Source organism: Lissotriton vulgaris, chromosome 5 (genome assembly GCF_964263255.1).
Source record: "Lissotriton vulgaris chromosome 5, aLisVul1.2, whole genome shotgun sequence".
Taxonomy (NCBI): Eukaryota; Metazoa; Chordata; class Amphibia; order Caudata; family Salamandridae; genus Lissotriton; species Lissotriton vulgaris.
In genome coordinates this window covers 1,914,627,420-1,914,699,508 of record NC_141693.1, presented here as the reverse complement: position 1 = coordinate 1,914,699,508, position 72,089 = coordinate 1,914,627,420, and positions in this window count along the sequence as shown.

The window sequence follows — 72,089 nt, the reverse complement described above, 5'->3', positions numbered from 1 at the left end:
TGAAGGAAAGGTGTATGTAGCCAAATCTGGTCCTGCAATTTTAGGATGGGGGCAACAGTATGACCTCGGAATAATAATAAATCCCAGGGCAGCACAACAGGTGATGGTTGTAGATAGTATAACCACGGATTCAATTGTTGAAGGGATGAATGGTCTGTTTGACGAGCATATTGGAGAGTTGAGAGGTTATGTGCATAAAATTGTTCTGCGGGATGATGCCATACCTATGCAACACAGGGTGAGAAAGGTTCCATTCATTGCACGCGAAGAAGTGAAGAAGATGCTGAAGGAGATGCTAGACCAGGGGGTGATAGAGCAGATCGAAACGTCACCCTGGATTTCCCCCGTAGTTATTACGACCAAATCTGATGGAAAATTTCGTTTTTGTGTGGACCTTCGCACCCTGAACCAGAACATTGTAGTAGACAACTTCCCCTTACCAAACATCAACGAGTTGGTCCTATCACTAAAAGGGGGAAAGTATTTTTCTAAGTTGGACCTTCGCAGCGCCTATCATCAAATAAAACTACAGCAAGACTCAAAGGCACTGGGGGGGCGTGGCTTTGACTCCGCCGAGCATGGTCGCCTGAGCCCCGAGCTCCGGGCTGATCTCGGTATTTATCCTGACCGAGAACCTCCCCGGCGGCGCCACTGACCTGGCGTGGTTCCTGGCCGACGTGGAGCACCTCGGCATCGGCCGAACAAGAGAGGGGACCCGCGGCTGTCTGCAGGCGGCCACTTCAACGGAGCCCGGACTGCGGCGGTTGGCCATTTTGCAGAGGGCCCGCTGCGGCCCACTGATCCCCGACCTCGATTGCTGAGGGGTCGACTGGGGACCCGGCCTTTGTGGAGGGCCAGGGATCGGAGCGCACCGGGACACGGCCCATTGGCGGGGATAGACGCGGGCGCCTGGCGCTGGGGCCCGCGTACTGGTGGTCCCGTCTGACCAGCGGTAACGACCGGAGGTCCCGACGAGAGGGGGCTGTGGTGTCATCGCCTCCGGGCGGCGGAGTGGAGTGGTCCCGGAAGGGGGCCCATCATACGGCGGACCCGGCGGGGCAGCTACTCAGGAGCGCCGGTCTGCCTTGTTTGGTGCACTGGAACCACGGACACCGACTGGGGAGCAGAGACACCTCGGAGCTGTGGGAGGGGAGTGGCGCCTGGCCTGCTGGGGCCTCAATAGCCATGCTGGAAGACTAGAGGCCATTGGATTTGCGGTTTGCCCAGGATCGGACGGAGAGGGGCCCTGCCCTTGGCCCAGTGCAGACACGGTTGGTGACGTCTTGGTGTCTACGCCACAGGTCCCTGGACTTGGGAGGACTTCTGGCCCCCCGGCGCGGCCCTCCTGTGCACGGGTGAGGACCTGAGGGCGCGTTGGCGCTCCCCCTAGATCTGCCATCTGGGTATCCTGGTTCTCACAGAGGGGCCGGGGTGGCCTAGCGTCACTGGTGGGCCTCATTGACGGACGTGGGGCCTAGCGAGTGGGAGCCCCCATTGGAGCACCGGGTACCTGAGGCCGGACGACGCCACCCGGAGCGATCTTGTGGACGCAGTTCCGGCTCTTTGCTCAGACCGACCTGAGGAGCGGCGGCCCCCATTGCCAACCGGAGCACACATCGTGACAGACTCTTGGCGATTGGCATAAGTGCGAGAACCGGTGGTGCGACATGGGAAAACCACGGAAGGGAGCGGGCACGGCACCACCGGACCAGTCTGAAGATTCTCTTGAGGCCCATGACCAGCGGCTGACGGATGGCCAGGCTACAGGGCTGCAACAGCAACAGATGGACCAAATCCTCAAGGCCATAGGGGACACAAGAGAGGCGCTACGACAGGACATCGCTCAGGTCTCCACAGGCCTTGGCCTCCTGAAGGCGGACCACGACAAGCTCGCTGATCGAGTCAAGGCAGCGGAGCTGGTGCTAGAGACGCTGGAACCGGCCCAGAGAACTTCGGATGCCACATTGGAGGACCTAACGCGCAGGGTGCGGCAACTGGAGAAGAGAGCGGCTGACGCAGAAGGGCGCAACAGGCGCAATAACATTCGCGTGGTGGGTCTACCCGAAAATGTCGAAGGGGGCGACATGGTCTCATATCTGGAGAACTGGCTGCGAGATGTGGTGGTCCCTGAGGGCCTGACGCACTTCTATACACTGGAAAGAGCTCATAGGGTTCCGGCTCGACCCCCGGCCCCGGGCCGCCCCCCCCGACCAGTGATAGCCCGGCTGCTACATTTCAGGGACCGGGACATTATCCTGCGGCACGCCAGGTTGGATGGCCCGTACAAGGTGGACAACGCATCCGTGTCTCTATTTCCCGATTATTCCCAGGAGGTCCAACGCTGCCGCTTCTCCTTCGTCGCTGTTAAGAGGGCTCTCCGCGACGAGGGGGTGCAGTATTCTTTGCTGTTCCCTGCGCGCTTGAAGGTGCTGGTAGACGGAGTGGCGACGTTCTGCGACACACCGGACGACGCTTGGCAGTGGTTGGAACGGTACAGAGCGGGCAAGGACGGCACGGGTACCTGGGCGGAGGCTGCGGAGGACCGACCGAAACCGCGTAGGAGCAAGCGCAACCGGAGGCGAGAGCAGCACAGGCGGTCCCCATCGGCGTCGCAGACTGAACTGGAGAGGCAGGCCGCCCTTCAGGCGGTGTCGATCATCTCTGGAGCGGTGACGGAGGCCCCGGCGGTGGACTCGGGCTCCCGGTTGGGCTCTGATGAAGCGGAGCATGGAGGTTCGGATGGGGGCTCGGAGAAGGACCCTGAGGAGTTGCCTCAGGTCACTCCGCAGACTGCCGATGGACTGATGGACGAATGATCTCCAGGAGGCTGAGTGAAGGACAGTAAGGAGGTGGGCTCAGCCTGTGGGGGGAGACATTACCGGGGTTGATGGGGTCTTGCTGCCTGGGGCGCTAGGAAGGCCGCTGTCACCTGTCCTACTGGGGTGTTGCTGGAGCGCGAGGAGACCCTGGTACACTCAATGGGTCGGTGGTGCTGCTGGGGGGGGAGAGGGGAGGTCTATTCTTAGTCGGGATCGGCTTCTCACGGTGTGGTGGGTTTCTGGCTATCCGGCCGGCTGGTGTGGAGTCACCTCCTCGATCTCACATAACTTGTGAGTCTCTGGTAGTTCCCAGAGTTTCCCTCGTTAGCGGGGGTAAGGTTTGGATGGGTAACAATTGTTTGGCGCCTGTTTTGGGGGTGGGTGGGTTGGGGGTTGGTTGGGGCTGTTGCAGGTTGCAGGGGATTGTCAGTGTGCCGACAGGGCTGTCAGGGACTGGACTCCGCTATAGACCTATTGATGGCGGCTAGATTGGAACTGAAATGTGTTACCTGGAATGTGCGGGGGCTCAACTCCATGAGGAAGAGATACAAGGTGCATACATACCTGGTGCGCAGGGGGGTTCAGGTAGCTTTTCTGCAGGAAACGCACTTAACACTGGCAGAGGGGCAAGCGCTGCAGCGGCGATGGAGGGGGCAACTCTTCTATACTACCTATTCTGCTCATGCTAGGGGGGTGTTGATTTGGGTGCGAGCAGGTGTCCCCTTCCAGCCCATGACGACGAGGGTGGATTCAGATGGGAGGTTTGTGGCAGTACTAGGGCGACTGGATGGCCGGGATGTTACGCTCTGCAGTGTTTATGTTCCAAACTTTGACCAGGCCGCGTTCTTCTCTACGCTGTCGAGGAGGTTGGCGTCTATGCTGGTGGGCACGGTGTACATGGGGGGGGACTTTAACTCGGTGGTGGATGTGGAGATAGATCGTTCCCACCCTCCGCTGGCTCAATCGGTGGTGCGCAGGGTGGCCAAGGCTCGGAGGAACTGGCAAGAGCAGTGGGGGCTTTTAGACGCCTGGCGGACGCATCACCCCGTCGATAGGGATTATTCGTTCTACTCCACGCCACATGATCTACACGTGCGCCTTGACACTTTTCTTTGTTCGGCTGGGGCCCAGGAACTCACACGCAGCAGTGAATACCTGGCGAGGACCATCTCGGACCACAACCCTTGCTTACTTACGGTCCTCTGGTCCAGACAGCGGCAACCGATCCCCACGTGGAGGCTGAACCCGCTGGCACTGGAAGACCCGATATTTCACGCAGAGGTGCAAGAGTGCATTGAGCGTTACTTTCAAGAGAACACGGGTACCGCGACCACTAGAGCGATCGAGTGGGACGCCTTTAAGGTGGTGGTGCGGGGCGCGTGCCTCTCGTCCTCGGCGGGGGTACGTAGGTCACTGTTGGCTGATGTAGCGCGGGAGGAGACCTCACTGCGGCAGGTGGAGAAGGATAGCCACGTGGAGGGGGGCAATAAGGAGGAAGTGTTGGCTGCTAGGGAGCGAGTTGCCGTCCAAGTGGAGAGGCTCCGCTGCCATGATTACCGGGAGTACATGGTCCGAGCACATGCAGAGAGGGACCGGGTCGGTTCGCTGTTGGCGTGGCTGGCCAACCCTCAATCTAGGGGTACGCCAATACTATCGCTGACCACACCGGCCGGGGACTTGGTTTATTCGCAACAGGAAATCAATGACCAGTTCCTAGCTTATTACTCGGAACTCTATCGGAGCAGATTGTCGGCGTTACCAGCTGGATTGGATGCCTTCCTCGATGAAGCGCAGTTACCACGGCTAAACTCGGAGCAGGGAACCGCGCTGGGTGCAGCTATCACCCTGGAGGAGATCAGAACGGCGGTTAAGCACATGGCCAGAAAGAAAACGCCAGGGGGTGACGGACTCCCGGTGGAGTTTTACGCCGCATATATTGACATCCTAGCGCCTCAACTGCATCAGGTGTATGGGGAGGCGTGGAATCGGGGCAGGTTACCAGTGTCGACGAGGGAGGCGATTATAGTGCCGTTATTGAAGAAAGGCGGGCTTCCTACGGCTAGAACGGCATATCGCCCGCTCTCGATGCTCACCGTGGACTATAAGGTGTTGAGTAGGATCCTGGCCACACGATTGTCTATCCATATGTGCTCTCTGGTACACCCGGACCAGTCGGGCTTCATCCCCACGCGGAACACCTCGACGTGTATACGGCGCCTGATACGGGTCATGGAAGTAGAGGGGGAGGGCCCCCAGGGCGCGGCCGTGCTCTCGGTAGACATCGAAAAGGCATTCGATAGTGTGGAGTGGCCATATCTGTTCTGCGTGCTTCTTCGGTTCGGGTTAGGGGACGGTTTCGTCCGCTGGACGCGACTGCTGTATGAGTCTGCCACTGCTAGGGTCCGCACGGGCCGCTCAATATCTGCGGCATGCCCGGTGGAACGAGGCACCCGACAGGGTTGCTCTTTGTCCCCGCTCCTCTTCGCTTTGGCGATTGAACCTTTGGCAGCACAGGCTCGACAGGGACGGCATTATGAGGGGGTGTCCCTGCGCGGGGTGTCGCATTATATTTCCTTGTATGCCGACGATCTCCTGATGTACTTGGCTGATGTGGAGGCTTCGGTGCGGGGTGCGCGGGCCTTGCTCCGTGAGTTCGGCAAATTGTCGGGGCTGCAGGTTAACTGGCTTAAGACCTGTCTATTCCCCTTGACTCCCCGTTGCATCCAGCCTGCGGAGCTCGGGGGGTTGCGCTGGGAATCTGAGTGCCTGCCATACCTCGGAGTCTACATTTATCATACCCACTCGCACCTATATGAAGGGAATGTGGGCAGAGCCCTGAGGGGTATTAGAGGCAGCATGGGATTTTGGCGCACTCTCCCATTGTCTGTGGCCGGTCGGATAGCGCTGCTGAAGATGGTGGCCCTACCACGCCTGCTTTATTTTTTCCGCACGCTGCCGGTGTGGATCCCGCTCTCTTTTTTTCGGATGCTGCGGTCGATGGTGATAGGGTTTCTCTGGGGCTCTGGCAGGAGACGTGTAGCTTTGAATACCTTGCTTAGGTCCCGGGAGGAGGGCGGCCTGGCGGTACCGGATTTTGAGTGGTATTACCTGGCGGCGCAGCTACAGTGGCTCACGATGGCTGTGGCGCGGGAGTTTAGAGGTCCGGACGGCCCGCAGGGTCGGATTATACAACGACACGTCCTGTCCTTCATCGTGCTCCAGCAGGGGCTTCGGTTGGATCAGCTGACTTTGGAGGAGCGCACCCTTCGCCAGTGCTGGCTTCGTAGCCAAAAACGGGCGGGATGTCACACTCCTTATGCACCGGAGATCCCCCTGGGCATGTGTACTGCCCTCCCGCATGGTGGGGACTGGTCGGCGCTGGCCACCTGGGAGGATCTCGGGGTCCACATGATTGGGGACTTATATGGGGACGGTGCCCTGCTGTCGTTCCACGACCTACAGGAGGCCTTCGATCTGCCGAGGGGTGACTTTTTGCTCCATGCGGCTCTAGTGACTGGGATTCAGAAACGCTGGAGGATGGGGCTGGTAGAACCTCCCACGTCATTGGGCTGCCAGTACGTTGTGATGGCAGATGGCGCTCATAAGGCTATCACCTGCCTATACCGGAGATTGGCGCTGGTTGGGCCGCCTCCCCTGGATAGGTTGCGGGAGCGCTGGGAGGGTGACATCGGTCGGCCGATACCGGAGACGACCTGGCCCCAGCTTGTACGTAGGGCCTGGAAGGGCACGCGCAATGTTAGGTTCCAACTGGTCCAATACTTCACTCTACATAGGGCGTATTGGACGCCGGCCAAGATCCAACGGGTCTTTGGAGGCGCGCACTCGGTATGTCCTCGCTGCAATACGGAGGGTGCTGATTTTGGACATATGTTCTGGGCATGCGCGGGGCTTGGCACATACTGGGCTGATGTTATGTTTTGCTTGAATGAGGTTACGGAACGACAGATCGATACGGACATGGGGGCCTGCCTCTTACTCTGGTTTCCACATACTCCAGCCACGAAAATTACCAGTAAGTTCTTCGACCTGGGGTTAATCCTGGCCAAAAGGGAGCTCACACTGCACTGGAAATCTAGGGGGGGACCCAGCTTCCTGAGGTGGCGGGAGTGTTTCCAGCAATGGGCGACTAGTGAAGGGACACTTAGATTACAATTAGCCAGACGCGCCGCTAATGATAAAGCGCTAGATGCGGCCAGGGCATGGAGCGCGCTAGTGGTGGACCTACAGGATCTGTCAGAAGCTGATGGGGATGATGAGGTTGACGCGCCGGCGAGCCAGGAGGGGGCGACAGAGGGGGAGAGGGCGGGGACATTGGTTGAGGATGCAGCATGCTAGACCGCGTAACCTGCAGCAGGCGAGATTGACGGCATGGGCCGAACGAGATGGAGGATGGAAGGGGTAACGTGCGCGGATTGGGGCAGCGCCTGGACTCCCGCTTGGCTGGGGAGCCGAACTTGGAGAAGCTCAGGAGGAGTCGCCCGCTTTCTTATGGAGGTCTATAGTATGTCACGAGAGAGACAGTAGAGGGCACACTGACAAGGGGGGGTGGGGGTAGTGGGGGTGGTGGGAGAGATGGATAGGGCTTTCTTAGTTGGGAATGTTGAGACGCTGCATTATTGAGCATCAGCGCGATGGAGGAACGTATGAAGCGTGACTGTGAGGTGCTACACAGACTCAATAATGATCTGTTTGGTTAAAAAGAAATTCATTTGGGCAGTAGGGCCAGTTCTTTGTTGGGGTCAGGGGTGGGGGAGAAACTGAAAAGCGGGTACCAGATCGTTCTGTCGAGCAGATGTCATTGTTTCCTTGTACGATTTCCTGGACCGGTGTTTACTAGCTATTGCCACCCGACCTCCGGGATGCGGGTTACACGGCTGTGTAAAACTTGTTTTACAACTGGTGTAGGTCATTGCTAATTGATGAGACACTCGAAATAACTGTCTGTATGTTTACTATATATCTGCAATAAAAATACAGTTTACAAAAAAAAAAAAGACTCAAAGGCACTGACCGCGTTCATAACAACTGAGGGAATATACCAATTTACACGAATGCCTTTCGGACTTGCCTCTGCAGCCGAGGTGTTTCAAAGAATGATGGGGGCTGTACTGAAGGGTGTGAACAACGTAGTGTATTTTCAGGACGACGTTCTGATATTTGGAGCGACTGTTGAAGAACACAATGTGATTTTGAAAACTGTTTTGGAGAGGATGGAACAAGCAGGATTGACTCTTAAGAAAGAGAAATGTAAATTTGCGGTGGAGGAGGTTGAATATCTTGGATATACCTTGTCTGTTGACGGGGTAAAACCCAAGAGAGACTTATTGGACTCCATTAGGAATGCACCAGCTCTGTGTGACAAAGATCAGTTGAGGTCTTTCCTCGGCCTCATCGAGTACTACGCTAAGTTTGTCAGAGATTTTGCAGAGAAAACCGAAAAGATCAAGGTGTTGTTGAGGAATGGATGCAAGTTTGTGTGGGGTGTGGAACAAGACGAGTGTTTTAAAAAAATCAAGGTTGAAATTTGTGAGGCAGGCATCTTGACACCGTTCGACACCAACCGCAAGACAGTCTTGACAGTGGACGCGAGTGCTGTGGGTGTTGGTGCGGTTTTGGCTCAAGTACACGAATCTGGTCTTAAGACTGTAGCGTTTGCTTCAAGGACACTCACTACGGCCGAGAGGAATTACTCTATAATCGAGCGTGAAGCCCTAGCTGCAGCATGGGGTTGCGAGTATTATAGGATGTACTTGTGGGGGTTCAAATTTACGTTATTGACAGATCACAAACCCTTAGTTAAAATCCTTTCACCTGGCGGTGCTGGCAAGGGTTCTGCCAGGTTAGCTAGACTCGCTGCTAGGATCCAAGAGTATTTGTACACTGTTGAGTATATTCCTGGTTGGAGGAATTGCCAAGCGGATGGACTCTCTAGACTTCCACTACCTTGGGAGATGGTGGACAAGTTAGGAGTGGAATCTCTCAACTCAGAGGGCTCTGTGGCCGCTGTGGATGAAGTTGTAGATATGTGTGCTGGGGCAATTAGTAGGAGTTTGTGGAATACCTCCATGGCTAAAGACGTGGTGTTGTGTGAGGTCAAAGACCTGATTGCGAAAGGTCCAAGGAGAGAGAGTTGCTTATCTCCTGCACGTCGTCCTTATTTGAAGGTTCGGGAACAATTGTCTGTCTTGGACAAAGATGGTTTCATGATTTTAATGGATGACAAATTCATTACTCCACAAGAAGTGAGATTTACTTTATTTAAGTTAGCCCATGAGGGTCACCTAGGGCAGTCCCTCACTAAGAGGAGAGTCAGAGAGAATTTTTGGTGGCCCGGAATGGACTCCGAAATCTCTCAGTGGGTGGAGAGATGTACAGATTGCTTGGAGAGCGAGAAGAGACTTAAAGTGGGTAGTCATACTGGTTGTGGCTCAATAGTAGACCCAGGGTGTCCATGGCACACCATATGTCTCGATTTTATTGGCCCGTTCTACCAGTTGAGTCAAGATATGAGGTTTGGGTTAGTAGTAGTTGATGTCTCTTCCAAGTGGTTAGTAGTCAAATTCATGAAGGAGATCACTACGAACAGCACTATTGCTGTGCTGAGTGAGATCTTTAGAGAGGAAGGCTTTCCCACAAGGATCATTACCGATAATGGGACGCAACTCACCTCCCTGGAGATGGCAAATTTCTTGGGAAGGTGCGGTATTGCACACTCAAGGACCTCACTTTACAACCCCCAGGGGAATGGCATAGTTGATAGGGCAAACCGGATGGTTAAAGGTGCCATTCAAATGGCGATTTCTTCTAGGACGGATGTGAGGAGTTTGGTTAATGACCTAGTTTGGGCCTACAGAACTACTAAAAATAGCGTGACCGGTATGATTCCGTTTTCTGTCATGAGGGGACGTTCAGCGGGCACTAAGCTTGTTGCTGCGTGGATGAAAGAGTATCTGAACGCTGACGTTCCTGTTGGTCCTGGTAAGCCTGACACCGTGTGTGAATCAGATGGAGAGTGTAAATTTGCAGTGAATGATTGGGTGAAAGTCAAACCTGGTCGAGTTGGTGTTGGATTGACAAAGTTCAGGGGACCATTTAAGGTCAGGTCTGTCCATAAAAGATTTGTGACTCTATTTAACGGCGAGAGTTGGAATTTGAGGCGCGTAGCACTGTATAAAAAAGCTGAGCGTGAAGGTAATGTGTCTCCCAATGAGACTAGTGCCAGTAGAACCCTGAGAGTGAGAAGACCTCCGGGTTACTTACGTGATTTTGTTTGTAAGTAAGGTCTCTCCCTGTAACGAAGAGCATGTGCTTAGTTTTTTGTTTGTTTTATAAAGACTTTTCTTTGTTTTTCTATATGAAGGGAAGAGGATATGTTGTATTCTCTGCACTTATGTTTCTCTGTACCTCTTTAAGTCCTACATTCCATTTTCCCTGATGTCATCTTCTCCTGTGTTCTGCCTTGTCAGTTAGCTCCCTGCTTTCTGATGGGAACACCAGTTATTCTCTGTGGTACTTAATAAATACATATTAAGTCATACATCTGTCCTCTGGCTTCATTTACAACATTATACTGAAGCAGTGATAGCCCTCTATGTATAAGTTCCCAACAGCCCACGTTTCTTGAAACATAAGGATGTCCATGTCGTCAATTATCTCAGCCCATGCGGGGTCCAAAAGCTTAGATTCCAGACCTGCCAAATTCCTACTGAGGATTGATAGGCCATGGGTAATACAACACTTACTGGGCTTGCCCCCGATACTCCCCGTTTTAACCTTGGTAGTATTAACAGCAACAGATAAGGTACTATTAATGATCGTGTTGTTTGCAGGGCTATTCTGATCCGGACATTCTTCAATTAGTGCTGACTGTCCCTCATGACTGTTTTTTGTGACTTGGCTATTGATATTACTTTTAGCCATTTTGTCCAGTCAGTCCTGCTCATCTAGGTTGGAGAAGTATTCAAACCGATTATGAGTAGGAATATTAAATAGTGGCCTAGCTTCATTTATCGGTGTGAATTGGTTGGACTTAAAAGCTGGGTAAGACCTTTCTCTATATTCATACTGGGGCATTGTTGGGAATTGCGGGTAATGCACAGGGTAAGAGGGAGGTGCTGGCATTGGGACCTGGTGTCACCATGTCTGTTTGAAGGGTTATGATATTGACTCGTGGAGATCCCCTTTGGTTGTTTAGTATTTTGATCCTTCCTTAGATCTAAGGCTACATTAGTAATGCTGGGGTTAGCTGCTAACTGCTCGGCTAGGGAGTGAAGGTGGGCGTCTTTTGGTGGTGCAACTCAAGCAGAGGAATGGCCATTCCTGCTATCATTACTGACTCAAGGAAGGTGGTCAACAAGCCACAGGAAATTGCAGATGCATTTGCATCCTATTACAAGACTATCTACTCTCTTGAAAATGTTCAATAAATAAATAAGATAAACATCTTCCTGGAAGGTATTTGCTTACCTAGTCTTTCAGAAGATGGCAGGCAGCTGGTTCAGGGTGAGATCACCATAGAGATTAAGACTAGCGCTGGACTCAGTAGTGCTGAGGTGGTAACTTGCGCATTTTTTTTTAAAAAACAAAAATAGTTAATAACCAAAACTCCTGGTTCCCTGTAACTGCATGGTGATTGTAGACGGTGCAGGTGCATGTTTAGAGCATTTTAGATCATTTTGGTGGTGATTATTTTTTAACTATTAAGTGTGTTAACTGTGATTTAAAACTGTTGTTTTGTAAAGGATACGGTGACTAATACTGTATTTGAAAAATAACAACCTAGGCAATTAAACACAGTGAGTGACTTTAAGGTCAAAAAGACATATACAAATGGACTACAGCTGCTAAAAAAACACAGTTTTATTAGTTAGTTAACACAGGTAAAAAAGGTTCATTATATGACACAAAATAGCAATAAAAATCTCATAGTACAGTTGACAATCACAATTTGACACTTAACAGACATAAAAATTTATATTGGCTAGGTGGCATGGAGGTTCAATCTCTACGCGCGTTTCGGCGGCCAGCGCCTTCTTCCAGGAGCAGCCACACAATATCTATAGGTGGAGATATATATAGAACATACAATTATATCGTTTCTTACTTATATAAAACATATAAAACATGTAACTAACTATTGTTTATTTTTTTTAAAAAAAGGAGAGACAGTTTTTTATATAGCAGCTGTAGGTTTAAAAACACAATATTATAAGTCGCGTTTGTCTTGTCATTTCCTTATGAAGATTGGATTTTTATAAACAAATGAGGAGGGAGTAAAGATTATTCTTAAGAATCATGATGAAACAAGTGTGAATACTGGGCACTTGTTTAATATTACTAAAGTGCAGTTCCAATTATTAGTAAGGCCATGATTTGCAATATGTACTGCAATTTCAATGAGAGATCAGGGAGCCTAAATAGATGGAGTTATAGTGCCTTGATCTCAAATAAAAGCCATTTTATAAAAAAGGAGGATTAAAGTTATGATTTTTCAATCTGGCATAACAAAAAACAATGTTCATCCCTGGGTAAAACTTATACTTACTAGATGGAAATAACAGCGGAGGATAGTTGGTTAAAATTAAATGTTCGGATTCTCTTTTATTGGTGTCGATTATGATATAGCTAAGGACAAAAATAGATTGAGTCACATAGATGCTTTGCTAGAGTACGGGGGTAGTTGCCCTATTCTATAGTCAATAGTATCCATTGTCTTTTACCTGATTCTATAGATGTCTAAAAGTTATAAGCCCGCCAACCGGAACCCTTTAGTGTAGATGAATCCTGATAGGGAACGGTCTTGAAGATCTAGATTCTGGATCTTTATTATGGTGAATAAAAGAGAAAATAAAGGGAAATTTGTTATCTATTTATTTGTGTTAATATGCTCTTAATTCACAGAGGGCATAGAAAGTTGCTGATGTATAGGACAATAAAAGTTCTCTATATCCAGGATGGCGGCATTTTACTCTTACCTATTGTATTTTAGTTATTTCTTTTCAGAAGTTAGGTTGGACTTGATCTTTGTTGTGATCTATATTCTTCTTTGATATAGTCTTAAACCTATAGAATAAGCACATCAAAGGTGCATTATAAGCGTTGCTATTTATTATTTAAAATAAATTCTACCTTTTTTAATATCATCCAAGGTCTTACCTAAAAATGTTGGTTATTCCTCTTTTCTATTTTCCAAAATATGGGGAATTTCTTGATCATCTGTGAAGTGGTGTTTCAGAAGATTAAAAGATCTCCCTGCCTAAAATAAGTAGAATGGTATGTTTAGTTAAAGGATAGAGTAATTTACTATCCCTAAATCTTGATATGTAGTTTCTCAGGGTTTCCAAACGGAGTCTTACCTAATGATAATTGGCAGGGCTCTTTATGTCCGGTGGCGGGCGGTACGTCTCGTCGGGTGATGAACACGGCAACAAATGATGGTCGAGTGCCTGTTCAAAGGCGTATATATACGTCTTAATGAGGTCGCGTGATTATTGAAAAATACTTCCACCTGTTCTAAATTTGTAATTGATTTCTTCTTCCCGTTGTGGCGCGAAGTTAGCGGAGTTGGCGAAGTTGTGAAATTTTGGGAGAAGCGGAGTTTAGTGAGCTTTCATCCCATTGGATGGTTGTTTCTTTGCGCTCACATGATAGGTTGTTCTGATGTAAACAAGGGGCAGCATTGGTGGATACTACATACAAGTCGAGTGTGTTTTCCTCGTTTTAATAGGTTGCTTTGATATAAACAAGGGGCAGTATTGGTGGGTGATACCCACAAGCCGGGTGTGTTTTCCACGTTTAAGATGAAAATAAAGATTCCGACAGACATCAGTGAGGGTTGAGATCTGAATTGATTTCAACATATTTGTTGTTCGAGGTAACAAAAATGGATAAATGATTCATAATTATTTTTATCGCTTGAGATCTAAATTGATTTCCACATATTTATAGTTCGAAGTGGTGAAATTAGACAAATGATTCATTTTATTTATTAGCGCATAGTTCATTACTTAAAAAAATGAATTAAGTCAGATTTTCTTTTTGAAAAGGCTATTATTGTATTCGATTTACAGATCAGTACCCCTGGGGATTTGGTACCGTATCACATTATAAATAAGGCATAGGGTAAGAAACTAATGACATTGGTTAACGGAGTAAAAAACGGCGAAGTTTTGTGAACTATCACCCAATAGGGTGTTTATTCATTGCGCTCACTTCGAAGGTTACTTTGGTGTAGACGAAGGTGGCATTGGTTAAAATAACGCATAATATGAATCTGTTGTTCTATTTTAGAAGTGACAAGTAATTCAGTCATGTATTTAACAAGGGTGGAATAATGATTAATAGTTATTAATTTTACATCTTTACCATTTGGGGGGGGGGGGGAAAGAAAAATAGGGTGGTTAATATATTACATTTATATTTAGATCATTAAATTTAAAGATGGGGAAAGCAAAAAATTTTTTATTTGTAAAGGTTATTGCAAAATTAAGTGTACCGTTCGGGAAGATTCTCTAAGGTTTTGTCAGTTATGTCTCTAATATGTCGGAAGTTGGAAGGTACAAAAACGGTCTCAATGCATGTCGGAATTTGATATTATATCATGCAGAGATGTATCATTCAAGAGGGACTGTTTCATCTTTTAATTTGGAGTGTTCAGACAGAGGCAGAAGAGGGAGTGTGTTTTAAATTATTGCGTTTTCCCACGGGATTTCACTATTCAGGCCCTGTCGGAAAGAATTAAAAACAAAAATCCAGAAGACTTCTCTTTTCTTTCGAATGGACATGCCTCCTTTTGATTCTGGGACATGGATTTTTTCTAAAATCCTCCATTTGAAGTCATCGGCATGATGATCTTTATCTAGGAAATGTTTAACCATTGGGCATGCAGTTTTTTTGGTTTTTATCGCTGAACGATGTTCGTTCAAGCGTGTCTGAATTGCTCTTGAGGTCTCACCAACATATCCTTGGGGACAAGGACATTGAATTAAGTATATGACATTGCTTGTTTTGCAGTTCCACATTTCCTGTGCTTTGGTTTTGTGGCCATTATATTCGAATTCCTCACCTGATAAAATGTTACCACATGATTTACATGATGAGCATGGAAAAGTTCCTTTTAAGGGGTGATTAGTCAAGATTGAACGCTGAGTAAAGGTGTCATTTTTGGTATTCTTGGCGAATCGGGAATGGACAATAAACTCTTTTATGTTTTTATTTCTCCTGTGTGCGAAAATCGGTTTCATCAATTTTTGGTCATTCGTGCAGTTACTGTTTAATATATGCCAATTGGAGTTTATGACATGTCTTACTCTTTCATTTATTGTTGAGTGCCTTGTAATACAGACTATTTGCTCATTGGGTTTGGTGGGTTTTGTTTTTAGAAGGCAGTCTCTGTCATAGTATCGCGCTCGTTTATAGGATTCCCTTATTAATCGGTGGGGGTAACCTCTCTCGATAAACTTAGTCCGCATTACTGCTGCTTGTTTGTCGAAATCTCTTACGTTTGTACAGTTACGTCTAACGCGTAGGAACTGTGAGAATGGGATACTATTTTTTTGGGTACGTGGATGAAAGCTTTGGTAATGAAGTAAAGTATTTCTTGCTGTGGGCTTTATGTGAAGGTCTACTTCTAAAGTCCCAGCATGGTCTAAAATTTCTATATCTAGAAATTCGACTTTTTTGTTACTGACGTGAGAGGTAAAGTTAAGGTTAGGATTGGCTCCATTTATCCATTCAAGGAATTCTACTAGAGTTTCTCTCCCATCAGTCCAGATAAAGAAGATGTCATCAATATATCTGGACCAATGGGAGATAGACTCATAAAAGGGTGCAACTTCGTTATGTACAAATTCTTTTTCAAATGATGCCATAAAAATATTAGCTATGGATGGGGCCACTGAAGCACCCATGCTTACACCCTTTATTTGACGATATAAATGATTCCCAAATTCAAAAACATTCTCTGTTAGTACAATTTCGAGGCATGCAAGCAGGAATCCTTTCGGGCAGGGGATTTGGTGTAGATCAATAAACCAACTAGTGGTTTTTAGTGCGTCGGTAAGGGGGATGTTACTATATAGAGACTCCACGTCCATTGTGACCAATAGATCATTATTTGAATTGAAAGAAATACCTTCAATCTTCTGTATTATATGACCTGTGTCCCGAATGTAAGATTCTATTTTAGGGACAAAAGGGCGTAGATAATTATCAACATATTTGGAAAGTGGCTCAGTAGCTGTACCTATTGTGGAGACTATGGGTCTGTAAGGGGGGTTGTTGGCATCCTTATGGATCTTTGGTAGACCATAAATGCACGCAATTTTTCCTTGGTTATGATTCAGATAATCAAATTCTTTCGCATTGATAAAACCATCTTCTAGGGCAGATTTAGTTAGGGACATAATTCTTTTCGATAGATTACTTGTAGAATGACCTTTGAGGGGGACGTAGAAAATAGGGTCATTTAACATTTTAAGCATGTTTACTTCGTATTCTGAGGTATCAACAATAACAATTCCTCCACCTTTATCGCATCCTTTGATGGTAAGGTCTTTATTATTGGACAGGGATATTAGGGCCTGATGTTCTTCTTTATCTAAATTATAAATAGGTTTGGGAATATATCTGAGGGCTTGATCCAATTTTCTTAGTACTACTAATTCAAAAGTAGCAACTTCAGGTCCCAGTTGTTCGAGACCTGGACAAAAAGTAGAAGGGAGGCAGAGTGGTTTGATGAAGGAACTATCTTCATCTGTTGGTATATTTAAAGCAAAGAATTTTTTTAGGCGGATTTTACGAAAAAAAGCAATGATATCACAGTGAAGTTCAAACAAATTTATGGTAGAATGTGGGACATATGATAGTCCTTTGGATAGTAAGTTTGTACTGTGATTATCTAGCTCTATCTTAGTTAGGTTGAAGATTGGGATTATGTCCCTTGCTTCCAATATTGTCTGCTTCTCGTTTCCCGCACAAATTGCGGTTCTTCCTGTTGGTAGTGGTGTTGAGGTTGGTAGTTGCCTCTCGGCTGACCCTGGAAATGTACTCTGGGGCGTCCCCGTCCCCCTCTGCGGTTCCCTAAAAAAGGCTGTCTACGAGTGCCTCTATTCGGGGTTTGATTGTAAAGTGTTTCAGAGTCGTAGTATCCTTCATTGCTTTCATTTTCAGAATCGGAGGTTTCTGAAAAAGTATTTACTCGCTGGTTCTGTGGTTGATTTTCTCTAGTGTCAGTAGAGTAATGATTTTGTTGATAGAAGTCAGGTCTTAAATAAGGATATGTATTTTCAATAGTAGCATATCTCTTATCTTTCATCAATTTATCATTTTTCCTTTTTTCTAGATAGCTTGTAAATGATTCTATTTCTTTATTACATTCCTCTATCTTCTTCATGGCTTCTTCTATGCTGCCTATTCTTTTCAGTTTGGATTCTAATTCTTCTACTTCAGACCTTACTTCTGCAGCTAATTCTTTTGCGGTCTCTACGATGAGCATCATCAGATCCCTGGAGCATCTGCTGGCTATTCTGCTCCATTTATCCAGAAAGGCCTTGTGTTGAACGAATAAGCCGGGGATATTTCTTACTCTTAGGCCCATGGGAATAATACCCAGCCTAAGGTAGGCCAGCATAAATTCCCCATGTGCCTCAATTCTTTTTAATTTCTTTTTTAGATCTAAAAGTTTTTTAGTGTCATCGTTGTGTAGATTGGAGTTTGAAGAAGAGGCACCAAAGGAGGATGGTATACCTACCTGTAGGAAGGTGGATATCTGACTATGGTTACCCCCAAACTTTTTGCCTGGTGTTTAGCTGGTTTTTGACTTAGTTGGCCTGGGATCCTGCTATTCAGGGCCCCAGGCTGATTGCTCTCTCCTTAAAATGGACTCCATGTACCTTAGGTACATAACACAATTGGAATTGGTTCACCTTATAGGCCCCTGTAACAGTGTACCATAGGTACCCAGGGCATAGGTGTAGCCAAGGCCTACCAGGGGCTGCAGCATGTGTTGTGCCACCCCTGGCCTGGCCTCCATATTTGACACAACTGGCTGATCACTCAGCTGGGGTAAGTCGGTGTAACCACCTCTTACTTAGGTACAGTATGTCTGTGCCTAACCCTAAACTGGACACATATGTTCCTATCAGCCACTCCTATGGAAGGCCTCATCAATCCGTGTTTCAAATTCTTCATCTGTGAAACCGAAAGTTTTTTGAAGTGCCATATTGATATTAGTGTGGGAAATGGTATAGGGATAGATGTAGGTAGATGAATTTCTACAAGGAAATGACAAGAGGGAAAAGAATGATATGTTGGATTGATAAATAAGAGACAGCCCTACACAGACAAGCTGTGGGTAAACAATTGCATATGTAACAAGGACCCCCTGAAGAATTAAATTTCGTAATTCCTAGGTCAGGGAAAAGAACATATTTGAAAAATACCCACCTAGGCAATTAAACACAGTGAGTGACTTTAAGGTCAAAAAGACATATACAAATGGACTACAGCTGCTAAAAAAACACAGTTTTATTAGTTAGTTAACACAGGTAAAAAAGGTTCATTATATGACACAAAATAGCAATAAAAATCTCATAGTACAGTTGACAATCACAATTTGACACTTAACAGACATAAAAATTTATATTGGCTAGGTGGCATGGAGGTTCAATCTCTACGCGCGTTTCGGCGGCCAGCGCCTTCTTCCAGGAGCAGCCACACAATATCTATAGGTGGAGATATATATAGAACATACAATTATATCGTTTCTTACTTATATAAAACATATAAAACATGTAACTAACTATTGTTTATTTTTTTTTAAAAAAGGAGAGACAGTTTTTTATATAGCAGCTGTAGGTTTAAAAACACAATATTATAAGTCGCGTTTGTCTTGTCATTTCCTTATGAAGATTGGATTTTTATAAACAAATGAGGAGGGAGTAAAGATTATTCTTAAGAATCATGATGAAACAAGTGTGAATACTGGGCACTTGTTTAATATTACTAAAGTGCAGTTCCAATTATTAGTAAGGCCATGATTTGCAATATGTACTGCAATTTCAATGAGAGATCAGGGAGCCTAAATAGATGGAGTTATAGTGCCTTGATCTCAAATAAAAGCCATTTTATAAAAAAGGAGGATTAAAGTTATGATTTTTCAATCTGGCATAACAAAAAACAATGTTCATCCCTGGGTAAAACTTATACTTACTAGATGGAAATAACAGCGGAGGATAGTTGGTTAAAATTAAATGTTCGGATTCTCTTTTATCGGTGTCGATTATGATATAGCTAAGGACAAAAATAGATTGAGTCACATAGATGCTTTGCTAGAGTACGGGGGTAGTTGCCCTATTCTATAGTCAATAGTATCCATTGTCTTTTACCTGATTCTATAGATGTCTAAAGGTTATAAGCCCGCCAACCGGAACCCTTTAGTGTAGATGAATCCTGATAGGGAACGGTCTTGAAGATCTAGATTCTGGATCTTTATTATGGTGAATAAAAGAGAAAATAAAGGGAAATTTGTTATCTATTTATTTGTGTTAATATGCTCTTAATTCACAGAGGGCATAGAAAGTTGCTGATGTATAGGACAATAAAAGTTCTCTATATCCAGGATGGCGGCATTTTACTCTTACCTATTGTATTTTAGTTATTTCTTTTCAGAAGTTAGGTTGGACTTGATCTTTGTTGTGATCTATATTCTTCTTTGATATAGTCTTAAACCTATAGAATAAGCACATCAAAGGTGCATTATAAGCGTTGCTATTTATTATTTAAAATAAATTCTACCTTTTTTAATATCATCCAAGGTCTTACCTAAAAATGTTGGTTATTCCTCTTTTCTATTTTCCAAAATATGGGGAATTTCTTGATCATCTGTGAAGTGGTGTTTCAGAAGATTAAAAGATCTCCCTGCCTAAAATAAGTAGAATGGTATGTTTAGTTAAAGGATAGAGTAATTTACTATCCCTAAATCTTGATATGTAGTTTCTCAGGGTTTCTAAGAGTGACTAATACTGTATACATCTTGCTCCTTACCTGCCTCCGTATCTACCCGCCTAAGCCCCCCGGTCCGTCACAGCTTGTGCCAATTGTACGGAGGGGGCGGAAGGTGCAGGTCGCCAAAATAGCACTTCCGGCTGGAGTGTGCAGTACAGGCGTGAGCGGGCTAGTCGTCAAAACCCTGGGCCCATTTTAGCGGAGTATGATCCACACGCGCCGAAGGCGCGCCAAAGGCAAGCCCGTCTGCGCCCGTCCTTCCCAAAATCTTACCTGTGGCTCTAGGACAGTCTACGGTAGCGCACAATTGAGGGTTCTTCGGCCTAAACCTTCTTGTGGGCCCCTTAAACCGGGGGATGAAATTAAAAACTGAACTGGTTGTCATCTTGAGTTCTCCTACGCAGGCTGCAATGAGGTAGCAGCGCACCAACAACGGGGCCAGTCAGTAAACAAACATATTAAGGCTGCCCTAGTGAACGCAAGATCTTTGGTGAAACATGGCATAGAAGTGGCAAACATGATTGACTCCCATAACGTGGAGCTGCTATTCGTAACCGAAACCTGGGCAGATATTTTGTCAGACATTGACCTTGCTTTTACAGTGCCGACGGTATATTCTCTCCTGCACGCAGACAGAACCGGGAAGTGGGGAGGAGGCCTGGCTATCATTAGCAAAGACCCACTCCCTGTGCAGGGCTTGGAGAGTCTCAAATCCATAGACTGTGAAACACTCCCTTTTAAAATTCGTATTACCGACAACAATACTTTTTCCGGTCTGCTATTATATAGGCCTCCCAAGGCAAAGGTTCCCCTGACGCAAGTATTGGGGCCCACCCTTGAGTCATGCTTATCTATGACAGATTTTACGATCTTGGGGGACTTTAATATTCATCTGGAAAAAGCTGAGGATAGTTGTACGAGCTCCCTGTTAGAGGCAATGAACAGCTGCAGCCTTGCCCAATTAGTAAAACAGGGTACGAATTCCACAGGGCATACCCTGGACAGAATTTTCTCTTCTAACCCGGATGTTAGGATGGGGGAAATTCTGGAGGTCCCCTGGTCGGATCATAAAGTTAATCACTTTTCATTAAATTTGGATATAGCTAAAAAGGTCAGGGCACCGAGGGAAAGGGATCACCCTTACCAGGACTGGGATAAGATTGACATTGCGGAACTGCATGCTCAGTTGTGCTCCTCCTCCTTAGTGTTGGACAAGGACTATGATTTAGCATCTCAACAAGTGGAGAACTGGATTAAAACCGCAGTGCTTGTAGCTGCCCCTATTAAAACCAAAAACCAGAAAAGAAGTAAACACTTTGAACCTTGGTTTTCCGAGAAGTTAAGACTGCAGAAACAGACCTGCAGGAGGGCGGAAAGAAGATGGAGGGCCAATTACGGGACCAATGAGAAAACAGAGTATTGTAAAACATTAGCCACATATAAAAAAATGATTAGGGAAGGTAAATCGGAATTTTTTGTAAAAAAATTAATGAGGCTAAACACTCGAACAAAGAACTGTTCAACACAGTGATAAAACTTACGAAAACCAGCAACTAAACAGGTGGGGGGCAGTACGGAACTCTGCAATAGACTAGAACAATTCTTCACGGACAAGGATCGTCTGATATATGAGTCCTTCCCTCAGAAACATATACGTCCTCATGTGCGGAAGACTAGTTTTTCCGATATCCCCTTGCTGAGCAGCTCTTCAGACACCGGGTCTATACTCATGCCGAACTTCAAGTTTAAAGTTCCCTCGTTGGAAGAAATCAGACAGTTGGTTCTGTCGACCAAATCCGGGGGGCCTATGGACCCGTGCCCTCCCAAGGTCTTACACATGGTCCCAGATCTGCTTAGTGCCCAACTCCAGACCCTGTACAGTAACATAATTGAATCCAGCTGCTTTCCTAAAGCGTGGAAGGCTGCCTCTGTACTTCCACTGCTTAAGAAACCCAGCCTGGACCCTTCAATCCCAGCCAATTTCCGGCCAATCTCAAGGATCCCTTTTCAGGCCAAAATTCTGGAGAAACTCTTGAACTCCCAATTAGCAGGGCTTGTTAGGAACTCGCGGGCACTAGATGACTCCCAATATGCGTTCTGTGAGAATCATGGGACCGAGACTGCCTTGGTGATGGCAGCTGAGGAACTCAGGAAGATACTGGACGCAGGAGGGAAGGCCGCCCTCATTCTGTTAGATTTGTTGGCGGCCTTCGACACTGTTAACCATGAGATTCTCATAAAGAGGCTAAACGATCTAGGTCTTCACACCTCGGCTACCAACGTACTGCCCTCCTTCCTGGAAAACAGAACCTTCTCGGTTGAGCTTGGAGAATTTTCATCAAGGGCCTTTGATCTGCCTTGGGGGGTTCCCCAGGGCTCGTCGCTGAGCCCGTCTCTTTTTAATCTCTATGCTGCCCCACTAGCCACAATCATCAGGAACTGCGGGTTCATTCCATTGTCCTATGCGGACGATACCCAGATTGTGATGACTATCTCCAACAATTCTGTGGAGACCGCGAATAACTTCAGATCTTGTATGGATCAGGTCAGCAACCGGATGCAGGACAACTGCTTAAAACTCAACGGGGACAAATCAGAGGTTATGCTACTGGGGGCTAACCCGGACATCTGGACCCAATCTCTGGTGGCCGGACAGCCTAGGGAGATGTCCAACGCCGGTGGATAAAGTGAGGAATTTAGGGGTCATATTTGACTCTAAACTCACCTTTGTAGCGCAAATTAATAATCTCTCTTCTTCCGTTTGGTACACGCTTAAACTCATTAGAAAGTTGCTGCCCTACATTCCACATGACACCGCCAAAACCCTGGTTACCTTGTTAGCTCTATCGAAACTGGATTATGGCAATGCGCTTTATGCGGGTTTACAGAAACAACTGCTATACAAACTTCAGCGCCTTCAGCACGCGGCGGCCAGATTGGTTCTGAATATTCCTAAGTCCGAACCAGTAGCGATAAAAATGCGAGGTCTACATTGGCTTACAGTTGAGAAAAGAATCGAGTTTAAATCAGCTTGCCTAGCGTACAAGTCACTCCACGGCTCAGGTACCTGTTTCCTAAAAACTAATCTAAAACCGTATGTCCCTACCAGGACGCTAAGATCTAGCAGCGCTAAACTCCTGGTAACCCTCAAACAGCTTAGGTAGGGGGGAAGAAGTTTTATAGGGAACACGGCAAAAATCTGGAACAAACCTCCGGCCGAGCTGAAAAACAGCACCTCCTTATGGTCGTTCCGCAAAAACTTGAAAACGTAGCTGTTTTCATCTTAACCTGGAGTGGCGCTATTTTCTATGGCCAGGCAGTTCTCTTACAGCGCCAAGACGCCCTCGGGCATTCGTGCGCTCTATAAATCCCTTAATCAAATTCAATGAAAATCAAATAGAGGAGATGGAGCAGGCCTTCTTGGATTTACCCTATCACAATACCCTGGGAGAGGATGGTTTCCTGGCAGAGTGCTATAAATGCACAAAATCAGAGGTAGGGCATCTTCTCTAAGAGACCTTCGCTGAGGCTGACTACTCAGGCCCCTTGGGTATATTATCCAACAGGGCGCAGATTTTGGTCTTACCCAAACCTGGAAAAGATCCTTTCCTTCGTGGACGTTATCACCCCATAACCCTGCTCAATGGCGACGTCAAGATGTTGGCAAGCATTCTAGCAACCCATCTTAAGAGACTACCTATCTCTTCTATTCACAAGTGGGTTTTGTCCCCAGGCTACTCATCATAAAATCATCTCTGCATGCTAGCTCATACAGGCTGGCTAGCAGTGGAACTTCCAGATGGGGCCTTGGCACTGGATGCAGAAAAGGCCTTTGACTGAATAGAATGGGACTATTGCTTTGTCAGGCTCTGGAAATTTGGCCTTGGTGAGGACTTCATCTCCAGTATGAGATTGCTCTATGATTCCCCTTCAGTGCAGGTCAATTGTGGAGGATTTCTTTCTGGCCCCTTCCCTGTCTTTTGGGGTACCTGCAAGGTTGCCCACTCTTCCCTCTGTTATTCCTCCTTGCAATGGAACGTTTAGCAGTGTCCATGCACCAATCACATTGGATAATAGGTATTCCAATGCCTGGAGGTCCCTCAACATTGTATCTATATGCAGATGAAATTTTACTTACTTTGTCGGCCCTCCTCTATCCCTGTTATGCTGGAGACTATTAATGCCTTTGTGGCAATATCCAGCTGCAAAGTGAACTGAGGAAAGAACGAAGCCTTGCCGCTGTCGTGGATCACCACCAGCACCATCACAGCCAATTACCTAATTCAGTGGAAGAATTCCTACCCTAGGTATCTGGGCATTCCAGGAAATAGGGACCTGTAATGCGTGGTTACAGATAATCTGGACCCATTAGTGGAGCAAATATGACTGGACTTTGCGAAGTGGTCCCACTTAAATCTCTCTATCTGGGGGAGACTCAAACGGTGACAGTGGTTACCCTTCCCCAAAACAGGCATGTAATAGGTATGCTCCCCCAATTAATACCCCTCTCGACCGGCCATCGGAGAGCTAAGACCATTAAGGGCTTCATCTGGGGCCCAGCGAGACCTCATCTGGTAATTTGGAAGCTTATTGCCCACAGATCAGCATGGGGATTAGGTCTGCCTTCTGTGGAACATTACTGTTTAGCCCTACATTTGGCACAAATGTCATACATGCCCCCCTGAGTCCAAGACTCTGTTGTGGGTTATGATTGAACACACACACCAGAAGGCATTGTTGGGATTACAGACCCTCTATCTTACTAGCCCTGTTGCCAGCGACTCGCCCAAACCCTTGCTGAAAGCTATGTAGGGTGTGTGGATGTAGGCCCACAAGCTTTTTTCGCTGGGCTCGCATCTTCATAACAAACCTCTCATCCGGACTAATACAGGCATTTGTATAGGAGGAACCATGCTTGATTGGGGCCCTTAGCGCAGAGCTGGGAGTCTGATTCTTATGCAGTTGGTCTCTGGTGGTGAACTGAAGTCCTTTGAGATGCTACAGGACGAATTTGGCTCTTTGTATACCCACCAATGGTGTTATATACAATTAAGTCATTGTCTACTGAGCAAATTGGGTCCCGAACCCTGGAACATTCCTTGTTCTCCAGTGCTCTCTTACCTGAACACTTGGGGTCAGTTTAAAGGACTGATGTCTGGATTATATAACCTCCTTATTCGTCACCTTTATTCTCAGGCACAATTAATTAGCCTCAGAATGACCTTGGAGGCTCGTCTGCAGGTGGATTATGACAAGGAAGACTAGGCAGAACTTATGGAGACCCGATAGTGAGGAGTTCATCGGGCACAGATGAAAATCAGTATTTCTAAGATCCTTCAGGGCTGGCACTGGACCCCGGCATGGCTACAGGCTTGCTCCCTTATTCTGCCTGTTGGCGATGTGATGAAGCATTCTGTGATATTGTCCATATTTTGCTGGACAGTGCTAGCATGGACATCAGTAGAGGGCACGCTCCGGGAATCCATAGATTTGTCCTCGCCACTTCTAGGCCCCCTAATTCTCCTCCATGACTTATCGGACATTCCCAAAATAACGCACCATGCTTATTGATTTCTTGTAAAGATCATTTACAATTTAATGAAGAAAAAAAGATACTTTTATTCTTATATGGTCACCCTTTTGCAAGATGCCCCTCTTTTCCCTCATAGTTTGCTTAGACCCTTGCTTCTTCCTCATTACCATAATTGTAGACACTACTCCTCCCTCCCTCTCCCTCACCCTCCCCTCTATTTTTTGCCTCCTTTTTACTCTGTCCCTCTTATGTTCCTTTCTTTACTTTCTTCCTTCTATAGCGTTGTGGGAGGGCAGGCTTGATGAACAGACGTGGAGGCTTAAGTAAAGGTTTAAAAGATGATTTATTAACAAAAGTGTGAGATGTAGATTGTTGAGATAGGGTTCCTGGATGATCTTCCTCTTCATCCGATGAGTCCCGTGAACTGGAAAGGTCTGGTGAGGATAAAGGTGTTGTCCTCCTTTCTGGTTGTCCTTGACCGTGGTGGTCACCCTGGAGGCTCATAGGAGGATAAAGAGAGGAAAAGGAGCCGTCAGAATGGTGTATGGCACTATTTAGGGATATACTCCCATCACCACACCTTGGTGCACTAGATTCTTTAAGGTGCCTCGAGAGTTCCAACAGCCAAGCGGAAAGAAAGGAAAAAGGAAAACGAAATCTAGGAAAGAAAAACGGTAAATCTCCTTAGCAGGAGTTTAGTTTAAGTGCCTAAGTCGGAAAGAGAAATGGTGCACACTCATTCGGTTTTTAAAGTAAGGGTTCTTTGTTTACGGGCGTATTTGGTCACACAAGGGAATTAACACTTTTATTGCCTCTCTGTTATACGCTTCTGCCCCGATATTCCCCACCCACTTCTTCTCCCGCCCCTCTCCCGGTACCCCTGAGCCACAAACACTCACCTGGCTCCGCCGTAACTCTCCTGAGTCACGGCCGCTCCCCAGCCACCTCCGGACACACCAGTGCTCGGACCAATTTTCTTGACCGTCCTCTGTATTCTCTGGTATCCAGGTCTTCTCTGTGTTGGGTCCCGCGTCTTCTCTCCGCAAAACGGGTCCGGTTCGCGAAGGCGGGACTTCCGGGTTGTAGCTCTGACCGCGTCCCTGTGGAAACAGAATAGAGGAGTCTGGATATCGTGGTCTTGTGGATCGACACGGAACCATCACCCATTTGGTAACGTTATCGCTCCGCTCGGTATCTTTCTCACAAGCGTATTCTGTCACCGCTCGCATATGCTATTGGTGCATATATCATAATCAACTTTTATATCTCTATATATAATAAGCTGGACTTGAATGTCACTGTATTTGCTGTTATTTCTCAATTCTTAATTTTACCAATAAAATAATTGATGTACAAAAAAGAAAAATCTAAAAAGTAGGCTAACACATTTTATCAAAACAATAAATTAAAATATAAACTAGTATAAGAAAGGAAATGATATTCTAAGCTTCAGTCGCGTGGCACCTTGTAGTCACAAAGTTTTCACCATTAAAGATAATGCTTCATACTCATACCAAACAAGGGGAGGCTCTAAATAGTATTGTCATGAACAATGATTTATGTATCCTGGATATGCCCAGCTTTTCAGGTACTGTGAATATACCTACCTTTCAAGGTACAGGGGGCAGAACGAGTACAATCGATTTTGCAATGGTATCTAGGGGGTTTTTCCACTTCTTGAAGGACTTTAAAATTGAGGCGAACCCAGCCAGTGACCATAATCCCCTATTTCTGAGCTTCAACATGGTTCTTGAAAGAAAATCGGGTCCGGAACAACCTATAGTATACAGTCAGAATCAGGGTGTCACTCTAAAGTGGAACAAAGTACCTATCAGGCAATTGGAAATGGATATTTTTAAGGAAAACGCGATTCAGATAGAAACTTGTCTATCACCTATTTCTGATCCAGACCACATAATTAAGAATTTCGAAATATTAATGGGTAATGTGGCTACTCATCTTCTTGTAAAAATAGGGGGGAGGAATCAACACTGAGGGCCTAAATGGTTTGATGCTAAATGTTCTTCAGTTCAAACAAATTTAACTAAGGCATTACGCCATGACCCACGAGATAGAGACATGGTTATATTGGCAAGAAAAAGATACAGGGAGGCAATTAGAAAGAGGAAAAATGATTTGAGGACCAAAGCATGGGAAGACCTGGATAAAGCGGTTGATCTAAAAGATAATAGACTTTTTTGGGAAATAATAAATAGGCCTTTATTAAAAACAGGGGAAGAAAATACCATTCGAGTGCATATACTTGAAGACTCCTGGGTAGCTCATTATAGTAAAATCTTCAATCCCAAGGAGAAACTACAGACTGCTACCACGGGAGAGGATGAATACTGTAATGTTAACATGGAATCAGCAAAGATACTTAGTGACTCATTAACGCTCTCGGAAGTGGAGCTGGCTTTGACTAAGGGGGCGGCTTTAAAGGCCCCTGGCCCTGATGCAGTACCCTTAGACCTTTTTAAACATAATCTGGAGGTCTGGTCCCCATTACTTCTGAATGTTTTTAAGGCATTAGTGCTGGGGCCCATTCCGACTTCCTGGAAAGAGACAGTTTTGGTGCCTATTTTCAAAAAGGGTGATAAGTCTGACCCACGTTGCTATAGACCAATATCACTAATTGACACATCATGCAAGTTAATGGGTAGGGTAATATTGGCGCGTCTAGAATCGTGGGCAGAGTCGGCGGGGGTTATTGTAGAATCCCAATATGGTTTTAGGAGGGGGAAAGGAACTACTGAGCAGTGCTTGAATCTAGCACTGATCATGGGCAAGTACATGGGTGCAAAGAATAGTTCTATTCACTTGGCATTTATGGACTTGTCCAGTGCATTTGATACGGTATGCAGGGATAAATTGTGGCGTATGATGGACTCTATGGGGTTCGAGGAGCCTTTGGTTACTTTGCTCCGCAGGTTGCATACTGCTACAATGGTCAGAATTAGATATGGCCCTGGAGGAGAGAAAACAAGACCTATATTATCCACCGAAGGTGTCCGACAGGGATGTATTTTAGCCCCTTTTCTATTTTTGGTTTATACGAATGGTCTAGAGGGCTTTCTATTAGAAACTGGTGCTGATTTTCCGAAGATAAACAGTAAAAGAATTCCAATGTTGTCATATGCAGATGACACTGTCCTAATGGCCCTTACTCCCAATAGCATGCAGATTTTTCTGAATGCTTTTGACATGTTTATGGGAAAATTAGATTTAGGGGTCAACTTTACTAAATCTTTTGCCATGACTTGCGGCTCGAAAAATGTAAAAATTCGCAAATACAGGGTGAGGAACTCCAATATAGAGAAAGTTGATAACTTCAATTATCTGGGAAACCTTTTTAACAAAAAATTGAACTGGGAACCTTTGTTGTCAGCCAGGGTTCAAAAGGTTACACAGTCAATTGAAGCTCTCTTTCGCTTTGCTAGTAAATTAGGACAACGACGTATAGCTGAAATAACATCTTTATATAAAGCTAAATGTGTTTCTGCTCTGACCTATGGTGCTGGTGTTTGGGGGTCACAAAATTGTGAAAAAATACAGATTATGGAGAATAAGTTTCTAAAACGCTTACTATCTGTCCCATCGGGCACATCTAACATATTCTGCCACGGAGAGGTTGGAATTGAGTTTGTAAGCGATATTATTCACGTTGCACCTTTAATATTATGGTCTAAAGTTTGGCAATCTGATGAACTGAAATTAACTAAAGATATCCTTCAAGATTGCCTTAAACTCGAGCATTACAGGGAAATCCCATGGCTACGATATGTCAGGGAGACCCTCTATAAGATAGGGTTGGGAAATATGTTTACAAATCCTGAAATGCTTGGTAAGGATGCTAAGGAAGTTATTAAAAATGCCTATAGTGTTAAACTGGGTCTTTAAAGACAAATGATCATGTATCACGGGTTCGGGGAAGGCTAGTCCAACCCTTTTATCTGTCATATATTATGAACACGCAATGGCGCTTTTATCTTACAAGATTTCGCCTTGGCACCTTACACTTCCTCTTTGCTTTTCCAAAGCAGGGGGGTTAGTGGGAGAAGTTACCTTGTTGCCCTTGTAATAATAAGGTTTCGCAAAATACTCTCCACCTTTTTCTCTTTTGTACTTTGTATAAGGTCCCAAGAAACACCTTTATCAGACCATTATTATTATCTCTTGGAACGTGCTATTACAAAGAAGCTTATGAATTTTTGTTATCTCTGTCAACTGCAAACACCTGTAATGCTGTATTGAATTTTATTAGATCAGCTATGATGATCAGAAATAGATATTGAATGTTCCTGGTATTTAGTTTTAAGCTGTACTATGGTTTTTATCTTGCAAATATGTATTGTGATTTTATGGTAGATTGTTTTGTTTTTAAATTGATGTATACTTTTATGATTTCCTTGTGGAATCGAAATAAAGTTATTTGAATTGAACCGATAATGCTTCAGCAGCTTCTATATAAGTTCAATAAAAATGTTCCTGACCAAAAAAAAAAAGAAAACAGAACCAGGAGGGCAGTGACCCAGAACAGGACCCCGAGATTAGTGAGCACTCTGAGTGGGAGGGTTCCCAACCCACACCTCAAGACAGCAGTGACCCTGAAGAGTTTGAGGAGAAGGGATAAAATTACTGGATAGGTATGCCAGCAGAGAGGATCCCATAATTCCATAGATAGGGAGTCCCTTGATGATTAGGAGGTGTCACTGCCAGGAGCAGTGACACCTCCTAACCCTGTCCACTGAGGAGCGCAAGGATAAACCTGAAGTTGCAGCCGGCTCAGCTGGCCGTAGAGGAGAGAAGGATGGAGGCTGGCAGATCCTTAGCTGTGGAGATCATACTGAAGGCTGATAGGGACTTTTCCGTGAGAACATTGATCTATGAGCATAGTTTGAGAGTTTATGACTTACGGGCAATAACCGTAGAGTTCAGAGGTGGCAGCAAAGTTAGTGAGTCCGGTGTTAAAAGTACCATTCACATACACACAGACTTGGTGCCTAGCTTCAAGGAGGGGGATGACATACATCAGTGATTGTGATTGTAGGAGTATGAGAGAGCTCTCACAATACGCAGGATCCCTGAGAAGGATTGGGGAACTGACCTGGGGAGTTATATATCTGGAGATGGGAGAGATACCCTACTGCTGTAGAAGGGAGGGACAGGTAGAGATACATCCCCATGAAGAAAGCCCTGATAAAAAAGTATGGATGCACCCCTGAAGAGTATAAGTTGAGGTTCAGGGGCAGGAGGAAGCAGTCTCACCAGTCTTGAGAGGAATTTGTGGAGGATTTTTGCAAACACTAGATGGATGGGTGAAGGGTAGCACAGTAACAATTTTGAAGGGCTGAATAATCTGATTGCCAGAGAGCACTTGTTACGCTGTTTTTGAGGGCTATGCCAACATCTGTTGGAGTGTACGTTCTCTGACCCCAGGGACTTCAAATAATTCAGACCTCTGGGTGAGAACTAGAGGGCCTAGAAAGGCATATTGGAGTGATCCTAAAGGGAGTGACTCAGGTTTCACCCAACCAAAGGCGGTCGAGGCGCATAGTAGCCCAGATAGTTCTCAGTGTAGCAGGAAGGGTAAAGGGTCCCATGTCCCTTATCAGACTAGGGGAGGTGGGGTGGGCAAATTCCCAGGGTGCCCTATGCCCAGACTCATCTCCTGGATAATACCCCAAGGGGGCACCAGGAGGGGAATGTAGTCTGTACTGGAAGACCATCCACTGAGGGGTGAACCCATAGTTTCAGGAGAACTTGGAGGGTGTCTGACACAAGTGATCATTTTGTTCTACTGTCTGGCAGTACCACTCTGCAGAGTAGGGTACAGAAGTCCAAATGAGGCAGTTCGAGGGTGAGGAAAGACTCTTTACTAACTCCTGCTCAGCCTAATGGTGCAGACCCTGAGTTGGGTGACTAGTTGTAGGATTGAGCCTCGGAACTTGTGGGAGAATTGTACATGACAGCTGCTAGAAGCACCCTGACAGTTCTGGATTCTGGGGGTATCACTCCCAAAAGGACAATACGGAACCCCAAAAGGAGGAGCAGGGAAAGAAAGGACTCACTGTTAACTACTGTCCTGGGCTGGAAGAACAGTTTCAGGATACTATCTCTGAACTAGTGGGAGGTGGAGTCGAGAAAGAAGGTGATGCACTAGGGGCTACCATCTCCCACACTGAGAGACCAAAGAGACTCCTGGATGGCCTGGGGCCTGGCACCGGAAGCTGACAGTTGTCAGTGGCCTCTGTTGGTCGCTGCCTTGTGGACAGAGTTTTCCTTGGGTTGGGGACAGAAGTCAGACCAAATGGGTGGAGTAGGTCACATCACTTTGTTGGCCATGGTGGTACTATGTGCCAACTGGAATGCAGCTATGAACAACTTAAACTTAGGCGTTTCACCAATGAAGTCCGCAAGTGGGGAGAAGTATTCCCCATAGGTTAGCTTAGTGGGCCCTGAGAGTATAGATAAAGGGATCCAACTAAGTTCAGAGAGGCATAGAACTGGTAAGTGCCGCTGCAGTAGCGGGCCAAGGTCTACGTTTTATCGCTTCAAGCAGGGAAGTCCATCAAGGTATTGATTAGTCTATCTTGGCTGTAGAGGGGTTGTGTTGGACTAGGCCCTTTTTGCAGGGTTATCCCCCAAACTTGTAACCAGACGCCACCTACTCTTCATACTGCACATTGCCAGAGGACTGCTGTGCTGCCAAGGAGAGCCGCCATTAGTACTACCTGCTTTGTTGTGCTAGCCTGCTACCTTTTGGACTGCTGGAAGGACTGCCACTTCGCCAAGCACATTTAGGTGCTGGCCTGCCTGCCACTCCCTGAGTGACCCACACGCGGTCTCCAAGGAGCGCTTTTTGTTCTCCCAAGATTAGATTCCCAGGGTGTATTATCCAGGAGTTGTGAGAAACTGCTCTTTGCTTTTCCAGATCAGCGCTTGCGACACAATTCATCTTGCCTAAAAACCTGTACTGTGTTCATCTACTGGAAGGAGTTATCCCCAAGCGCCCAATGAGCACTGCTTATGCTCCTGGCTCTGGTGATAGTGCATGTTGAGTGCTTTTCATGCCTTCATTCTGAAGGAAAGTCGTTTCATGGCAAGCTCTACACAGCATTCATGCTGACTTGCGCCACTTAGGCAGAACGTGCGCAAGCCAACATGCTGCCTTTGTTCGACCTGCATTGCCCAGGCAACGTGAAGACCCGAGATAAGCACGGCCCCTCCTGCGAGAGAAATCTGCGATGATCGGCGCTAGAATCCTATGTGCAGGGTGAAGCTATCCCCTGCTGGCTGTGTCCTGGTTGCTGTTCCTCTAGACCCCCCCCCCCTGAAAGGCCCCCTCTGCCACAAGAGATGCGGAGAGCAGGGCTTTCATGCTGCAGTGTTGTGGAGTGGATGCCACTCCAGAGAGCTGTATAAGAGACCCTCACTACATACTGATTCTGAAAGATACTATGGGGATGACAGGGACACACCGCCATCCCGTGTTCCTTCGCAGGTGGCTGTAACGACCGGATTTTCAGACCAGATAGAATCAGCTCACCAAGACACCATCAATCCAGCCGAAACGTAACCACCTCCCTCCTCAGGACCTATTTAGAAAAGGCACCTGGGTACCTACCTGAGGATGGGAAATTAGCAATATACAAGCTCATATCATCAAAAACACCACTAAATTTATAGGATTACTAGGAATACTCACTGATTACTAAGGACTTCCATGCTCTACACCACACTCATACCTTATAGTGTAGAAAACGAGCCCATAATCCTATCGATGCCCAGGCCGCTGGCGCAAACCGCCTCTTAGTTCCCATGTTGAATAGTTACCAAAATAAAGAGACGGGCGCTGGAAGCAGGAATCAAGAACAGAGTTTATTTCTCATGAGGAGAGCCAGTCATTTCGGACACGAAACACAGTGTCTTTCGGGAGGTGCTCTGACGAGTGAGCTGAGACTCTTGCTTTTATATCCTACAAAACACTTGATAATACAATCAGGTCAGTATGACGCAAAAGAAAGACATCCCTATAATCCTTGTGGTGATCCTACCCCACATACATTCACAATGGGAACCCTTGACCTGCTGATAAGAGGGGAGGGCAATCACGCAGCTGAGCGTTTCGTAGGATGTGTACGCCTGATCATAGCCCAAGGGGTGGGGTGGCTAAGACCAATAGAGGGTCCTTTGAAGAGGAGTGACTTCATACAATAAGGGCAGTAAATGGTATCTCCTGGCTCAGGCGATGGCCTCGGACATGTGTGGTCAGCTGGACTAGGGGGAAGGGGTCATCAAAGGAGTGGTATTCATGCCGCATGGACAATCAGGCGCAGAGGGAAGGTTTGTCAACAGAGGGGCATTCATGGAAGGGAAGGAGGTGTTGGTCAGGCGCGGCCGCGACTCTCAAGGACAGGGTCTTGCAAAAGAAGGTTTATGACTTGCCTGTGTGAGGAGAAGGGAGGGGGAGCCAGGGTGGACACAGGGACAGAGTCACACAGAGAGAGAGAGAGATAGATCTTATGACCCGTACATGAGAGAGCGGGGGCAGTCGGGTGCAGCTGGGGAGGGCTATGTCCGCTAAGGCGAAGGATGCCTCTTCAAGAGGGAATGGGGGGTTTGCGTGGGTCGAGCAAAAGGGGCTGCCTTTCAGGGCAGGGTCGTGTAAAAGGGAGAGGGTTTCATGGTTTATGCATGTGAGGGAGAGAGATTTCGAATACACGCAGATGGGGAGCCGGTGATTCTAATCTTAGGCGGGCAAAAGGGCCAGGGTGCCTAAAATGGCTGTCATGTATACATGGGTACAGGCCTTTGCTGGCAGTAGGATGTAGTTAATGCTTTACGGTATTCATGGTACGCGCAGGGAGAGGAGTGGGAAAAGGGAAATGAACGTTGCTTATGTACATCAATATTTCTAATTTTCTACAGTCGCCCCTTTTTACATAGCAAAAGTTCATTTTCGTGATCGATGATGGTACATATAAACAGGCATGGTCGCAGAATTAGCATTGTCAATATTAGCATATGGTATATAATCATGGACAGTTGATGTGTTTGGTAGAATACGGCACATAGGAGATTGCATTTGTCGAGTTCCTACCATTTCAAAGCACTACATAGTATAAATGTTTCTGACTAAAAAATGTAACCAATGAACAGTTTTGACCAGGTAGTTGAGAGCGGAATTCAGTTCAATATACAATATTTCTTCATCCCAGTGTCTTTTTGTCAGTGAGCCATCACTGGTAGGCTCTAGTCGGAGTACTTTCGTTGGCGCTGTTGAGCACCGGCGGTGGAGCTATAGGTCCAGCTCTGTTCTATCCTTTCGCGTTGCAGGGTGCGGTCAGTCCTCTGCTGTTAGACCACAGTCCTGTTCCCTAAACAATCCGGTTGGTGGCGCCTTATGCTCGGCACCCACAGTTCTATGGCAACACCCTATTCCCAGTGGGATGCTGTTCTTTCCCTTGGCAAAAAGTCACGTGGAAAAGAGGGTGAGTGTGGTCCAAATAGTCGATAGGGGAGAGGGCGGAGTTGGGTCAGAGTTCCTGGGACACACAAAAGGGACCAAGGGAGCAAAGGATAACAAGCAGGCAGGCCCATCCATCGGGCTCAAGGAAGGGGGACGGAGACTCCAGGCACACGTGGGTTAGCAGGCGGGGGGCTTCGAGGCGGCCCACCGTTTTTCATTTTCCACGTTGAAATTGCGGTCTCGTCCCGTATCCTGTTGCTCTGCGGCTCCACCTTTGGTCGAGGTCACACGAGTCCCAAGATCCGCAGCCAGGCTGTACGCCACTTCTGACCCATCTCCTTCGGTGATCGTGAATCTTTGAATAGGTACAAGACAAGGTTTCAGTGAAATGGCAAAAGAAGATATCTACGCATGTGAATTCCTCCCTTAATTCTACGCATTTGGGAGATACGCTCATTGGTCACAGTCAGAGGTCCATTACCAAGCAGTGCATGTGTCAGTATTCCTACGGGGTTCATGGCAGGTCTATTCATCGTTTTATTTATAAATCAAGTGAGGTTCCCATCAACTGTGCATTACATCATATTCAGCATTTTACAGAACATTTCCCATCAGGACTGGCTAACCTTTTCGAACAGGGCGGGGGTGCCATTATCGAGAGTCAGGCAAAACAGGGTCTTCTCGATGGTCAACAGCTACTCATGTGCATCAAGTTTATATTCGGGACAGCAATTGGGGTTTATCAAAAATGGGGCGGGGATGCTTCGGGCGCTTGCGCTTGGGTGCAAAAAGGGGGGTGGGGCAATCCGGGCATTGGGGGTTCAATCTGGACGTTGGCGTTCGTCTCTGAAAAACAGACATAAGGTGCCATTGACATACAGTTCCCCTATAAATGGCCAGATTTGGGGGACTTTAGTCGTCTTACCTGTCCTTTCCTTCTCAGCCAATTCAAGTTCATTCATTTTTGCAGAAAGGAGAGGCAGTAATATGGCGAGATACAATCATTTTAGTTTCGGTCAATTTCGCTGAACACCTTTGCGTTCAATATGTATCAAATCAGACTGGTGCCGGTGGGGCACAATTTTACCAATGAGGGAGAGAGAATAGGGAGACTCTCATAGAGAGTGAGAGTCGTCCGCAATCTAAACGAGCCATCCGGTACACGTATGACATGTAGGAGAGAGAGAGAGAGAGAGAGAGAGAGAGAGAGAGAGAGAGAGAGGGAGAGAGAGAGAGAGAGAGACGTGTACAAAAATAGGTCATTTAGTGCGCTCACAACACAGAACAGCAAAGGTTAGGTAACATGCAGATACAGACAGAGGGAAGACATAAATCCGTACATTATACACAAACTCAGACAGGGAAGACGGCACATGTATTACACATATATAAGACATTCACGACAAGACAGGAAACAATTGTTAGCCTACAAGATCTGTTTTTATATATATATATATCCCACGTATCTTTACTATCCTATTTATTTACGTGCCTAGTTCTTTCTACCCTTCCCCCTTTTTCCCTTCTCGCTTGTCACGCCTGCGGGCGTTCCCTATTACCAATACTCACACCTCGGTTGGTCGATCAGTAATTAACCTGGTCGTGCTAGTTACCCATGGTTGGATCTTAAGCCATCTTTCTGTTTCCTCCTTTGGTGGGAAGTTCTTCAGGCTGAGGCAACGGCAAGTATTGATCGGGAGAACAGTCGGACAGCTTGGCTATATCTATAAGAGTGTGAGAAAGGGGGTAGTGCATTTTGAACATCAGCAACATTTCTAATTTCCTAGACGGGTGGTGCCGTGGCAACCCTTACCCGTATAATTTTTCTTTGTCCTTTCCCTACCTAGTCAAACGTCCAGTTACATTATTTAACACGTCATTTCTAGTCAATTTTTCGTCATTCAGTACCTGTCCAGTTTCTATGTCAGTCCATCCTCTCAGTCGCTATGTCCTAAGGAGGAACAGTCATGTTAAGCCTACGTCTTTTAAAAACTTATCGTTATAACGACTAAACACATATTCCCCCTTTCCCTTTTTCGTCGGTGGTCCAACCGTCGCTCTTCCACACCTCAGTCGACGTTCTGACGTGTCCTGCAGAAGGGAGGAAAAGAAGGGGTGGGGGGGCAGCGTTCAAAGCACATCATCATGCAGTAGTTCGAAAATGTTTTTACCTACCATATACTCGCCCTATCTCCTCGTACTGCATTCCCTTGCCATCTCGGCATTTCAGCCCAGAGGGACCAGTGGTGTCAGATAGATAATCATTGACGATCTGAGTATCTACATGAGTTACTCGGTCGTAACCCTCTCTGTCGGGTGCAAGGGTGACGGCCAGGTGACATTTCTGTGGTGACGTTTTAAGGGTGTCTAAAACACTTTTCCTGGCTGCCTGCGATACATAATGTAGCTGCTAAATATCTGATCCCTTTTGATCTACATCCTTCATCATGCTTATTCTTCACTCACAGTAGTAAGGCATCCAAAACTCATTAATGCAACTGATACGACCATTCTTTCTTCTTCAAAATACTTTTAATAAACGAAATTGGTGGCAGTTCATTGCATAAAGTGCAGCAGTGCAATAAAATCGTATTAAAATTTCCTTACAGAGCAAGCATGATGCATGTCAAGAATTCATTTTCAATTAATTCAGAAATTCATTTATCCAATACTCATTCGTTATCTAAGTTACACCAATTCATTTTCCAAATCATAATCAGTACCCACCCTAAGTCAATTCATTATCCAAGCACATACTCAACGCCCTTCATATCTACTTTCATTATCCAAAAACTGCACATAGATCTCGGGACAACAAGCTGCGCAATCTGGGTGCAACAAAGTTTATTCAAATACGTTTCATTTTGCGGCGGCGCCATTTTAGGTGGGGTCAGGCAAGTTCCAGCACAGTCAGAAAGTCTCTAGTCTCGCGTGGTTGGCCCAGAACTTTCCGTTGGTAGTTCAAAAAGTTTTGTGCTATGCGGTTAACAGTTTAGCAAATATGGACCATGAGTCAAAGAGTGGGAAGGTCGGCAACAATTTTCCTACCGGGTCATCCTGGCGTTCCTCCGGAACTGAACAAGTCCGTGCCGTGGCTTCTTTTTAGCCATTTCCAATCCGAGGCTGGTGCCGGCAGGAGTTGCACCGGTGTCGTGGTTCCCAGTGAAGGGGGCGGGGGCACCCATGCGGAGGGATCGGGGCCCCCCGGCTCTTATAGAATCTTCAAGGTTGAGGGGAGAAGGCATGGAACGTGTGCCCGTCCTGGGCAGAGGACCGCTTTATGATGTTGACCCTCTTTAAGTAAGAGCATTGGGGTGTCGCTGGAAGCCTCCACCTGGAGGGAGGTGGGGGAGGCTCGTTCGCGTCACCTCCCCCTTCCAGCGACCCCGCGCCGTTACCCGGCTCCGTCGCTTCGATATTGGCCGTGCTGGCTATTGAAGATGGGGGGGTGGTCGGCGGCTGAGGCAAGACAGCCCCCCCTTTTCTCTTGACATGTGGCGGGACTATCTGGAACTGTCCAGGCGTCGACATGTGGCAGCACTACCTGTAACTATCCAGGAATTTGACGTGTGGCGGGACTACTTGATTTGCCGCCATTCTCGCCCTTGGCTTCGGCCTTCTTCGTGGGTCGGACCAGGCGAGAGACAGAAGGGGGGGGGTGGTCGGTGGCTGAGGCAAGACAGCCCCCCCCCGTGGCCTGCGGGGCAGCGGAAGAGGAGAGAAGGAGAGGACTCTGCCATTCTTTGGACCGCCTGCCCAACATCATCTCCTCCCGACCGTGGTCAGGCGAGCCCCTCGTGCCTCGAGGCCTCACCTTCCGGATGGGCGTAACCGCGGACCTGTTGCATTTTGGGAGCTTCCGGAATGGGGGTAGGTACCTATTGGATTGTTTCTATTTCATGTGATCGTTATTTGGGCGTGGCGGGCAATGAGGCAGGCATGTTGGGAGCAGGAACAGGCGTTGAAGCCTAGCTACCTCGTGGCTATCTTTGCTGCCAAACTTTTCGCCATTTTATATTTCTTATTATGAACTATTTCTAATGTTTCTTATTTTTAGTGAAGTCAAAAGCTCATCAGGGGGTTACTGACTTAGCCTGATTTCTTTTTAGTTTTCTTTCTCTTCCTTAGCGTGTTTCGAGCTAAGGCTTTCTGTTAGTAGGGAACGGTGATCACTTCATATTTTTATGTGTCCTTTTCAATAGGGGGTACTTCTGGGCGGACCAGACGAGTTCCCTCCAATAAATGGTCCGGGGTGGAACGAGATTATCGATCAAAAGGGGAACATATATTCCTTCATTGGGGTATCATCCTGGACAGACCGAGCGATGTACTTCCATCTACTAGGGTAGCCTCCCGGACGGACCAGATGGTCTACCTCCACTAAATGGCCCATGAGCGGGGAGTATATGTCCTCCATAAGGGTAGTCTCCTGGGCGGACCATGCGAGCTACCCCCCAAACAGTGGGGAGTGGGTAGGACTGACGAATTCACAAAGGGGCATAACCTACCCTTTACTACTTGCAAAGACTAGATAGAATATTTCTATTCCACGTTGTTTGCAGGCAGAAAATACCTCAAACGAAACAATTCCTGGAACAACAATGTCCAGGCAACCAACCAATCAGTGGGGAGAAAAACAGGCATGACGGATTACAACGGGGACAAATGTCTGCATTACCTGCCCTTCGCTATCCAAAAAGGAAGACAGAATATTTCTACTCGTCTCAGTTTGTAGACAGGGAAGATCTCAAAGAACAACAATCGACTATCAACCGACTTCAAACAATTCTCAAAGAACAACAATCGATTATTAATCGACTTCAACAATTCTTAAAGAACAACAATCGATTATCAATCGACTTCAAACAATTCAGTGGGGAGAAAAGTAGGCATGACGGATTAATACCGGGGACAAAAGTCTGTATTACCCACCCTTCTCTATCTGCAAAGAGGGACGACGTTCCTATTCGCCGCTGTTTGAAAATAGAGAATGTCTCGTTCTCAGAAGAGAACCAATATGTCAAGTAGCTCTCAAAGCTAAATGAACCAATACCAACAATTTCGGTATACAAATACCGATTTTCAATACAAACAATCAATCAATCAGGTGGATAGAACCACCCTACCAATCAGGCGTAAAAACGCCCTACTTAATCTTACCCGGACCGGACCATACGGACAGTTCTTCGATTTCCTCCTCCAGCGCCTGTTCGTTCTCTTACTCCATGTAGCATTCCTGTGGGATTCCAGTCAGGACAATAGGTTACTCCAAGAGAGGTCCGTTCAGAATTGGTGAAGCTCTGTCGATCGGCAGCCGGGCGAGAGCCCTCTCAAGGCAGGCATGCTCCGATCATTTAGATGTTCACTTCTTCGTCTGGATCTCTCTTACCGCACCCCATGTCACTGATGGACCCCGCGTTGGGACGCCAATTGTAGAAAACGAGCCCATAATCCTATCGATGCCCAGGCCGCTGGCGCAAACCGCCTCTTAGTTCCCATGTTGAATAGTTACCAAAATAAAGAGACGGGCGCTGGAAGCAGGAATCAAGAACAGAGTTTATTTCTCATGAGGAGAGCCAGTCATTTCGGACACGAAACACAGTGTCTTTCGGGAGGTGCTCTGACGAGTGAGCTGAGACTCTTGCTTTTATATCCTACAAAACACTTGATAATACAATCAGGTCAGTATGACGCAAAAGAAAGACATCCCTATAATCCTCGTGGTGATCCTACCCCACATACATTCACAATGGGAACCCTTGACCTGCTGATAAGAGGGGAGGGCAATCACGCAGCTGAGCGTTTCGTAGGATGTGTACGCCTGATCATAGCCCAAGGGGTGGGGTGGCTAAGACCAATAGAGGGTCCTTTGAAGAGGAGTGACTTCATACAATAAGGGCAGTAAATGGTATCTCCTGGCTCAGGCGATGGCCTCGGACATGTGTGGTCAGCTGGACTAGGGGGAAGGGGTCATCAAAGGAGTGGTATTCATGCCGCATGGACAATCAGGCGCAGAGGGAAGGTTTGTCAACAGAGGGGCATTCATGGAAGGGAAGGAGGTGTTGGTCAGGCGCGGCCGCGACTCTCAAGGACAGGGTCTTGCAAAAGAAGGTTTATGACTTGCCTGTGTGAGGAGAAGGGAGGGGGAGCCAGGGTGGACACAGGGACAGAGTCACACAGAGAGAGAGAGAGATAGATCTTATGACCCGTACATGAGAGAGCGGGGGCAGTCGGGTGCAGCTGGGGAGGGCTATGTCCGCTAAGGCGAAGGATGCCTCTTCAAGAGGGAATGGGGGGTTTGCGTGGGTCGAGCAAAAGGGGCTGCCTTTCAGGGCAGGGTTGTGTAAAAGGGAGAGGGTTTCATGGTTTATGCATGTGAGGGAGAGAGATTTCGAATACACGCAGATGGGGAGCCGGTGATTCTAATCTTAGGCGGGCAAAAGGGCCAGGGTGCCTAAAATGGCTGTCATGTATACATGGGTACAGGCCTTTGCTGGCAGTAGGATGTAGTTAATGCTTTACGGTATTCATGGTACGCCCAGGGAGAGGAGTGGGAAAAGGGAAATGAACGTTGCTTATGTACATCAATATTTCTAATTTTCTACAATAGTCTCGCGGCAACTCAGACCCAGACTATGCTACCCTCCTACTCATAGTGAAGGGGGCAGTTCCGATTACTTACCATTACACACTGATCACAATCAGAGCTCATGCAAGCCACAATCCTGTGGGTATACACATTGACCACAGTCAATGCTCTCATTAACGCCACTTTCCCTAGCGGCGATCTCATTACACACTGATCACAATCAGTGCTCACGCAAGCCACAATCCTGTGGGTATACACATTGACCACAGTCAATGCTCTCATTAACGCCACTTTCCCTAGCGGCGATCTCATTACACATTGATCACAATCAGTGCTCACGCAAGCCACAATCTTGTGGGTATACACATTGATCACAATCAATGCTCTCATTAACGCTGCTACACAACGACGATCACTGTCCTATGAATACTTTCAGCTCTCTCTCTCTCTGTTGGGAAGTTTCTCTATATATCTAATATCCACTGGGAATGTCTCATATACAATTGTTATATTTTATGTGGTACACAAGAATGGCCAAATTACAATATGCAAAGGTTATTTCCTAATGTAAGTGCTCCTCTACTCCCTTGCTCAGTTACCATTTACCTGGACGGGAGATGCATCCGTTCACATAACAGCATCTGACTAGAAGAAAGGTTAACTTTATTATGAATAATAACACTTGCACAGCTGTTCACTAAGAACTGGGGTCCCTTTATTTAAACAATAGTAAATTATAACATCACAATAACTAGCAATCTAGACATAGCCTGAAAAGTAAAGGGGAATAGACACATACACAGATCTGCGGGGTCTCTTTATTATAATGGAAAGCTTTATTACAAACACATCTACATATAGCTGACAGGAACTGTAGATAGCTAAAAAGGGAAATGGATTATAACAGACTGCACACCGCTGAAAGAAAAAGGATGAATCAGTGTAACAATACAGTAGGGAATATAGCTTAGGAAATAAAAGACAAGATTAATGTATATGGGCACTAATATAACAGGACAGATATCACCTGATTAGTATGAAGTCTTGTTCTAGCTGTCATCTGGGTTCCTCTCTCGTCTGTGCCTTGGCTCATCTCAGATTCTCCCCTGCACTCTTGGACACACATCTGCGCTGATCACTCTGCTCTGGATTCCTCTCCCCCACGAACTGTCTTCACCTTCCAACTTCAGTCTAAAGACATAGTTTCTGCCGCTCTGATAACCGTTCGCTCCACTAGCTTCTTCACTCTGTCGGATTGTTCCAGCTCTAATGTCCAACTCACTCCAGCTGCTCCCACAGATTAATCCACGATATAACTTCAGTCTCTTCCAAAAGGCATCACTCCAAACTCCAGCTGTTAACTGCCTGCTCCAACTGATCACAACTCCTTCTGATAAGTAACTGCTTCTGACTGCTTTCTTCAGCTCCCAAAATCATCTGACTTCTCTCTCCAGCTCCAAACACCATCTGCACACAACTGCTTCTGACAACTCCAAAACCCAACTGACTTGAACTGTTCCAAAAACCGACTGACCACTCTGCCTCTTCTGCACTTCGCTAATATGGAATGCCCTCCCCTAGTGGAAAGTTCCAGTCATCAGCCTGCCGCCCATCAGATCCCTGCACCACTCCGCGCCAAGAACACACACCCAGCCGGCCGGCCTTTTGTGGTGTCTTCGACACAAAGAAAAATACAGTCTACTGATAAGGGCCGGCCCAGGCCGGTTCTCTCCAAGTGAACAACACCTCATAACTAAAACATCACACTTGACCTACATGCATCTCAGTCTGCAGAAGCAGAAAGCAAAATGGAGGCTCTCTGGTTCTGGGCCTTGTAGGCCCAAAAATGATGAAATAGACACTTAGCTCTATACACAAACCCTACCAATAGATAATATAAAGTCAGAACTACAGGATCCACCCTCTACTATAGGTAGAATGATGAAAGGACACATAATTATGTCAAAGCCAATAGGCAATAGATGGATTAGAGTCAGGAATAAGGGATCTATCATCATATAAAGCAGCTATCCTCTAGTTTATGCTTCTAGGTCTGAAAAGAGGCCTAAATGGACCAAAACAAGCTAAGAATAGGGATCTAGGATGGTGGCAAGCTTAAAGTCACCATCACTCAGAAATAGAGCCAAAAACCCGGTCAGGACAGTGGCCTAGCTCCATTGAAAAAGAATGGATGCTTTTATTTCAGCAGATGCGCCACGCACCATGCACAGCTGCATTGGTATACTCAACGTGGGGGTGAGACCGAATGAGATCTCCCCACGTGGCTCTGCAGATGTGCTTCCCTTCTTCTCCCTAGCGGACAGATCATGGGGGCATTGTTGTCTCTTTGCAACATTTGGGGAACTTTTAGAGAGGACTCAAGAAGATTACCATAATATCAATCAATCAATCAGCATCTGTAAAGTACAACACTGTCAACCCTAGGGGTATCTGGGTGCTGTGTCTCCGTTGAAGATACAGGGGCTGTGACGGATGAAGGGTGTGTGTGAGAGTGAGTGAAGAGGATCGCAGGTGTCTACATGGTTGGTGAAACTTCAGTCAATGGTTGATGTAGGCAGGTCCTAGGTTGTGGGTGGCTTTGTAGGCATGTGAGGTTCTTGAACGGGCATCTCTTCTGGATGGGGAGCCAGTGGAGGTCTCTCAGGTGGGGGTGATGTGGGTTAATTTGGGGAGGTTCAGGACGAGTCTGGCTGCAGAGTTCTTTATGGTCTGGAGTCTTCTGAGGAGCTGGTGTAGAGGGTGTTGCCATAGTTGAGGCCGCTGGTAACAAGAGCCTCAGCTATGGTCTTTTTGATGTTGGTTGGGATCCAACTGAAGATTCTGTGGAGCATGTAAAGTGTGAGGAAGCAGGAGGAGATGACTGCATTGACTTGTTGTTTCATGGTCATTTGGCTGCCGTGGATGATGCTGAGGTAGTGTGCATGGTCGGTTGGTGTGAGTGTAGGTCCGAGTTCTGCAGGCCACCAGCTGTGATCCCATGTGGTGGTGTTTTTACTGAAGATCAGTGCTTCAGTTTTGTTGGAGTTGAGGCAGTTGTCGCTCTTCCTTTTGGCTGTGTTGGTCATGGCTTTGCAGATTGTTGCTTTGGAGGGGTCCTTGGTGAGTGAGAGGATCAGTTAAGTGTCGTCTGAGCAGGAGATTATGTTGAGTCCATAGGATCTGACAATATCTGCAATGGGGGTCATGTAGATGTTGAACAGGGTGGGGCTGAGGGATGATCCTTGTAGCATGCAGCATTTGATGTTTTTGGGGGCGTAGGTGAATGGAGGCAGTCGGATGCTTTGCATATAATATGTGTAGTAGTCACACCCTACAGTGTGGTCCAAGACTGCTCTGTGTTTATGAGGATATTTGGTGATTCATGTGCTGATGGTAATATTTGGTGATTCATGTATCTTTTCATAAATCTGCTGAATTACGTGCCTAGGTATTTACTGATATATGTTGTTTTTGACTTGAATTGTTCAAGATGACGAGTACCTTCGGAGGTATATCATTGCATGCACAGTAATTTTGTTTCATGTAATTTTGCTCTGATTTTATATACAATATATATTTTTATATAATCCTGTGTGTAGTCTCTTGTGTGGTGTATTCATTGTGTCGTATGTGAGCGTGTTGTGCAAACACTACAAATTACCTCAGATGATTAGACTGCCTGCTCGGTGCCAAGCTACCAGAGAGTGAGCATAGGTTATCCTTGGTGTGTAACCTACGTGCTCTGACTAGAATGGTGGCTTCTGCCTGGCTTATATGCATTCCTTAGCCAACCAGAAACCCTATTTCTCACAAGTAGTGATTACACAGCCTTTCTGTGCCAAGAAAAGCGTATATTGCAAAACGTATGAAAATTTGTCCTGTAGCAGGCCAACATTATTGTCTGTACATGAAGATACAAAGTTGTTCCGTCAGCCAGAGTACACCGATTTGGTGGAGGGATGACATTCAGGAATGACATCTATCACCTCTGGTGGCAGTTGAAAACAACTCAGATGATCCCGCTCAATCTCCAAGCATCTAGGTGGAGGCCACAGAGATTCGGGTGCAGTACCATCTCCTCCTACAGGGAGAGAAGACCAGGCCTATATGGCAGGTGCTGCATGGGACATGTGGAGAGTCTGGGAAGGTCCGCATACAACACTCATCTCAGCCAATTCCTGGCGATGAAAATAACCTGGAACCGGTCTTGGTGAATCTTCCTCAGAACTCAAGGGTTGGGATGGTGAATGTTTAATGCAGCTGAAAGTTCTACCTCAACTGAAACCCATCCACCAAGGCTCCTCTTAGCAGATACCGGATGGCGCAGAACAGCTGGCATTGAGCATTATCCAAGGAGGCAAACAAGTCCATCTCATCAGTGCCCCACTGGACAAAGATGTCTTGGACTACTTCTGGCAGGACATGCCACTCATGATAATGCCGGCTCAGGCTGTCGGCTCTGGCATTCAGAGACCCCCTTGGTGATTGTCGGTAAGTCAGATCCCTTCAAGGTGCACAAGACTACAGTCTCTGCATTGCCAGGCAACGGAGATGAAACCTTACTCCCCTTGCTTGTTTACATACCACTTCCCAGAAACATCTCAACTCCAGATGAGCAACCCACCCTAAGGTGTAGGCATCCATCACTACTGTAGTCATGGTCAGAGGGGGAGCGAAGGCCATACCATGAGTTAGGTGTGAGTCCGATAGATATCCCCTGAACGAGAGCCATTGGCTCATGAGGAACCAAGTCAAGGCTGTCTTGTGCTAACATAAGTGTGTGACCAGGAGAATGCAGGAAGCCAGCAAACCAAAGAATCTCAGAAGTTTATGGCTATACCAGAGGCTAATAGTAGTGCGCTCTCCTTTAATGCCACCACAATTCAGCAACTCCTTAACCCCTTGCATGCTCGTGACGGAACCATTCCGTCACGAGCCACGGTGGTGCTGTGCTGGTGACGGAATGGTTCCGTCACGGCCCGGCCCCCGCGCAGGCGCGCCGCTGATTTCGCACCTGCGCTGAGTGTTCTATTAGGCAGGCGGGGCCGTGACGGAACTATTCCGTCACAAGCACAGCGCCATCGCGGCTCGTGACGGAGTGGTTCCGACACGAGCATGGCGGCGCTGCGCATCCCCCCTTCCCCCTAGCGCCTTTGGGTTAAAGAACATGGAACACAACAAAGTTCCAATAATATAAAACAGTAGAACACCCAACCATCATTCTTCTTTCTTGTTGCTGCATTGACACATAAGTACTCATCTTGTAACTCTGAGTGCAGCTCTGAGTGATTTGTTTTCCAATTTGTTTGTTTAAGCGGTGTAGAATGTTGAATAAGTACTTTTTGTGAAGAAAATATGAGTCATGAGCTCGTAAGCTGTAACAGTTTTGTTAGTAACATCCGTTGTCAGGAAGCAGTGGACAGTTGCGAGTAAAATATGTTAATTATGACTGAGGTGAGACTAGATGCATGGTAGTATATGCTTTCAACATTTTATTGTATTAAATACACCCTGAGAAATAATGAAAGTTTAAGTACTTTGCTGGTTTTCAAGTTGAAGCCTTTGGTTGCTGGTGGGGTTACGAGTTTTGTCTTGTTCTTGTCAGACATTCTGAGCTTGCGGCTCGCGCAGAGCTGCTGATCATTGTTGAACAAGGTCTCCATGAGGTTCGCCCAGGAATACTATCCCGATTCATGTTTCTTTTGAAACAGGCTGGTTAGGCACAATCAGTTAGAGCACGTCGGTACAAAGGGAACACAGGCAAAGTGGGGCAGATTTACAAGCCCCTTGCGGCCCTTTTACGCCGCCGTTGCGTCCCTTTTGTGAGGCAGTGGCAGCGAAAAAGATGCGCCATGGTGCAGGGCAGTGGCGTCACTAGGGTTGGTGTCACCCGGTGCGGGTAACTCATGGTGTCACCCCCCCTCACGACTTACCGCATGGACCTCCCATAAAAGCAATTACTAATGCGTCTTTATTATTAAAGGAACACTTTTGTGAAAAATTTGAATAATGAAATACTGCGCAAAAAGCACTGTTTCTAAACTTATACCTTGCAGTTAGCATGCAATTCCTTAAAGATGGTTCATAATTCATTAAGGTATATTACAAGGATGGTAACCTGAGACCTATCTCACTCAAGAATGTCTGCAATGAAAGCAGTAACTCGCTGAGCTTCCTACGTAAAATACAAATCTGTGACCTGCATGGTGCATGCTTCACTTTGCAGCTGGGACATTAACTCTTTATACTTTGTATGAGTCAGGCCTGTAACTAGACTGCACACAGATCTCGACAGCAAGTGTATTCACCACCAAAGTTATCTTACAGCTACAATGATTTGGAATTTTTTGGGTACACAAAGATCTCTGCACCAGGTGTCTAATCCCAATAAACTATTTTAAAGGGAAGTCTGCTCGAGAGAAAACAAAGTACAATTAGAAGAGGTATAATACTGCAATATATGGTAGACACTCAAGCACAAGAACAAACGTTACGTAGGCAATGGTGGCACTTGTGCAAGTATCAAAAAACAAACCAAATGCCATTACCGCAGTCCCCAGGGCCTATCGTTACTGCCCAAGGAAGGAAGAAAGCTTTAGTCAGGTGCACTAGACCCGCCCAAAGAGGGCAGTGTTTTTACTTAATCTGATTCATTTGTGTGCCACTGCACTGCCACATTTTTAACTTAGTTCATGATTCATATTAATTTATAAATAAATGATAACTGGATATTATTTCTCTCTCTCCGACTCCTCTGAGTCCGGACCCAGCAAGAAGAAGTCAGTGAGTCCCAAATTTGAAGGGGTGAGGCCAGGCTTTTGATTGTCCCTGTTGACAATTCAGTGTGACTGATGAATGCTAGGTGCAGAAACAGTGGCATTGCAAGCACTTTGGCCAACTGTGGCGGTCCCCTTGTTTGCTGTCCCACTGCGGCCGCACCAAAGAGCTGGGTGGGAGGGTGCTGGTAGGATTTTTTTCTCGTTTGCTGCCCCTCTTGGGCAATTGAAAAGCAGGGGGGGGCGATTGCCACACCGAGACGGCAGGTAAGAGTGGGGGGAGGCTGCCGCCCCCAAAACTAATGCTGCACGGGGCGCACCCCCGCCCCCCTTGCTTTGGACTGTGCAGAAAGCTCCTCTTGTTGCCTTTGTTGTATGTACTCTAGTCTAGAGACTAACTTGCTGTGAGGCGCATCAATATACACAAAGAATATATCTGGAGTGCAAACTGGAAAGAATACTTGAAAAAGAACCCCCCCCCCCCACAATCCAGTTCTGAAAATGTAGACAGTGGATCCATGTCCCCTGTCTGCTTTGGCTGAATATAATTGAGAGGCACCTGCACACCTGTTGTTCCTGTTCCAAGTTCTCTGTGACCAAGGAAGGGAGTGCTCCGCGTAGTACTGTAAGGTGTGCTGTGTAATCAGAGCTGGTGTGTGCCTGACAGATGGTTTCCAGAGGTGAGGGGACATTAACTAACGTTTTGTCTTGCTGAAAGAAGCTGTTCATCTGACCTGAAGTGCCTAAATTTACCCTGGCTGCTGCGATGGGAAAGGAGTCTTTCAACATAGCAGTAGTCATGACTGTCTATTAACAGTCAGAAAACGAGAGACCCCCAGAGCAGGCAGGAGAAGAAAGACGGAAAAGAGTAATCTGTTACCTTCAGTGGTGGGTGCCAGTCTCTCTGGTACTAGGGTTATGGGCCGGAATTGTGGATTTGCAGCTGAGCTTGACGCTGTGCCAAGAAAAGCAAATGTTGGCTGTGCTCACCGTTGTGCCAAAAAGTGCAGCAGCAGCTTACTGTGCCTCATGATGAAGAATTTGCCCATTGCGGCCCTTGATGCCATGATCAAGAAGTGTGCCAGCAACTGTCGATTGTCCTGCTGCGATCCTACATTTTAGGTGGTGTGGCCCACCTGCAGCCTATTGCCACATGACCTAGAAGCAAGGCAGAAGCTGAGTGGGATCTGACACATCCTCTGGAACCCCTGTGACTCTACACACCTGTGTTCATGCCACAGGACCTCAGGCAGCAGCCACCTGTGTCATCTCTACCAGGGACCTGCCTGGACTGACAAAGGATGCTCCAGTGAACAGTGCATGTCATCCCAGAAAAGGAGAGAGTGAAGATGCTTTGTACTGGTCTGCTGGTTCCTTGCTGCCTGTGTTTTGAAAAGGGAGTCCTGCAATTTGTGAGACTTTAAAGGGGCGTTGTACCAAACTGAGTGCTGGATATGATGAACAGGTGCAATCAGTACCTGAGCCTTGGTTTGTACTGTGTAGGCACTCAAACCCAAAAGGGAACCGTCCTAGCCTTACCAGAGGAGGGACACCTGTGTAAAAGGAAGAGGTACAAAGCGATACCAAAGGGGATGATGGAGGCTAGCTTGAATCCAGTGGCAAAGTGAGAAAGGGACCCCCGTCTGGGCATACCCTGCCAACTTAGGGCGAACAAAGCATGACCCAAAGGGGATGGTGGAAGGGGTAGGCAGCATCCAAAGGTGCAGTGGCCCTAGCACAAGACCCATAGCTTTGTTTGATAGAATTTTGTGAGTAGTCTTGCGTTTTAAGTATGTGTAAATAAGTGCTTTTCCTTTCTACTGTAAAGCACTGGGTTGGGCAATCTGGTATTGTGCTGCTGTTTGATTGCTTAACTCTGATCTTGGCGATACGAAAGGGGATGATGGACGGATTGTTTGAGCAAATCAAACACTCACCCCCAGTCAACTGATCTGGGTTTAATCCATCAACATTCTTTAGCTCACTCCACCACCCGACTTCAGACATGGCCATATGCAAATCAGTCTGACCCTGTGCCTCATGGGAACAGTCCAGCCCGAACTGCCAAGCCATGTCTTTCCTGGACCGGAAACAAGCAAACTCTGATCTTGAGCACCAGGACACTACCTCCCTAAAAAGTCTGTCACTGCTCACCATGGCCACCACTGAAAGTTAAGGGTGAAGGGGTTGTTTTTGGCCCATTTTTAAATCCAACAGACTCACCCTGGGATATCAGAGTCAAAAGACCCCACCCCCCATAGCTCAGGCCCAGTTAGCCTCTGCTTGCCCTGTGGCCTCCTGAATGGGATCCGATGTAAAGGCACGGATTGCCCAGGGCACACTTACATAGCTTTGTAGACTTTTTGTAATGTGTTCATATAGCACAAAAATGACACCATTCAATGTATAAAGGAAGGAAGGGTTGGCATTTAAGAGAGAAAAAAAAGGAAAAAAACGTAGTTAAGGGTAATGAGAACACGTATTTTATTTTACTTCCTTCAGTTTTACACAGTTGTAGAATTATGAGAAGTTGGAACTCAACACAGTTATACATGATTACCATAAAAATATAATGCATTTTATGCACACATCATTATTAGGTGTGAGACATTTTTGTGGGGACTACCAAAAAATGCCATTTTGACTTATGGCAAATACATTTTGTTTGCAGAAATGCACTCATTTGTCAGCATTCGGTGCTCCAGCTTAACACGCCTTCTAATTGCGCTATATAATTTACAAAGCGCTTCCTACCTCTCACGAGTACGCAGGCAGCTGGGACATTTCCATGTGTTCCTCTGCAGACCGGGGGTGGGCCTTCTCCTTGGGGCAGAGTGTTTCCTCGCCACTGTACGCTCCCTAACCCTTTTAAGTTCTTACTCTCCTCAGAAAGTTGGCACCATAATGCTCCAGGGCGCGTGCACGCATTCGTAGCAGCGAACAAAGCGCTCCCTCGGCATGCACTGTAAACACATAAAGCCCTGCGAGCTGCGAAGAACAAGAAGGCACCGACGCAAACTCCATGAAGCACACAGGCACGGGCAAACTATTAGAAAGTCTCTTCAAAGTAAACAGACGTGCCGCGGGGAGACCTCTGAGGACGACGGCGCTCTCTATATCAACGGACAGAGATGGTGCCCGTGCCGTGGTGTGATGTCCTTGCCTCGGAATGAATTATTTCTTTATTCTAGTAGCACCACACAAGCACTCCCCTGCGCTGCCGTTGGCCTCGTCTCCTCCCTGGCGGGCGTTTGACCGCGCTAACGCATCGAAGCAGGAGCGCACACCCACGCGGAGGGGGCTGTCCCAGGGCCGTCATTGGTAGCGCTAAAGAGATTGACGGCCCTGGGACCCACAAACTGCGTACGCCACGCATACGCATTGCACCAGTGACCAGCATCATCACATGCATCTGGTGCGTGCGTGGCGACGTGCTGCTGCAGTAAGTAGCAGTATTTTAAATGTTTTAAAGCATGTGCGCAACTGTGCACAGCGCACCGTGCGCTTGCACTAAAGCAGCCCGTAACTTACTAGATTGGCGTCACCCCAGAGATGGGGTGACACCCGGTGCGGTCCGCACCCCCCGCACCCCCCTAGTGACGCCACTGGTGCAGGGTACTTACAACGTGACACATCTGGGAGATGCGTCACATTGTAAAGCCCTGCGCCAGAAGGAGGCGTTCCTGCGCAGGGGGGGGGGGGGGGGGGGGCGGGCATTTCGGCGCAGGAACGCCTCCTAAAAATGGCTGAGTGAAATCTACAAGATTTCACTCAGTCACTTTTGCCCATGCTGCGTCAAAACCCTGAGCCTGCTTGAAGGCGTAAGATTGACGCAGCTGTTTAAGAATAGGGCCCAGCCAAGCCTTGCTGGAGCTGCATCGAGTTTGCGACGCAACTCCAGCAATGCGTGATGCATCTGTGCCGTTTTTTGCCCCATGGTGCGCCACATTGTAAAAACGATTCAGAAAAGGGGGTGGTGATGAACAGAGTGTCTGAATTAAGCAGACCACTCTTACCCAGTCCAAAGATCAGGGCTTGATCCATCACCGTTATTTATCTCACTGCACCATCCCAGTTCAGAACCTGGCTATATGCAAATCAGTCTGTCCATGGCCCAGTGCATCATGGGAACAGGGCAGACTAAACTACCAAGCCAATTCTTCACCAGAAAGGAGACAAGCTACCGGGGACCGGTTTCTGGCATTTCAGCCATCGTCGGCCCGGCTTGCTTGAATCCTGATGGTGCAGTGAGAAAGGGACTCATGTCTGAGTATACCCTGCCACACCTATAGTGGCCAAAAACTATTCAGAAAAGGGGTTGGTGATGAACAGAGTGTCTGAATTAAGCAGACCACTCTTACCCAGTCCAAAGATCAGGGCTTGATCCATCACCGTTATTTATCTCACTGCACCATCCCAGTTCAGAACCTGGCTATATGCAAATCAGTCTGTCCCTGGCCCAGTGCATCATGGGAACAGGGCAGACTAAACTACCAAGCCAATTCTTCACCAGAAAGGAGACAAGCTACCAGGGACCGGTTTCTGGCATTTCAGCCGTCGTCGGCCCGGGCCGAAGACGGCTGAAATGCCAGAAACCGGTCCCCGGTAGCTTGTTTCCTTCCCAGTACAAGAATTGGCTTGGTAGTTTGGTCTGCCCTGTTCCCATGATGCACTGGACCAGGGTCAGACTAATTTGCATATAGCCAAGTTCTGAGCTGGGATGGTGCAGTGAGCTAAAAAACGGTGATGGATCAAGCCCTGATCTTTGGACTGGGTAAGAGTGGTCTGCTTAATTCAGACACTCTGTTCATCACCACCCCCTTTTCTGAATCATTTTTGTCCACCATAAGCGTGGAAGGGTATACTCAGATGTGAGTCCCTAGCTCATTGCACCATCAGGATTCAAGCAAGCCGGGCCGAAGACGGCTGAAATGCCAGAAACCGGTCCCCGGTAGCTTGTTTCCTTCCCAGTACAAGAATTGGCTTGGTAGTTTGGTCTGCCCTGTTCCCATGATGCACTGGGCCAGGGTCAGACTAATTTGCATATAGCCAAGTTCTGAGCTGGGATGGTGCAGTGAGCTAAAAAAAGGTGATGGATCAAGCCCTGATCTTTGGACTGGGTAAGAGTGGTCTGCTTAATTCAGACACTCTGTTCATCACCACCCCCTTTTCTGAATCATTTTTGTCCACCATAAGCGTGGAAGGGTATACTCAGATGTGAGTCCCTAGCTCATTGCACCATCAGGATTCAAGCAAGCCGGGCCGAAGACGGCTGAAATGCCAGAAACCGGTCCCCGGTAGCTTGTTTCCTTCCCAGTACAAGAATTGGCTTGGTAGTTTGGTCTGCCCTGTTCCCATGATGCACTGGGCCAGGGTCAGACTAATTTGCATATAGCCAAGTTCTGAGCTGGGATGGTGCAGTGAGCTAAAAAACGGTGATGGATCAAGCCCTGATCTTTGGACTGGGTAAGAGTGGTCTGCTTAATTCAGACACTCTGTTCATCACCACCCCCTTTTCTGAATCACATTGTAAATACGGCGCATCCATGGTGGCGTAGGTATGGCGCACAATAAGTGGCGCATCCCTGCTGATCTGCAGGGTTGCGCCACTTATTGTAAATCTGCCCCAGTATCTGGAGGTGGGAGAAGCCATGATGCGGTTGGCTAGTTAAGATGGAGGACAATAAAAAAGGACTTAACGTTAGTTAAATAATAAAAAGGAGAGTCAATTTGATCTGCGGTCGACAGCGTTTCGATCTCATCAAATTGAGATAATCTTCAAGAAAAGGTGTGTGAGCCCCTGGTATTGATATAAATGAACAGACGCTAATTCAAATAAGGAATAGCGTAGCAAGGCGATGGTATAATGTTTATCCATCTCGCTAGTGTGCTAAGGACTTGCAGTTTTCGGAAGAACGTCTGGCTATGGTAATGTTGATGTAAACCGAGTTGGAACTTCTCTGACTCCTGTACATTGTTAGTCATTAGTCCAAACAGGGTCTAATGAGGGATGTATGTGTGTATAGTCCAGATACAAAATGGGGTCGAAAGGCCCACTCAGGGGGTCATTGCAAGGATAGGTTACAAGCCAGTGATTTTTAGGAAGCTCAAGCTAATCCTGGTTTGCACCGAGTTAATCCAAAGGAAATGTGACTCCCCTTTTTATCATATAATGACTGAAAAAGAAGTCTAAGATATTTTTTTTATATTGTTGCATGTTTTTAATAATCTCACTCCGCACTGCATGCCCTTGTCACGTAACTGTGAGCACCTTTTCATAATTAAAAATTGTTTCAAAAATATAGGTAATGAATAAATTAATTGCATTGCGAAGTTAAGTACTGTCCTGCTTCTACACTTGCTTGTTATGTATTATGCATTGCTGGGTCTTTAAAAAAAAATGCCCAAGACCTTTGGGGTTTTCTACACCATGGACACCATATGGCCTCTGTGAACCACTGCTCTTTTTTTCTCCCTAAACATTTATTGCCACAGGACCCCAGGTTCTCGAAAATTGTGGGCTCGCCTTGTTCTATAATAGACATTTGACAAGAGCACAGATTGAAATTTGATTGAGGTGTGGGGAGGTTGATTTGGTTTGGTGATTTAAAATGTTAGGTTAATAGTTTTAGAGTATTATAGGATTATAGAGATGAGTGAGCTAAGTACATTAAGCAACATGGAGAGTACTATTGAGGTGAGGATTATGAAAATGCTGTCAAAGTTCTCCATGGATTTTAATAATAAGATGGATAGAAAGGTGGATGACTTAATTCAGAGTAAAGGGTTAGCCACTCAGGATGAGAGATGTTATTCAGCTGGAGAGGGTCTGGCAGAAAGAAAGAGTGGGAAAGTGAGTGGAAACAGATAACACCTTATTGAGGTGCGGAATCAGGCAAAGAAATTATAGACCTACTGGTGCTGAATAAGGAATTTGTGGGCAAACGAAACATGATGGTGTCATGGACACATAAGGGGACCATAGAAAGAGTCCAGAGAACTCAGTAAGGAGGATAACTGAGACTCACAAACATTCTGCAGTTCTGAAGATAGGAGGGATGACTAATCTCGGTGGTTATGGCGCTTAGCAGTATATAGGCTGATTGAATCCCCTGCGTTGGTAATAATGTGTGTTGTTGGGTGCCTAGGTATGGGTTGTCATCATAGCCCACCAGTAATCAACAGATTGCAGTATATATGTACAAAAACCTATCACACCAACATAAACTAATCAACACTAAAGTTTGATATGATATATCATTTCACAACAAAACATAGAAGTCCGGTAGAAATTGTATTTCATTTAATCTTTGAGGCTTTCCCCAAGTCCAGCCAACACGTGTTTCGTCGATTGGGCAGGAACCCACGACTTCATCAGGGCTGGTATTCAATGCTTATAAACTTTTATGCCTTCTGGCTGGTTGTACTTCCGACCCAGCCTATTATGGCATGGGTGAAGAAATCATTATCTGGTCTCGGTCTCAATGTCTTTGGCGTCTCTCCAATTGAGTAAATATTTGGGTCCCCGTAGCGATATGAAGTAATTATCCCAATCCAGAAATCCGGAATAGTAATAGGATCATTCCTCTAATTATGTTCCAAGTAAGGCGCGTACTTCCGTATTTTGAAAGTCATCCTGACTTTCAAAATACGGAAGTACGCGCCTTACTTGGAACATAATACGCTGCCCTGGGACTCCGAAAATATTGGAGCGGGGAAATTTTCCTTCAATAATATCACTGGAGGAACGATCCTATTACTATTCCGGATTTCTGGATTTGGATAATAACTTCATATCGCTACGGGGACCCAAATATTTACCCAATTGGAGAGACGCCAAAGACATTGAGACCGAGACCAGATAATGATTTCTTCACCGATGCCATAATAGGCTGGGTCAGAAGTACAACCAGCCAGAAGGAATAAAAGTTTATAAGCATTGAATATCAGCCCTGAAGAAGTCGTGGGTTCCTGCCCAATCGACGAAACACGTGTTGGCTGGACTTGGGGAAAGCCTCAAAGATTAAATGAAATACAATTTCTACCGGACTTCTATGTTTTGTTGTGACATGATATATCGTATCAAACTTTAGTGTTGATTAGTTTAGGTTGGTGTGATAGGTTTTTGTACATATAAACATTCTGCAGTGTTGTATGATGAGTCCTCTGGCAGTGCGGCGGTATAGTTAAGTTGTTCCTCTGATTTCAATTCAGATGTTGAGAACAGAGAAAGCGTTTTTAAATTAGGGCCCGAGGTGGGCGGGAAAGGTGGAGAAACATGTTTACAGATTGGTTGGGGGAGTACATGTTCGACCCAGTGCTTTTAAAACATTTGTTCTCTAGAGTGATCTCTGGCAGCCCACGTGGCGAATTTTGTGGAGACCTGGTTAGGTAGGCAGATACCTAAGGATGTTACGCTTCACTTGAGGTCTGAATGCCCGAGACATAGTCTGGCAAATAAGATTATGTTGATTTCTGACCTTGATGCAAAAATTATGGCCTTCATAGTCAAAAGGGGACACTACCCCGGGAAAGGTCTTGATGAAGGACTTACAATGTGCCAAGATCAATTATTGGACCTGACTGACCAATCGCAAAGATTTTCAATATGGCTGAGGAGGTGTATTTTGAAAAAACTTTAAATGTGGTGAAGCTAATGCATTGGATACAAAGGGCATTGTGCCTTTTAGGAAATACAAACACTGTTATCGGTGGAACGAAGGAAGAGTATTTTACTCAAGAGTGACCCAAAGTTGGTTGAGTTGGCTAACAATGAGGCAGGTCAGGTAGCAAATACTTTGCTGTTGGGAGTTATGCAAATAGCAGTGTGGGTAATGGGGGCTGCACCAGTGTATTTAATTCACATATATGTATAGTAGAGATGCTCAATTTCCCGTGACTCCACCGGCTAAGAAGTCAGAAATATAAGAGAAAAGACTTTCTCTCAAAGTAATTTGGTTCTGAAAAGGAGCATACAATTGAACATACTACCTTCATCAATTATGCACAAACATGCAATGAACCATCTTTTTTTTATTTTCTTTCTTTCCCCCCAAATATACAAAATGTAATGGGATCCACAAAATACATGCAAAAATGGAGTACAAGGAATCTTGAGATTTCTTATTTTCAATTATTCTTTATTTGTAGTCAAATGCATCAGCCCAGTCAACGCGTTTTGTCCACCAAACATGGACTTCATCAGGGCTGAAAAGACAATAATGAAACGTACGTCACTTAAAATATCTCATATACACCAAAAAGTTTGTAAAATCTAGGCGCACAGACTAGATAGACATGAAATACAAAAATAGCCAAAACAAATCAACCTTTGAATGAACAAACATCAATAATCCAAGAGAGCTGTTACCTCTTATCAAAGACTTCCTGCCTATATACAATCTCAATATAATATTATGCATAACAATTGATTAGTTAATGAAACACTGTGGTACAAAAGGGGGTGGTGATGAAAAGAGTATCTGAACCAATCAAACACTCACACCCAGTCAACAGATCTGGGTTTAATCCATCACCGTTCTTTAGCCACTCTGCCACCCCAGTTCAGACATGGCCATATGCAAATCAGTCTGACCCTGTGCCTTATGGGAACAGTCCAGCCCGAACTGCCAAGCCATGCCTTCCCTGGACCGGAAACAGGCTTCAGAGTACCGGTTTCTGGCATTTCAGCCGTCTTCAGCCCGGCTTGCTTGAATCCAATGGCAAAGTGAGCAAGGGACTCACGTCTGAGCATACCCTGCCAACGTATGGCGGACAAAGTGGTACAAAAGGAGGTGGTGATGGACGGAGCATCTGAACCAATCAAACACTCACATCCAGTCAACAGATCTGAGTTTAATCCATCACCGTTCTTTAGCCCACTCTGCCACCCCAGTTCAGACATGGCCATATGCAAATCAGTCTGACCCTGTGCCTCATGGGAACAGTCCAGCCCGAACTGCCAAGCCATGCCTTCCCTGGACCGGAAACAGGCTTCCGAGGACCGGTTTCTGGCATTTCAGCCGTCTTCAGCCCGGCTTGCTTCAATTCAGTGGCAAAGTGAGCAAGGGAATCACGTCTGAGCATACCCTGCCAACTTATGGCGAACAAAGTGGTATAAAAAGGGGTGGTGATGGACGGAGCATCTGAACCAATCAAACACTCACACCCAGTCAACAGATCTGGGTTTAATCCATCACCGTTCTTTAGGCCACTCTGCCACCCCAGTTCAGACCTGGCATATGCAAATCAGTCTGACCCTGTGCCTCATGGGAACAGTCCAGCCAGAACTGCCAAGCCATGCCTTCCCTGGACCGGAAACAAGCTTCCGAGGACCGGTTTCTGGCATTTCAGCCCCCTTCAGCCCGGTGTTCCGTTGCCGACAGGCCCAACACCGCAGGAGTGAAGAACGTCCCAATCCTCTGCCCTCACATTGACCCCCAACACCCGCAATCAAAACGGATGGTGGAGAACACGACGCCGGGAGAAGGTGCGCAACAAAACAAGGGAACCCAAGGTCTTGGGGAACAGAACTCGTCTCCTCCGGCTTCTTGGCAGCTGAAAGCTTGACACAGACGAGACCGCTAAAATGAAAGAAGAGGACAAGATTAAATAGACCCCTATTACTATGACCAGTGCCAAGTACACACGCAACCCACCGACCTCCCTGCTTACCCCGGATAACAAACATGTGTAGCTTGATACGAAACAGGAATTCTTCCACTGCAATCGTATTGGTTGTTTCTTTGCGTAACCCCAGACCAACCACACCCCCTCGGGAAACACCGAGAATGACTAAGGGGGTGGAATTCACAATTCTTTGGACAAAAAAGGGACAGGGGAAAAATGGTATCACGGGAATATGAAAGACACCCAAAAAAAACCTGCAATCTAAAAAAGAGCACGAAGGTAGCGCAAAAACGGCCATTATTCAGCTCCTTCGTGAAACCACCCAAACAATGCGCATAACAAGAAGGTTTGGATACAAAAAATGGATAATTACGGGACGATACAACTCAAGGAAACGCAGCCGAGAATCCTGAACGTCACCAAAGATCAAAAACAGGTCCCCAACAAAAGGATTCAGTAGTGCCCAAGGGAATAGGAAAACAGGGGGGGCAGGGAAAAAAGGGGGGGTCAAAACCCAGCACTAGAAAAGACCGCTGGAATGGAGCTCGAAGGAAGGGAAACAAGGTAGAATCTAGGTGCACAGACTAGACAGACATGAAATACACAAATAGCCAAAACAAATCAACCTTTGAATGAACAAACATCAATAATCCAAGACAGCTGTTACCTCTTATCAAAGACTTCCTGCCTATATACAATCTCAATATAATATTATAAATAACAATTGATTGGTTAATGAAACACAGTGGTACAAAAGGGGGTGGTGATGAACGGAGTATCTGAACGAATCAAACACTCACACCCAGTCAACAGATCTGGGTTTAATCCATCACCGTTCTTTAGCCACTCTGACACCCCAGTTCAGACATGGCCATATGCAAATCAGTCTGACCCTGTGCCTCATGGGAACAGTCCAGCCCGAACTGCCAAGCCATGCCTTCCCTGGGCGGGAAACAAGCTTCCGAGGACCGGTTTCTGGCATTTCAGCTGTCTTCAGCCCGGCTTGCTTGAATCCAGTGGCAAAGTGAGCAAGGGACTCATGTCTGAGCATACCCTGCCAACTTATGGTGAACAAAGTGGTACAAAAGGGGGTGGTAATGGACGGAGCATCTGAACCAATCAAACACTCACTCCCAGTCAACAGATCTGGGTTTAATCCATCACTGTTCTTTAGCCCACTCTGCCACCCCAGTTCAGACATGGCCATATGCAAATCAGTCTGACCCTGTGCCTCATGGGAACAGTCCAGCCCGAACTGCCAAGCCATGCCTTCCCTGGACCGTAAACAAGCTTCCGAGAACCGGTTTCTGGCATTTCAGCCGTCTTCAGCCCGGCTTGCTTGAATCCAGTGGCAAAGTGAGCAAGGGACTCACGTCTGAGCATACCCTGCCAACTTATGGCGAACAAAGTGGTACAAAAGGGGGTGGTAATGGACGGAGCATCTGAACCAATCAAACACTCACACCCAGTCAAAAGATCTAGGTTTAATCCATCACCGTTCTTTAACCCACTCTGCCACCCCAGTTCAGACATGGCCATATGCAAATCAGTCTGACCTTGTGCCTCATGGGAACAGTCCAGCCCGAACTGCCAAGCCATGCCTTCCCTGGACCGGAAACAGGCTTCCGAGGACCGGTTTCTGGCATTTCAGCCGTCTTTAGCCCGGCTTGCTTGAATCCAGTGGCAAAGTGAGCAAGGGACTCACGTCTGAGCATACCCTGCCAACTTATGGCGAACAAAGTGGTACAAAAGGGGGTGGTGATGGACGGAGCATCTGAACCAATCAAACACTCACACCCAGTCAACAGATCTGGGTTTAATCCATCACCGTTCTTTAGGCCACTCTGCCACCCCAGTTCAGACCTGGCATATGCAAATCAGTCTGACCCTGTGACTCATGGGAACAGTCCAGCCAGAACTGCCAAGCCATGCCTTCTCTGGACCGGAAACAAGCTTCTGAGGACCGGTTTCTGGCATTTCAGCCGCCTTCAGCCCGGTGTTCCGTTGCCGACAGGCCCAACACCGCTGGAGTGAAGAACGTCCCAGTCCTCTACCCTCACCGTGACCCCCAACACCCGCAATTAAAACGGATGGTGGAGAACAGGACGCCGGGAGAAGGTGGGTAACAAAACAAGGGAACCCAAGGTCTTGGGGAACACAACTCGTCTCCTCTGGCTTCTTGGTAGCTGACAGCTTGACACAGACGAGACCGCTAAAATGAAAGAAGGGGACAAGATTAAATACACCCCTATTACTATGACCAGTGCCAAGTACACACGCAAACCACCGACCTCCCTGCTTACCCCGGATAACAAATGGGTGTAGATTGATACGAAACAGGAATTCTTCCACTGCAATCGTATTGGTTGTTTCTTTGCGTAACCCCAGACCAACCACGCCCCCTCGGGAAACACCGAGAATGACTAAGGGGGTGGAATTCACAATTCTTTGGACAAAAAAGGGACAGGGGAAAAATGGTATCACGGGAATATGAAAGACACCCAAAAAAACCCTGCAATCTAAAAAAGAACATGAAGGTAGCGCAAAAACGGCCATTATTCAGCTCCTTCGTGAAACCACCCAAATAATGCGCATAACAAGAAGGTTTGGATACAAAAAATGGATAATTACGGGACGATACAACTCAAGGAAACGCAGCCGAGAATCCTGAACGTCACCAAAGATCAAAAACAGGTCCCCAACAAAAGGATTCAGTAGTGCCCAAGGGAATAGGAAAACAGGGGGGGCAGGGAAAAAAGGGGGGGGGTCAAAACCCAGCACTAGAAAAGACCGCTGGAATGGAGTTCGAAGGAAGGGAAACAAGGTAGAATCTAGGTGCACAGACTAGACAGACATGAAATACACAAATAGCCAAAACAAATCAACCTTTGAATGAACAAACATCAATAATCCAAGACAGCTGTTACCTCTTATCAAAGACTTCCTGCCTATATACAATCTCAATATAATATTATAAATAACAATTGATTGGTTAATGAAACACAGTGGTACAAAAGGGGGTGGTGATGAACGGAGTATCTGAACCAATCAAACACTCACACCCAGTCAACAGATCTGGGTTTAATCCATCACCGTTCTTTAGCCACTCTGACACCCCAGTTCAGACATGGCCATATGCAAATCAGTCTGACCCTGTGCCTCATGGGAACAGTCCAGCCCGAACTGCCAAGCCATGCCTTCCCTGGACCGGAAACAAGCTTCCGAGGACCGGTCTCTGGCATTTCAGCCGTCTTCAGCCCGGCTTGCTTGAATCCAGTGGCAAAGTGAGCAAGGGACTCATGTCTGAGCATACCCTGCCAACTTATGGTGAACAAAGTGGTACAAAAGGGGGTGGTAATGGACGGAGCATCTGAACCAATCAAACACTCACTCCCAGTCAACAGATCTGGGTTTAATCCATCACTGTTCTTTAGCCCACTCTGCCACCCCAGTTCAGACATGGCCATATGCAAATCAGTCTGACCCTGTGCCTCATGGGAACAGTCCAGCCCGAACTGCCAAGCCATGCCTTCCCTGGACCGTAAACAAGCTTCCGAGAACCGGTTTCTGGCATTTCAGCCGTCTTCAGCCCGGCTTGCTTGAATCCAGTGGCAAAGTGAGCAAGGGACTCACGTCTGAGCATACCCTGCCAACTTATGGCGAACAAAGTGGTACAAAAGGGGGTGGTAATGGACGGAGCATCTGAACCAATCAAACACTCACACCCAGTCAACAGATCTAGGTTTAATCCATCACCGTTCTTTAGCCCACTCTGCCACCCAGTTCAGACATGGCCATATGCAAATCAGTCTGACCCTGTGCCTCATGGGAACAGTCCAGCCCGAACTGCCAAGCCATGCCTTCCCTGGACCGGAAACAGGCTTCCGAGGACCGGTTTCTGGCATTTCAGCCGTCTTTAGCCCGGCGTGCTTGAATCCAGTGGCAAAGTGAGCAAGGGACTCACGTCTGAGCATACCCTGCCAACTTATGGCGAACAAAGTGGGACAAAAGGGGGTGGTGATGGACGGAGCATCTGAACCAATCAAACACTCACACCCAGTCAACAGATCTGGGTTTAATCCATCACCGTTCTTTAGGCCACTCTGCCACCCCAGTTCAGACCTGGCATATGCAAATCAGTCTGACCCTGTGACTCATGGGAACAGTCCAGCCAGAACTGCCAAGCCATGCCTTCCCTGGACCGGAAACAAGCTTCCGAGGACCGGTTTCTGGCATTTCAGCCGCCTTCAGCCCGGTGTTCCATTGCCGACAGGCCCAACACCGCTGGAGTGAAGAACGTCCCAGTCCTCTGCCCTCACCGTGACCCCCAACACCCGCAATCAAAACGGATGGTGGAGAACAGGACGCCGGGAGAAGGTGGGTAACAAAACAAGGGAACCCAAGGTCTTGGGGAACACAACTCGTCTCCTCTGGCTTCTTGGTAGCTGACAGCTTGACACAGACGAGACCGCTAAAATGAAAGAAGGGGACAAGATTAAATACACCCCTATTACTATGACCAGTGCCAAGTACACACGCAAACCATTGACCTCCCTGCTTACCCCGGATAACAAATGGGTGTAGATTGATACGAAACAGGAATTCTTCCACTGCAATCGTATTGGTTGTTTCTTTGCGTAACCCCAGACCAACCACGCCCCCTCGGGAAACACCGAGAATGACTAAGGGGGTGGAATTCACAATTCTTTGGACAAAAAAGGGACAGGGGAAAAATGGTATCACGGGAATATGAAAGACACCCAAAAAAACCCTGCAATCTAAAAAAGAACACGAAGGTAGCGCAAAAACGGACGTTATTCAGCTCCTTCGTGAAACCACCCAAACAATGCGCATAACAAGAAGGTTTGGATACAAAAAAGGGATAATTACGGGACGATACAACTCAAGGAAACGCAGCCGCGAATCCTGAACGACACCAAAGATCAAAAACGGGTCTCTAACAAAAGGATTCAGTAGTGCCCAAGGGAATAGGAAAACAGGGGGGGGGAGGGCAGGGAAAAAAGTGGGGGGGTCAAAACCCAGCACTAGAAAAGACCACTGGAATGGAGCTCGAACGAAGGGAAACAAGGTAGAACCACAGGAACAGGAATCACACGGCAAGGGACCAATAAAGAAACCAAGCACCTGTTTCCTGTTGGCAGCCCCTTTGTAAAGCGAGCCCTAGGGAGCGTCCATAAATTCACATATGCACTTGGCACTTTTAAGGATAATTCACTAATGGGGAACTAGACAAAAGGACCCAGGCCCCCTTGAACCCCAACAGTACCCCCTCCCGAAAACCTCCCTACAGGCCTTGGCTTCCCAGGGTGCAGGCGATGAAACAGACAACCCAACCGGGCAGCATGAACCCTACTTGCAGGAACCCAAGACCGATCATCTGGGGGATAACCCTTCCAGTCAATTAGATAATACAGCCGTCCCTTCATCCGCTTGGAATTCAAAACAGTTTTAACCTCATACTCCACATTATCATCTATTAAAAAGGGAGGAGGAGGTGGCAACTCTTGAGAAGTGGTGACGTATGGCTTCAACAGAGAGGTGTGAAATACAGGATGAATACCATACTCGACCGGTAAAGCCAACCTGATCGCAACTGGATTCACCACCTTCTGGACAGGAAAGGGACCTACAAACCGAGGGTGTAATTTTCTTGGTCCTGGCAACTTCAGATTATTTGTTGATAACCAAACCCTATCCCCAACTGCATACAGTGGAGTTGGCCGTCTATGCTTATCTGCCTGTACTTTCATGGCTTTTTTGGACTCCAATAATTGCTGTTGGGCTTTCTTCCAGATATCAATCAAACACTTACTCAGGGTATCCACTGCTGGTACCCGCTCAGATGGCTGAATATGAATTGCCATGGGATGGAACCCCATTGAACAATAAAACGGTGACATACCAAAGCCGAGTGCATGCTGTTATTATATGCAAACTCATCCACAGGAAGGGCTTGTAACCAACTGCCCGTCAGTGACGTTAGCAAACAGCGCAAATACTGCTCCATGGTTTGATTGGTGTTTGCCCGTCGCTTTGTGGATGGTAAGCTGTTGAGAAACGTATTTCCATCTTTAGTGATTGACACAGGGCAGTCCAAAAATGTGAAACAAACTGTGCTCCTCTATCTGATACGATGGCTGTAGGAACCCCATGCAGTCGGATCACTTGGGCCATAAACACATCAGCCAATTCCCCAGATGTAGGTAACCCTGGCAAAGGAACAAAGTGAGCCATTTTTGTGAATAAATCCACAACAACTAAAAAGGCCGTAAACCCTGAATCAAGCGGCAAATCGGTCACAAAGTCCATACTGACCGTATGCCAGGGGGAAGGAGGCACTGGCAATGGGTGCAACAACCCAGACGGAGACATGTGCAAGGATTACTAACAGCACACACCGGGCATGAGGTCACAAATACCTGTACATCATGGGCCAGAGACTTCCACCAAAACCAACGTATACACAGCTCTTTGGTCTTATTGACCCCTGGATGCCCAACCAAGTATGATGAATGACAATATGTAAGAACCAGTGTACGCAATTCGGGGGGCACAAACAACTTCTTTGCCTGATACAATAACCCGTCCTTTAACGTCATTCCAGGTTCCGACAACCACGGAGCCAGATCCAACTGCTTCATTTCATCCTGCACTATAACCATGAAATCCTCCATGGAAGCACAACCAACTATCTTATCACCATCCGCAGATATCAGGAATCCCAAAAACTCAACATGTGTCGCACTGAAAGAGCATTTATCAAGCTTGACAAATAAACAGTGTTCCAACAACTTAGACAAACCCTGCGAAACATGAGCATCATGTTCCTCAAAGGACGGGGAAAAAACCAAAATATCATCAATGTAAACAATCACACTGACATCCAAAAGCTCACGCAAAACCTCATTTATAAAAAACTGAAAGGCGGCAGGGGCGTTACACAAACCAAAAGGCATAACACAATATTCAAACAAACCATAAAACAAAGAGGTTCTTTTTGCCATGGTCCATTGTGTCTCTGCTACTAGGCGATTAAAAGTAGCCACAAAACCCAAAAGATCCTGCTTACCCTGCCGTAGTTTTAACAATTCAACATCACTTGCCTGCATAAAGCATGCTTAGCAAACAAACTATGCATCTGGTTCTTAAAGGCCGGGAAACTATTCAATACAGCATCATTGTTTTCCACTAAGGGGACCGCCCAGCTAGCTGCAGTACCCGAAAGATATGAGATCACAAACGCAACTTTAGTAGTGTCGTCAGGAAAAGCGGTTGGTCGACACATAAAGTGCAAATGGCACTGGTTCATAAATATGCTAGAGGCACCGGCACGGGAGTGTTCACTGTAACGGACAAAGGAGAAGAAGAACCGCTCTACCCCCCACTCCTCTCATATTTAAATGTGGCTGGTTGAATCAATGGGGGCTTAGTCTTAACTTCACTCAGTGTCCCCCGTAATTCCTGATTCTCCTGACGCAGGGATTGGACTTCACCCTGTATATGCGCTAAAGCCTGCATAATATCCTGCATCGAAGAAGCCCCCCCTGCTGCCTCCTCATCCATTCTTCACTCGGGCGGAGTGTTAATTCGTGGGCTTGGTTTTCTGTTCCGTTGCCGACAGGCCCAACACCGCAGTAGGTAAAATTGGACAAGTTCGCCTATGATAATAGCTCACCGCCTCTACCGGAGGGTTGTGCCTCCTCGGGCAAGAGTGCGGACAACGAAGGTGCGACGAAGAAAGTCACTCTGGAGGACATTATGAAGGCGCTGTTGAGTGTCCAAACCACGGTGGGCTCAATTTCTACCGACGTCTCCCTGCTGCGGGCGGACTTCCACAAGATGGCCGACAGGGTTAAGGAGGTGGAAATAGTCACCAAGTCTCTAGTGACGGACACGTCCGATCTTCAGACTGCTGTCTCCCACCTGGAAACAGAGAACAGACTGCTGATGGACAAGCTTGATGACCAAGAAGGACGCTCATGGCGCAACAATATACGCCTCCTTGGTGTTCCGGAGAAAGAGGGAACGCAAGCCATGGACCTATATGAGGAGGCTTAGTTAAAACCCGGCTGCAACCTAAAAGGCTCTCCAGCTTTTCGGTGGAGAGAGCCCATAGGATACCTGGAGGCCGTCCCAAACCCGGGGCGCCCCCGCGACCAATAATTGCTCGTCTATTCAACTTCAGAGACCGGGACGCAATACTACAAACAGCTAGAGTCTCTCCACAAATTAAAGTCCAAAACTCGGTGATCACCTTCTTTCCGGACTATACAGCGGCAGTGTCCAGACGTAGGTGCAGTTTTCTGGAAGTTAAGAAGGCGTTACGGTAACAGGACTTGCCTTACTCCATGCTCTTCCCAGCAAGGCTTAGAGTAGTAGCTGAGGACCGGACCTGGTTCTTTGAGACACCCGAAGCGTCATTCGATTGGCTCGACGGATGGCGGACAGTGGGCGGCAATGCTCGCGGGAATAGAAATAACCGCCGACGTGGTGAAGAGACGGTCAAGGAGGTCAGCGAGCAAGAAGTCCCGATCAAGGACACTCGGCAGAACCGGTGACGGAGGGGAAGGGCTAGTGGCAACGAAGACAGCTGACTGCACCCTGGCGATGCTTGCAGTTTTTCAAGACTGTGGTTGTGCTGGCTATTGACACTGGACTAGGCGGGACCTGGAGGGCGAGGAGGGTTAATGTGCCCAGAGGATCCTCCACCCCGGACAAGCAAGTACTATGGTTTGGGGGGGAAATAAGCACTCTGCTGAGTTGGTGAGGCGGGCAGTTGTAGGTCCGTTGAGCAGGGCTGCAGGGAGGGAGGGTGGGAACCAGGGAGGGGTTTTTGTTATTTTGTTTGCTCTGTTTCTGATTATCGATGGTGGAGAAGACGGAACGATACAACGGAGCAGGGTAGTTCTTGGTTTATTGTTAATGTACGTCATGGCAGGATGTGACGGGATATGTATACTGGGTACACGACAAGAAGACAGGTACAGTTTGCCAGTGATATGGGGACGACTCCATATGTTTAACCTATGTCCTCATGACGCTTTTGAATTGGCAGTATGCAATGTTATTGAGGTATCACTCTTCTTTATTGTGGGATCCTGGTGGAACAAATGTAGCTTTGATATGTTGATGGTTGTTAATTTGACTGATGGCTGAATGCAATTTGCAGGAGACTAGAGCTCCCCAAACTGCTTTGGCGATATTATCTTGAAATCTCCGTGGACTGGGGGATAAAGTGATGAGAGGTCTGGTATTATAATATTTAAAGCGCTGTGGCCCAGCGGTGGTCTTACTGCAGGAAACGCATCTAACAGGTTCGACTGTCAAGGCTATGGATAGATGGGGGTATCAGATGGTTGCCCACGCAGAATTCTCCTCAGGTTCTAGGGGTACGGGAATACTTATCAGGAAGAAGTTCCCGCTGGTGATACAACAGACGCACGTTGACGATCAGGGTCGTTTTGCAGAGCTTACATGTCAATGGGAGGGTCGATTGTTCAATTTGGTCTCTGTTTATGTCCCACCGGCCCTCCATGCACAGACCCATTCTGCTCTTACAACATTTTTGCTGACACTACCCACTGCAACACTGCTCATAGGGGGCGACTTCAATGATATACTTGACAGCTCGCTAGACATATTTCACACTAGGTCAGGGGGCAGGGTGGGCGACGCCTCCTTGGTCTCCTAGATGCTTTGGGACTCACAGATAGTTGGAGGTACACAGACCCTGACGAGCAACAGTACACTTTCTACTCTGCAGTCCACAACTGTCATACGCGCATTGATCACTTCCTAATGTCGGCAGACGGATTGCCCAGAATAGAAGAAGTAGTTATCCGCCCTAGGGGCATATCCGATCACTCCCCACTGTTGTTAAAGTACACACATCACCAGACATCCAGGAGGCGTATGTTCCCGCTTCACGCTGGTTTTCTGCATGTTGTCCCTATCATGAAACACCTCACGGTCACTACCAGACACTTCTTCCCAGAAAATGCTGGTTTGGTGGACTCCCCTTGTACGCTCTGGGAGGCCTATAAGGCGGTCCTGCGTGGACAAGCACTGGCCTCAATTACAGGTCACAAACGGTCGCAGCGGAAGGAATTAGATAACCTGGAGGACGAGCTCAATACTGCACTAACGGAACAGGCGACGCGCCAGTCACTTAGTGCCACCCTTGAGGTTCAGCTTAAGCAAACAGCGTATGTGACGTACCAGCGGGAAAGTGCGATCCATGGCCTACAAGCAACTAGGCATAGGGTATACAAACTAGTTGACAAGGCGGGGAAAATGCTAGCCTCGCTAGATAGGAAAGAAAGAGGGCATAAGGTCATAGCACAGCTGTTGTCCCCCACGGGCGCACTAGTCACTAAGCCGGACGACATAGTGGACGTTTTGGCTGACCATTATGAACAACTATATGCTCCCCGGGCGTCTTATACGTCGGAAGAGGTGTATGACTATATTAAAGATCTGACAATCCCCCAACTCTCCCCAGAAGCGGCACTCCTGTTGGAGGCGGACATCACCTTAGAAGAATTACAAACTGCAACCTACTCACTTGCATCAGGTAAGGCGCTCGGGCCTAATGGCCTCCCAGTTGAACTGTATAAAAGGACAGCACAGATGACTGCACCCTTTTTACTTGAGATGTTTCTTGCTAGCCACACTTTTGTGGTCCCCTGAATGGTGGCCCCCGGATTTTGGACCAACACCAAGCCCCAAACAGACCGTACAAAACCTCGGTGTGTGGCTAGACAAAACACTTCTGCTTAAAGAGCACACAAATCAAGTAGCAGGATCTTGCTTCCGGGTCATTGGACTGCTACGACGCGTCTTCCCGTTCCTATCAGACTCTTACAGGAAAACTCTCGTCCAGGCCTTGGTAGTCAGTAGACTGGACTATTGTAATGGCTTGTTAATCTCGGCTAATGAGGAACAACTACAGCGACTACAGGTGGTCCAGAACACCGCAGCGAGACTAGTTCTCAACGCTCAGCCAAGGTCTGCTTCACTCCCCCTCTTGGTCAAACTTCACTGGTTGCCATTTAGGCAGCGTGTAAAATTCAAAATTTGCTGCACAATTCACAAATGTCTGTTTGGCAATGGACCTAAACACTTAAAAGAAAAATTCACTCTCTATAAACCTATTCGCACCCTGCGCTCTAGCAGTAAGCAACAGCTCCAGGTTCCAAGGATAAAAAAGGCTAGGCAGGGAGGGCGAGCCCTGTCCTACAAAGGCCCCATTCTTTGGAATTCATTGCCCCCTTCCCTTAAAAATATCACTAACTTTCAATCTTTCAAGAAGACCTTAAAAACTTTTCTATTTATTGCCTGCTAAGAAATTCACTTGAGCTCTCTCACAGCTCAGAACTAGGTCTTAGCTCCTTTGGTAAAGCTGAAGCGCGGAGATACCCCTTCGGGGGTCGAATTCAGGCACTATATAAGAACATAAATTAAATAAATAAATAAATAAATAAATAAATAGCCTTGAGGTGGGAGAGTTACCAAGGGACCAGCGCCTCGCCACTATAGTTGCGATCCACAAGCCTGCTAGACCAGAGAGGGACTGTGCGTCCTACCGTCCAATCTCCCTGATCAACGCAGAACCCAAGATTCTGGCCAAGGTGCTGGCGCTGCACCTGACCCCCATCTCACCTCCTTAGTACATCCAGACCAGTCTGAATTAATGCCACATCGTAGCATGGCCCTTACCTTGCGCAGGCTCCATGCGGTCTTGGCTCGCACGTCATATATCCGGGAGCCTTCAGTTATCCTCTCCCTAGACGCCATCATGGCATTTGACACCGTGGAGTGGCCTTACCTCTTCGCGGTGCTCTACCATATGGGCTTCGGCCCGAAATACTGTGCTTAGATTCGCCTCCTCTACAAGAAACCTTTAGCCCATGTCTCAGCCAACGGCCGCACCTCTCGAGACTTCCCGCTTGGACGCGGCACGAGACAGGGATATCCTTTATCCCCTCTGCTCTTCGCGCTGATCCTTGAGCCACTCGCAATCTGGATCAGATGGGAACCCTCTATCAAGGGGTTTTCCTGGACCAACACGTGGGAGGACCGCATTTCCCTACTTGCGGATGACATTTTACTATACCTCACCTCCCCCAAGAAATCCATCCTAGAATTGCTGAACGTTTGTGAAAAGTTTGGTAGGGTGTCAGGTTACAATAACAATTGGTCCAAGTCCGTTCTCCAGGTATTGACCGGCCCCCCCCTATCTTACCCTTGAGTTACCCCCTACGACCTACTGCAACAGCATTCAAATACCCCGGTATTTATATTACGTCCGACCCGGATGAATTTTATGATCTTAATCTCACTCCCCACCTGGAGCGGTTTCGAAGAGATGTTAAGATCTGGCGAACGCTCCCTCTCACGCTCTTGGGTAAGGCGGCGTTGTATAAAATGATGGCGCTCCCACGATTTTTATATGTCCTCGAGAACACGCCATTCCTGATCCCTGACTCTTATTCTCGAATTATAGCTGCAACCACTCTTTTGTGGGATGGGAAACCGCTGCGTATTGCACAAGATTAGTTAACAAAGAGTTGGTATGATGGGGGTATAGCGCTTCCGAACGTAGAGTTCTATTACTGAGCAGCCCATCTTAAGCAGATTAATTACTGGTTGCACGCTCCGCAGACTGAGCCGGCATACCTCGCTGACAGACAAAGCTTGCAGAGCCGAGGCCTGCTAGGCAATCTATATAGCCGTCGTATGTCCACAGACCTACTAGGACCCACGCAACACACTGTACACCTTTGGTATAAAGCAAAACAGCGTCTTAAATGCTCTGGGACGACAAGGGTGGATGTCTCTATAAAGTTTTGCGTTACGGCGGGCATATGCTGTATTGGTGGGCGGAATGTATAGCTTATTGTTTATCCTGATAATTGTGCGCTGGCGCCACTGTGGTAAATAAAATTACCCGGACATAGTTTCTATACATTATTAAAGAATAAGGATAGCTCATAAAAATGAGAGGCAGAGTCCGTGGTATATGAGTCAAAAGGGCTTTAATTCAAATGACTCGAGTCATTGAGAATCGGGTTCCATCACCACTAAGGTTCAGGAAGGGATATCTAACGTTTTATTAACATCACACATTATATATAGTAAAACCATACAATTGAAATGAATAGAGTAGGCGGAACACTCCAGGCGGAGCAAGTGAAAGAGAGAGATAAGAACACATGGGTGTGAA